We start from the raw sequence: 72,089 nt of genomic DNA, 5'->3' as shown, positions 1-72,089 counted from the left end.
TAACGCCTAAATGTGCTTTTTTGTGACCGCGGCATAAAAAAGTACAAGCTAGAATTACAAAAAGACCTCAAAAAAACTTACAATAGTGTGTTCTATCCTAAATATGTAGTAAATATTCCACATTGCTAGAAACAGGGGAAAAAAATTAGGAAATGTGAGGCCCCATGGGCAAAAAACAGAGAAAAATGCCTACCCCTGAGTCATAAAACAGATAATTTAACTTGTAAATGCTATGATTTTTTTATTTTAAAGGTCTTTGGTAAAGTAAACAATAACTGTGCTAGGAAGTTATGCAAAAATCAGATGTAAGCAGTCATTTCAATCAAACTTTTAGTGAATTTATGCACCAGACTGATATCTTCATAAATATAACTTTTGCAAATATGGCTTTGTTTAAACACTTCTAGTTCATATATTAACTAACTCATGTTAGATATATGGTTAGGGATGATACTGTTGTGACAAGAATTCTAAACTGACCATTTGAGGCAGAAATTGAGAACTTTCATTGACAAATAGGCATACAGTAAGATGTGGACTGGAGACACAGGCAGGATTGGATACTTTGTATAATCTTGAATGTTGGAATGCTTAACTACTAAACAATACATTTATAGTATTCTAAAATGCTTTCAATTTGTTATCAGAATAGTGTCAAACAGGTTTTGGACAGTTCATGTCAGATAACATGCACATAGGGTAAGCTGGCAATAATTAGAGTCTTGTTTTCAAAATCTTTAAAAAATTGAAACAGGGGTAGGGATATAAAATTTACTGTAAAAGGAAACTTAGAGTATATGCAGTGATTTCTTTAAGGCTATAATTCTGATAAATAAGTATAGTTGTGAGAAAAAGTGTTTTTAGAGAGTTTTCTATTTGAATAAATGTTTGTATATAGGGTCAAAAAATAGAACATACAGAATTTCACAAAATCTGGTTTATCTCAGAGATTTTAAAGAATTTAACTCAAATATGAAGTTTTATAAATTTTTCATGAAGATTGAGAAAATCCTGGGCCTTAACTATGATGACTCAGCATAAATTCACAGTTTACAGTATGCATGGTTTACTTAAAGCCCTGAATTCAAAATAAATTCATAATATATGCCTATTTGTAATTTAAATTGTTTAGAAGTGTTTATATTTACTCTTCGCAGTAATTGCAACTCATTGATACTTCCTAAATATTTTTGGTGGGGTGTTTTTGTCCTGTCGATAACCCAAAAGTAAGCCGTAACGCCTAAATGTGCTTTTTTGTGACCGCGGCATAAAAAAGTACAAGCTAGAATTACAAAAAGACCTCAAAAAAACTTACAATAGTGTGTTCTATCCTAAATATGTAGTAAATATTCCACATTGCTAGAAACAGGGGAAAAAAATTAGGAAATGTGAGGCCCCATGGGCAAAAAACAGAGAAAAATGCCTACCCCTGAGTCATAAAACAGATAATTTAACTTGTAAATGCTATGATTTTTTTATTTTAAAGGTCTTTGGTAAAGTAAACAATAACTGTGCTAGGAAGTTATGCAAAAATCAGATGTAAGCAGTCATTTCAATCAAACTTTTAGTGAATTTATGCACCAGACTGATATCTTCATAAATATAACTTTTGCAAATATGGCTTTGTTTAAACACTTCTAGTTCATATATTAACTAACTCATGTTAGATATATGGTTAGGGATGATACTGTTGTGACAAGAATTCTAAACTGACCATTTGAGGCAGAAATTGAGAACTTTCATTGACAAATAGGCATACAGTAAGATGTGGACTGGAGACACAGGCAGGATTGGATACTTTGTATAATCTTGAATGTTGGAATGCTTAACTACTAAACAATACATTTATAGTATTCTAAAATGCTTTCAATTTGTTATCAGAATAGTGTCAAACAGGTTTTGGACAGTTCATGTCAGATAACATGCACATAGGGTAAGCTGGCAATAATTAGAGTCTTGTTTTCAAAATCTTTAAAAAATTGAAACAGGGGTAGGGATATAAAATTTACTGTAAAAGGAAACTTAGAGTATATGCAGTGATTTCTTTAAGGCTATAATTCTGATAAATAAGTATAGTTGTGAGAAAAAGTGTTTTTAGAGAGTTTTCTATTTGAATAAATGTTTGTATAGGTTGCACTTTGTAAATACAGCTGTTTCTCAAACCACGCCTCTTTTGGGGAGATATTTAATATTCATAGGTATGTTAATTTGTTAACGTACTGGTTCCCATTGATGATCTCTGTGTTTCATCTCATAGAGACATCACTTGGGAATGTAACCAGTATTGAAAAACATGGTAGCGGCTAAATTTTAATTCTTAGGAGGTCCAAAAATGGAGGTAAGGGTAGTATAGAATTTTAGTATAAGTTTAAACTCTTAGAAGTTCAGGGCATATAAATGTTGAAAATATGCCGCACAGCCCTATATTTTGACCTTTGAATAAAATAGTAGTGCATATAAACTTTCCGTTCTGGGATATTATTTTTCACGAAACTTCATAGTAAAAGTGTCACAGTTTTAGCCGCAAAGGGAGTTCCTATGGGAAATTGCATTGTCAGTATTTACAGAATTGCAACCTATATAGGGTCAAAAAATAGAACATACAGAATTTCACAAAATCTGGTTTATCTCAGAGATTTTAAAGAATTTAACTCAAATATGAAGTTTTATAAATTTTTCATGAAGATTGAGAAAATCCTGGGCCTTAACTATGATGACTCAGCATAAATTCACAGTTTACAGTATGCATGGTTTACTTAAAGCCCTGAATTCAAAATAAATTCATAATATATGCCTATTTGTAATTTAAATTGTTTAGAAGTGTTTATATTTACTCTTCGCAGTAATTGCAACTCATTGATACTTCCTAAATATTTTTGGTGGGGTGTTTTTGTCCTGTCGATAACCCAAAAGTAAGCCGTAACGCCTAAATGTGCTTTTTTGTGACCGCGGCATAAAAAAGTACAAGCTAGAATTACAAAAAGACCTCAAAAAAACTTACAATAGTGTGTTCTATCCTAAATATGTAGTAAATATTCCACATTGCTAGAAACAGGGGAAAAAAATTAGGAAATGTGAGGCCCCATGGGCAAAAAACAGAGAAAAATGCCTACCCCTGAGTCATAAAACAGATAATTTAACTTGTAAATGCTATGATTTTTTTATTTTAAAGGTCTTTGGTAAAGTAAACAATAACTGTGCTAGGAAGTTATGCAAAAATCAGATGTAAGCAGTCATTTCAATCAAACTTTTAGTGAATTTATGCACCAGACTGATATCTTCATAAATATAACTTTTGCAAATATGGCTTTGTTTAAACACTTCTAGTTCATATATTAACTAACTCATGTTAGATATATGGTTAGGGATGATACTGTTGTGACAAGAATTCTAAACTGACCATTTGAGGCAGAAATTGAGAACTTTCATTGACAAATAGGCATACAGTAAGATGTGGACTGGAGACACAGGCAGGATTGGATACTTTGTATAATCTTGAATGTTGGAATGCTTAACTACTAAACAATACATTTATAGTATTCTAAAATGCTTTCAATTTGTTATCAGAATAGTGTCAAACAGGTTTTGGACAGTTCATGTCAGATAACATGCACATAGGGTAAGCTGGCAATAATTAGAGTCTTGTTTTCAAAATCTTTAAAAAATTGAAACAGGGGTAGGGATATAAAATTTACTGTAAAAGGAAACTTAGAGTATATGCAGTGATTTCTTTAAGGCTATAATTCTGATAAATAAGTATAGTTGTGAGAAAAAGTGTTTTTAGAGAGTTTTCTATTTGAATAAATGTTTGTATAGGTTGCACTTTGTAAATACAGCTGTTTCTCAAACCACGCCTCTTTTGGGGAGATATTTAATATTCATAGGTATGTTAATTTGTTAACGTACTGGTTCCCATTGATGATCTCTGTGTTTCATCTCATAGAGACATCACTTGGGAATGTAACCAGTATTGAAAAACATGGTAGCGGCTAAATTTTAATTCTTAGGAGGTCCAAAAATGGAGGTAAGGGTAGTATAGAATTTTAGTATAAGTTTAAACTCTTAGAAGTTCAGGGCATATAAATGTTGAAAATATGCCGCACAGCCCTATATTTTGACCTTTGAATAAAATAGTAGTGCATATAAACTTTCCGTTCTGGGATATTATTTTTCACGAAACTTCATAGTAAAAGTGTCACAGTTTTAGCCGCAAAGGGAGTTCCTATGGGAAATTGCATTGTCAGTATTTACAGAATTGCAACCTATATAGGGTCAAAAAATAGAACATACAGAATTTCACAAAATCTGGTTTATCTCAGAGATTTTAAAGAATTTAACTCAAATATGAAGTTTTATAAATTTTTCATGAAGATTGAGAAAATCCTGGGCCTTAACTATGATGACTCAGCATAAATTCACAGTTTACAGTATGCATGGTTTACTTAAAGCCCTGAATTCAAAATAAATTCATAATATATGCCTATTTGTAATTTAAATTGTTTAGAAGTGTTTATATTTACTCTTCGCAGTAATTGCAACTCATTGATACTTCCTAAATATTTTTGGTGGGGTGTTTTTGTCCTGTCGATAACCCAAAAGTAAGCCGTAACGCCTAAATGTGCTTTTTTGTGACCGCGGCATAAAAAAGTACAAGCTAGAATTACAAAAAGACCTCAAAAAAACTTACAATAGTGTGTTCTATCCTAAATATGTAGTAAATATTCCACATTGCTAGAAACAGGGGAAAAAAATTAGGAAATGTGAGGCCCCATGGGCAAAAAACAGAGAAAAATGCCTACCCCTGAGTCATAAAACAGATAATTTAACTTGTAAATGCTATGATTTTTTTATTTTAAAGGTCTTTGGTAAAGTAAACAATAACTGTGCTAGGAAGTTATGCAAAAATCAGATGTAAGCAGTCATTTCAATCAAACTTTTAGTGAATTTATGCACCAGACTGATATCTTCATAAATATAACTTTTGCAAATATGGCTTTGTTTAAACACTTCTAGTTCATATATTAACTAACTCATGTTAGATATATGGTTAGGGATGATACTGTTGTGACAAGAATTCTAAACTGACCATTTGAGGCAGAAATTGAGAACTTTCATTGACAAATAGGCATACAGTAAGATGTGGACTGGAGACACAGGCAGGATTGGATACTTTGTATAATCTTGAATGTTGGAATGCTTAACTACTAAACAATACATTTATAGTATTCTAAAATGCTTTCAATTTGTTATCAGAATAGTGTCAAACAGGTTTTGGACAGTTCATGTCAGATAACATGCACATAGGGTAAGCTGGCAATAATTAGAGTCTTGTTTTCAAAATCTTTAAAAAATTGAAACAGGGGTAGGGATATAAAATTTACTGTAAAAGGAAACTTAGAGTATATGCAGTGATTTCTTTAAGGCTATAATTCTGATAAATAAGTATAGTTGTGAGAAAAAGTGTTTTTAGAGAGTTTTCTATTTGAATAAATGTTTGTATAGGTTGCACTTTGTAAATACAGCTGTTTCTCAAACCACGCCTCTTTTGGGGAGATATTTAATATTCATAGGTATGTTAATTTGTTAACGTACTGGTTCCCATTGATGATCTCTGTGTTTCATCTCATAGAGACATCACTTGGGAATGTAACCAGTATTGAAAAACATGGTAGCGGCTAAATTTTAATTCTTAGGAGGTCCAAAAATGGAGGTAAGGGTAGTATAGAATTTTAGTATAAGTTTAAACTCTTAGAAGTTCAGGGCATATAAATGTTGAAAATATGCCGCACAGCCCTATATTTTGACCTTTGAATAAAATAGTAGTGCATATAAACTTTCCGTTCTGGGATATTATTTTTCACGAAACTTCATAGTAAAAGTGTCACAGTTTTAGCCGCAAAGGGAGTTCCTATGGGAAATTGCATTGTCAGTATTTACAGAATTGCAACCTATATAGGGTCAAAAAATAGAACATACAGAATTTCACAAAATCTGGTTTATCTCAGAGATTTTAAAGAATTTAACTCAAATATGAAGTTTTATAAATTTTTCATGAAGATTGAGAAAATCCTGGGCCTTAACTATGATGACTCAGCATAAATTCACAGTTTACAGTATGCATGGTTTACTTAAAGCCCTGAATTCAAAATAAATTCATAATATATGCCTATTTGTAATTTAAATTGTTTAGAAGTGTTTATATTTACTCTTCGCAGTAATTGCAACTCATTGATACTTCCTAAATATTTTTGGTGGGGTGTTTTTGTCCTGTCGATAACCCAAAAGTAAGCCGTAACGCCTAAATGTGCTTTTTTGTGACCGCGGCATAAAAAAGTACAAGCTAGAATTACAAAAAGACCTCAAAAAAACTTACAATAGTGTGTTCTATCCTAAATATGTAGTAAATATTCCACATTGCTAGAAACAGGGGAAAAAAATTAGGAAATGTGAGGCCCCATGGGCAAAAAACAGAGAAAAATGCCTACCCCTGAGTCATAAAACAGATAATTTAACTTGTAAATGCTATGATTTTTTTATTTTAAAGGTCTTTGGTAAAGTAAACAATAACTGTGCTAGGAAGTTATGCAAAAATCAGATGTAAGCAGTCATTTCAATCAAACTTTTAGTGAATTTATGCACCAGACTGATATCTTCATAAATATAACTTTTGCAAATATGGCTTTGTTTAAACACTTCTAGTTCATATATTAACTAACTCATGTTAGATATATGGTTAGGGATGATACTGTTGTGACAAGAATTCTAAACTGACCATTTGAGGCAGAAATTGAGAACTTTCATTGACAAATAGGCATACAGTAAGATGTGGACTGGAGACACAGGCAGGATTGGATACTTTGTATAATCTTGAATGTTGGAATGCTTAACTACTAAACAATACATTTATAGTATTCTAAAATGCTTTCAATTTGTTATCAGAATAGTGTCAAACAGGTTTTGGACAGTTCATGTCAGATAACATGCACATAGGGTAAGCTGGCAATAATTAGAGTCTTGTTTTCAAAATCTTTAAAAAATTGAAACAGGGGTAGGGATATAAAATTTACTGTAAAAGGAAACTTAGAGTATATGCAGTGATTTCTTTAAGGCTATAATTCTGATAAATAAGTATAGTTGTGAGAAAAAGTGTTTTTAGAGAGTTTTCTATTTGAATAAATGTTTGTATAGGTTGCACTTTGTAAATACAGCTGTTTCTCAAACCACGCCTCTTTTGGGGAGATATTTAATATTCATAGGTATGTTAATTTGTTAACGTACTGGTTCCCATTGATGATCTCTGTGTTTCATCTCATAGAGACATCACTTGGGAATGTAACCAGTATTGAAAAACATGGTAGCGGCTAAATTTTAATTCTTAGGAGGTCCAAAAATGGAGGTAAGGGTAGTATAGAATTTTAGTATAAGTTTAAACTCTTAGAAGTTCAGGGCATATAAATGTTGAAAATATGCCGCACAGCCCTATATTTTGACCTTTGAATAAAATAGTAGTGCATATAAACTTTCCGTTCTGGGATATTATTTTTCACGAAACTTCATAGTAAAAGTGTCACAGTTTTAGCCGCAAAGGGAGTTCCTATGGGAAATTGCATTGTCAGTATTTACAGAATTGCAACCTATATAGGGTCAAAAAATAGAACATACAGAATTTCACAAAATCTGGTTTATCTCAGAGATTTTAAAGAATTTAACTCAAATATGAAGTTTTATAAATTTTTCATGAAGATTGAGAAAATCCTGGGCCTTAACTATGATGACTCAGCATAAATTCACAGTTTACAGTATGCATGGTTTACTTAAAGCCCTGAATTCAAAATAAATTCATAATATATGCCTATTTGTAATTTAAATTGTTTAGAAGTGTTTATATTTACTCTTCGCAGTAATTGCAACTCATTGATACTTCCTAAATATTTTTGGTGGGGTGTTTTTGTCCTGTCGATAACCCAAAAGTAAGCCGTAACGCCTAAATGTGCTTTTTTGTGACCGCGGCATAAAAAAGTACAAGCTAGAATTACAAAAAGACCTCAAAAAAACTTACAATAGTGTGTTCTATCCTAAATATGTAGTAAATATTCCACATTGCTAGAAACAGGGGAAAAAAATTAGGAAATGTGAGGCCCCATGGGCAAAAAACAGAGAAAAATGCCTACCCCTGAGTCATAAAACAGATAATTTAACTTGTAAATGCTATGATTTTTTTATTTTAAAGGTCTTTGGTAAAGTAAACAATAACTGTGCTAGGAAGTTATGCAAAAATCAGATGTAAGCAGTCATTTCAATCAAACTTTTAGTGAATTTATGCACCAGACTGATATCTTCATAAATATAACTTTTGCAAATATGGCTTTGTTTAAACACTTCTAGTTCATATATTAACTAACTCATGTTAGATATATGGTTAGGGATGATACTGTTGTGACAAGAATTCTAAACTGACCATTTGAGGCAGAAATTGAGAACTTTCATTGACAAATAGGCATACAGTAAGATGTGGACTGGAGACACAGGCAGGATTGGATACTTTGTATAATCTTGAATGTTGGAATGCTTAACTACTAAACAATACATTTATAGTATTCTAAAATGCTTTCAATTTGTTATCAGAATAGTGTCAAACAGGTTTTAGACAGTTCATGTCAGATAACATGCACATAGGGTAAGCTGGCAATAATTAGAGTCTTGTTTTCAAAATCTTTAAAAAATTGAAACAGGGGTAGGGATATAAAATTTACTGTAAAAGGAAACTTAGAGTATATGCAGTGATTTCTTTAAGGCTATAATTCTGATAAATAAGTATAGTTGTGAGAAAAAGTGTTTTTAGAGAGTTTTCTATTTGAATAAATGTTTGTATAGGTTGCACTTTGTAAATACAGCTGTTTCTCAAACCACGCCTCTTTTGGGGAGATATTTAATATTCATAGGTATGTTAATTTGTTAACGTACTGGTTCCCATTGATGATCTCTGTGTTTCATCTCATAGAGACATCACTTGGGAATGTAACCAGTATTGAAAAACATGGTAGCGGCTAAATTTTAATTCTTAGGAGGTCCAAAAATGGAGGTAAGGGTAGTATAGAATTTTAGTATAAGTTTAAACTCTTAGAAGTTCAGGGCATATAAATGTTGAAAATATGCCGCACAGCCCTATATTTTGACCTTTGAATAAAATAGTAGTGCATATAAACTTTCCGTTCTGGGATATTATTTTTCACGAAACTTCATAGTAAAAGTGTCACAGTTTTAGCCGCAAAGGGAGTTCCTATGGGAAATTGCATTGTCAGTATTTACAGAATTGCAACCTATATAGGGTCAAAAAATAGAACATACAGAATTTCACAAAATCTGGTTTATCTCAGAGATTTTAAAGAATTTAACTCAAATATGAAGTTTTATAAATTTTTCATGAAGATTGAGAAAATCCTGGGCCTTAACTATGATGACTCAGCATAAATTCACAGTTTACAGTATGCATGGTTTACTTAAAGCCCTGAATTCAAAATAAATTCATAATATATGCCTATTTGTAATTTAAATTGTTTAGAAGTGTTTATATTTACTCTTCGCAGTAATTGCAACTCATTGATACTTCCTAAATATTTTTGGTGGGGTGTTTTTGTCCTGTCGATAACCCAAAAGTAAGCCGTAACGCCTAAATGTGCTTTTTTGTGACCGCGGCATAAAAAAGTACAAGCTAGAATTACAAAAAGACCTCAAAAAAACTTACAATAGTGTGTTCTATCCTAAATATGTAGTAAATATTCCACATTGCTAGAAACAGGGGAAAAAAATTAGGAAATGTGAGGCCCCATGGGCAAAAAACAGAGAAAAATGCCTACCCCTGAGTCATAAAACAGATAATTTAACTTGTAAATGCTATGATTTTTTTATTTTAAAGGTCTTTGGTAAAGTAAACAATAACTGTGCTAGGAAGTTATGCAAAAATCAGATGTAAGCAGTCATTTCAATCAAACTTTTAGTGAATTTATGCACCAGACTGATATCTTCATAAATATAACTTTTGCAAATATGGCTTTGTTTAAACACTTCTAGTTCATATATTAACTAACTCATGTTAGATATATGGTTAGGGATGATACTGTTGTGACAAGAATTCTAAACTGACCATTTGAGGCAGAAATTGAGAACTTTCATTGACAAATAGGCATACAGTAAGATGTGGACTGGAGACACAGGCAGGATTGGATACTTTGTATAATCTTGAATGTTGGAATGCTTAACTACTAAACAATACATTTATAGTATTCTAAAATGCTTTCAATTTGTTATCAGAATAGTGTCAAACAGGTTTTGGACAGTTCATGTCAGATAACATGCACATAGGGTAAGCTGGCAATAATTAGAGTCTTGTTTTCAAAATCTTTAAAAAATTGAAACAGGGGTAGGGATATAAAATTTACTGTAAAAGGAAACTTAGAGTATATGCAGTGATTTCTTTAAGGCTATAATTCTGATAAATAAGTATAGTTGTGAGAAAAAGTGTTTTTAGAGAGTTTTCTATTTGAATAAATGTTTGTATAGGTTGCACTTTGTAAATACAGCTGTTTCTCAAACCACGCCTCTTTTGGGGAGATATTTAATATTCATAGGTATGTTAATTTGTTAACGTACTGGTTCCCATTGATGATCTCTGTGTTTCATCTCATAGAGACATCACTTGGGAATGTAACCAGTATTGAAAAACATGGTAGCGGCTAAATTTTAATTCTTAGGAGGTCCAAAAATGGAGGTAAGGGTAGTATAGAATTTTAGTATAAGTTTAAACTCTTAGAAGTTCAGGGCATATAAATGTTGAAAATATGCCGCACAGCCCTATATTTTGACCTTTGAATAAAATAGTAGTGCATATAAACTTTCCGTTCTGGGATATTATTTTTCACGAAACTTCATAGTAAAAGTGTCACAGTTTTAGCCGCAAAGGGAGTTCCTATGGGAAATTGCATTGTCAGTATTTACAGAATTGCAACCGTAATAAAAAATAAAACAAATATATAACATTTGAAAGTATTTAGATGTGGTAGGATTACCATGCTCTGGAACAACTATCTCTCAGTGACCAAATGAAGAGGAAGTAACCAACTTTAGGTCTGTACAGCCTTCAATAATAAACAAAACCATAGAAGGCTATACAAGGCCTCGACATGACAAAATGTAAAACCATTTAAACGAGAAAACCAATGGCATGATTTATGCTTAAACAACAAAGACAAAACAAATACGATAGACAGATAGCAATGACTTTAACTAAGTTACAGGCTCTTAAATTTTGACAGGCACATATAGAATGTGGTGTGATTAAACATGTTTGCGAGAGCTCAAACTTTTCCTAACCTGAGACAGATAGTTGTGTGATGGTCCAACATAAAAACCACTGTGCGAATCAGTTGGAAAGTAGTTACACAGAAACCAAAGATGATAAAGTTCACTGTGATTGTCACACATGTCATACTCTGATTTAAATGTAGATGATATGATATTGCGTCTGCATAGTATCAGGTTGTTATCCCGGAGTCTCTGTTTCTCATAATTCTGCTGTTTATAATGTCATCCTGTTAAGTGGTTGTTTGTTCTTTGACCCACTGTTTCATTCGATTTAAAATTTCATAAATAAAAAATACTGAACAAATCTTTAAAGTTCAAATTAATATATTGACAAGGCAGGGATGATCGTATTCAGGTGTTTGTTTTATTTTCTTCAGGCTTGAAAAATGTACTTCAAAATCCAAGATGTTTTCAACTCTCTCAGACGAAAACAATGCACAAAAAAAAATCATTTAAAGTATAAATTGTTGGGGTTCAAAGTTGCTGTTAAGGAATAAAATATGTATACACTCTATATTCTTTCGGTAAGCCTCGCCAGCGCTGTACAGTAAAGTTCGCCACCGGACATGGCTCAAATGAAAGGTAATAACTTGGGAAAAGCCACACTGAAATGAATTTTTGGGAGTTAGGCCCATTCGGAAATTGTTGGGGTTCAAAGTTGCTATTAAGGAATAAAATATGTATACACCCTATATTCTTTCGGTAAGCCTCGCCAGCGCTGTACGGTAAAGTTCGCCACTGGACATGGCTCAAATGAAAGGTAATAACTTGGGAAAGGCCACACTGAAATGAATTTTTGGGAGTTAGGCCCATTCGGAAATTGTTGGGGTTCAAAGTTGCTGTTATGGAAAAAAATATGTATACACTCTTTATTCTTTCGGTAAGCCTCGCCAGCGCTGTACGGTAAAGTTCGCCACTGGACATGGCTCAAATGAAAGTAATAACTTGGGGAAGCCACACTGAAATGATTTTTTGGGAGTTAGGCCCATTCGGAAATTTTTGGGGTTCAAAGTTGCTATTAAGGAATAAAATATGTATACACCCTATATTCTTTCGGTAAGCCTCGCCAGCGCTGTACGGTAAAATTCGCAACCGGACATGGCTCAAATGAAAGGTAATAACTTGGGGAAAGCCACACTGAAATGAATTTTTGGGAGTTAGGCCCATTCGGAAATTGTTGGGGTTCAAAGTTGCTATTAAGGAATAAAATATGTATACACCCTATATTCTTTCGGTAAGCCTCGCCAGCGCTGTACGGTAAAGTTCGCCACCGGACATGGCTCAAATGAAAGGTAATAACTCTTGATAGGCCACACTGAAATGAATTTTTGGGAGTTAGGCCCAATCGGAAATTGTTGGGGTTCAAAGTTGCTGTTAAGGAAAAAAATATGTATACACTCTATATTCTTTCGGTAAGCCTCGCCAGCGCTGTACGGTAAAGTTCGCCACCGGACATGGCTCAAATGAAAGGTAATAACTTGGGAAAGCCACACTGAAATGATTTTTTGGGAGTTAGGCCCATTCGGAAATTGTTTGGGTTCAAAGTTGATATTAAGGAATAAAATATGTATACACCCTATATTCTTTCGGTAAGCCTCGCCAGCGCTGTACGGTAAAGTTCGCCACTGGACATAGCTCAAATGAAAGGTAACAACTTGGGAAAGGCCACACTGAAATGAATTTTTGGGAGTTAGGCCCATTCGGAAATTGTTGGGGTTCAAAGTTGCTGTTAAGGAAAAAAATATGTATACACTCTATATTCTTTCGGTAAGCCTCGCCAGCGCTGTACGGTAAAGTTCGCCACTGGACTTGGCTCAAATGAAAGGTAATAACTTGGGGAAAGCCACACTGAAATGAATTTTTGGGAGTTAGATGCTTCGTATAAGTATCTAGATGGTTGTAAGATACATCTAGATACTTTAGCGAACTATCTAGATACCTTTTTCCATCTAGATACTACTTGAAAGCATCTAGTTACTTTTAATTAGTATCTAGATGGTTCTCACAAGTTATCTAGATGCTTCGCACAAGTATCTAGATGCTTCCTACAAGTATCTAGATGCTTCTCACAAGTATCTAGATGTTTCCTACAAGTATCTAGATGCTTCGTTAAAGTATCTAGATGCTTCGCACAAGTATCTAGATGCTTCGCATAAGTATCTAGATGCTTTGTACAAGTATCTAGATGCTTCGCACAAGTATCTAGATGCTTCGCACAAGTATCTAGATGCTTCGCACAAGTATCTAGATGCTTCGCACAAGTATCTAGATGCTTCGCATAAGTATCTAGATGCTTTGTACAAGTATCTAGATGCTTCGCACAAGTATCTAGATGCTTCACACAAGTATCTAGATGCTTCGCACAAGTATCTAGATGCTTCACACAAGTATCTAGATAGTTTAAACAAGCATCTAGTTACTATGACTACCTACCTAGATGGAAATAGTTAAACTGAATACAAATACTTTTCAATTTGCTTTTAAGTATCTAGATACTTTTGGGAGTTGTACTGACCAATCAAAAACCACTTAACAATGGAGATTTCTGCATGATTCTGCGGTTTTTTCTAAACAAAGTTAAAACAGAAATATTTAAGATGGCCGAATCGGATAAGGAACGTTTTTTGCGACAGGTACAATCAACTATAGATTACTGTGCACGTTTAGGATCTTCAGATTCGCTGACACCACAGATCATTGACAATTTGAAATTAAGGTAACAAATATAAAACTACAATACAATACTCCACTCTTAAAAATGTGTGTTGTTGTGGTAATATCATATTACAGCTTTATACAAAATGATATAGTCATTTACTGTATAAAGATGAAAATTGTTGACAGTGAAGTTGTACTTTTTATCAAAACTATTACAATGTAACTTCAATCAGAGACCAAACATTAAGGAAAATTGAAAGTTATAATAATACTACTTTACAATGAAGCTGATTCTTCAATATGAAAAAAAATGTGGTACGTACAAGATTATAAGGAGGAGCAGAATCAGAAGAAAATTAACTGATTTTTGGTGCAACTTTATATAGGCGTATAGTATCACTAGTATACTTTTTAAATTTGCCTATACATTCTTTGGGATATCATGTATTTGGTTCAGGATGACATGTTTTTTTTCTCGACTATACCATTATATTGTTGATTACTGCGTTGTAGGATGCTTACATTATCTAGAGATATAAACAGAGCTGGTGGCATATTGATATCTGATGATGAGAAAAATGACCTCATATCCATTGTTAATAAAATGAACGACGAAATCGATAGAACTTCAAATAATCATTTAAGTGCTAGTAGTGGTAAGTACAGTCAGTAGAAGGTCTCTCGGCTTAAGGATTATGCACCCTTTTGTAGTTTCACTCTTAACATCTGAAATTTTATAGAGAATCCGCAGATTTTACTTTTGTACTTTTATAATGAACAATACTGTTCTTAGATAGGGAATTCATCTAAAGCATGTAGTGCTAGCAATTATTTCCGAATTATTAGATAAAGATATTAGTTCATGGACCATTGAAACACCGTGACCTTCTACCTTTTTGATGCAGGTTTTTTTCTGTATTGTAAAGTTGTTGTTGTTTTTTATACAGTAAACGCTAGCACACCATTTAAAAAAAGAGATATCTATGTTTTAAATTTTATAACGAACATTATTGTAATAAAGTCTGTGAAAATTCTTTAAAAAACCTTGGCTTGGTTTGCCACAATCCACATGTTCGGTAAACTACCTTATATGGTTATGTATAATTTAGGCATACAAATATTCCCGCCAAGTCATTGGCTAATCCGTTGAATGGGTTGCAATGATTTTTTGACTGCTACACATTTGCAATTTACAAAAAACACAAGGACAGACAACACAATTTTACATATATATATATATAGACTGTGATAAGTATTAGTTCTATGCTGAGCCCCGTATTAAGGAATAATTGTTTACATCTTTAGAAAAGAATAACTGAAATACTTAAACCATGCATAGCCATTAATCATATTTATGACGGAATGTTTTAGTGATAGGGGACGACAATTTTATTTTTTTCTGGTGGTGACAGAGGAGTGCTTAATTGTGAATAAAATTGAACATGACAGATTGAAAATGAAAAGGAATGACTAGTCTGCAACACAAAATGCAGGAAACAACTCGTGGGAAAAAAAATAGCATGCGTTGCAAGAAGGAAATGAATATTCAATCCACGAAAAATCCTTCAAATCCTGAAATGAATGCACAGGTACAGTGCATAATAATAGACAAAACCTGTTCTTATCTACTTTGACAAGACGAAAAAAAAGTCGAATGCTAAAGCAAGAGAACAATATTTTTTATATAAAAAAGAAGATGTGGTATGATTGCCAAAATGAGACGACTTTTCACAAGAGACCAAATGACACAGAAACTAACTACTATAGGTCACCGTACGGCCTTCAACAATAAGCCAAGCTCAAACCGCCTAGTCAGCCTTAAACAGCTGAATAAAGGCCTTGAAATGACAAATGTAAAACAATTCTTAAGAGAAAAATAACGGCGTAACTAATGTACAAAAAAATAAACGAAAAACAAAATATGTAACACCGGAACAAACGACAACAATGAATTACAGGCTCCTGAGTACGGACAGGCACATACATACAGAATGTGGCGGTGTTAAACATGTAAGCGATACCCCAATCCATACCTGCTAACTTTCGAAAATGCCCAGACACAAGAGCTGTACTCAAGCTTAGGTCTGTATGCCCTTTCGTTTATTTGTTTGGATGATACTTTTAGGTAACGTTTTAGAAAATTTAGCCAAGGACGGCGCCCAAAGGCACTACAGACGTTACCCCGATTTTTTCTGATTGTTCTCCATCTTGTATGACTGTACATTCCAACAAAAAAAACCACTGAGTGAGTACAGATCTGAGAGTACTTCCTATTTATATATATATATAGACATTGAATATTATGATATACATTACATTTATGACATTTTGTGAAGAAAATATACTTGTTGATAAAAAACAAATCCAAATATGGACCTTAATATCATGCTCAATAGCAGCCTTCGACATCGTCAAACAGCTGTGTAATCTGTATTCAAAATATAACAATACTATGCTTAGTACCTGTAATAAAGGCTGTATTTGGGTTTTTTTCCTTTCATTATTTCACTCTGTATATACATTTTCTTTTAAAGATATAACAGCATTCAAAACAAAGAGGACACATCTTGGAACTGCTGGAGCACCAAAATTGGATATATCAAAGGATCAATTGGTATTCCTAGCGAAGTACAAATTTACAGCTCCATTAATGGCAGAAACACTTCAAATATCAGAATCCACTATTCGCAGGAGACTCAGGTTTGCATATATAACCCATCATGAATTTTGTTAAACAAAGTTGTTGTCTTGTGATAATGTGCATTTATTATAAATCCTATCCTTTGTGTTAAACATCTTTAAAATAATATTTAAAAAAAATTCACTTCATATATAAAAGAACTATTATGGCCACACAAATAAGAAACCTGATTGAATTTGTGTTCGCTTCAGTTGACCAAAAGAGGATATGAAATATGTAACTCATGAAATAATGAAGTCGCAAGGAACCACTTGGACTCTGTCTTTCGTAGAAGGAATACTGCTGTTTAGTCATGACATTCAGGGTGAAGGAGGAAATTATTCATTGGAGAGGTTAATTATTCATTAAATTATTCATTATTCAACTGTGAAGTCAATTTAAACCAAAGTGACATAAATTTTTACATTATTAAGTTTAAATTGTACATTCATTTGATCTTTAAAATTATTTTCAGAGTTTAACATAAAGTTAAGGGAAGGAAAGGAAACTATTATCTCAAACGAGGAATTGGATGATAAAGTCAAGAACATAATTGGAACCAATAAAAGAATAGGTCCAAACTCAATACGGATTCTTCTTGCCATGGACAATACTGATATTTCACGCCAACGTGTCAGAGATGCTTGCCACAGAGTTGATCCTGTTTGCTGTGCTTTGAGATCAATTGAAAGACAAAATGTTCATAGGAGGACATATAAAGTTGCTGGACCAAATTCATTGTGGCATATAGATGGGAACCACAAACTTATAAGGTATATTAAACTAGAGGCTAAGCCTGTGTCACTCATCTTAGTCTATAAGCATATTCAACAAAGGACACTCTCTGACATTGTAGACAAGAACAGAATTCATGACAAAATATCGTGTTTTGTTGATCTTGTATTGCTGATCATTAAGTTTAATTAGTGTCCCTTTTTCTTCTTTAATTTTTGCTCAAATCCCGAAATTAAAGAAAAAGTTCATTTAAGGGTAATCACTCCTACGAAGAATGACAGTCTCCTAATTATATCTGCAAACTTTAAACATGTTACATGTAGTAGAACATGCCCTCATATTTAAGTGAATTATATTTTTTAACATATCAGGCAAAACGCAAAAATAAAATGTAAAATCGTCATCAAAGGGCAATAATTCCAATAAGGACAATTTCCCCCATATCGTCTTAATTATAGATTTTGTCTCTCTGATCATTTTTGCTTATTTGAGTTTCTATCTGTCTATTAAAATTTTTAAGGTATAAGGGACGACATCAAAACATCAATGTAGGATAAAAAACTGAATTCAAATAGGTTGGGGGGAAGGTGGTGGGGTTCAGTGAAAAAACTATGTGAATAAAGTTTTTTGTCCTTCATTGAACTTTTGATGTCGTCCCTACTGCAATAACACATAAAATCGGTAAAAATTTTCATCAAAGGGTTATAACTCTAATGAGAAGTCGACTTACGATTTGGACCATGCAAGTTTAGTTGTAGAACATGTCATGCTGAATTTGCAATTTAAAGTTTCTCTATACATGTATCTACTTATATAGTTTTCAAGATAATAGCAAAAATGAACAAAAATGGTAAAATTTTTCATTTAAGGGAAATAACTTCTAAGAAGTCGTCTGATAGTTTTGACGTATTATGGACAATAGGTAGAGCTCATCATTCTGAACATTTTTGCCCTGTCAGATTTTCTCTTTTTATAACGGTCGAAATAATAGACAAACCTTGCATTTTACTCATGTTCTATTTTTAGCCATGTCAGCCATCTTGGTTGGCAGTCGGACACATTTTTTAAACTAATATATATGAATCCATGACAACTCTCCCCACTACAAAATTGCCTCTTTAGATAAATGGTATAATCCCGATGAATAAAGGTCTGTCAACTCACTCTACTTATGAAAAAAGAATAATATTCATTTGTCAGTAGTGAATTCGTGGGGATTTGGATACTTTTCATAAGTCCGTATGAGTTGGCAAACAAGAGTGGTGGAGTAGGATGAAGTGGAATGAGTGGTGCAAAGGTGGCACGATTTGGTGTGGGGTGAGTTGTCTTGCTTCCTATAATAATGTCCATATCAAAACCTTTTTCAAAATACATTTATCATTCCTAGTGTATCATTTAGTGTTAGACTATGGCTGCATTATCACATGTTTATAGTTTTAATTTTTTATAAATATAAATATATGTTTTAATAAATTAGATTTGGACTTTTCATGGCATCTCCTTGGTTTTTTTTTTAATTTAGGTGGAATATTGTTATCCATGGTGGTATTGATCATGTTGATGGCTACAGTCGCCTTGTTACTTTTTTACATGCCAGCAATAATAACCAGTCAACCACAGTGTATGATCTTTTTATTGAGGCCACTACACAACATAGAGTTCCTTCCCGTATCAGAGTGGATCATGGCGGTGAAAATGTAGATATATGCACCTTCATGGAAGGTTATCGTGGTACAAATAGAGGTAGTGCAATAAAAGGCAAAAGCGCCCATAACCAAAGAATTGAAAGATTATGGGTTGATCTTTGGGAGTCTGTATCTAATGAATACTATGATTTATTTTCATACATGGAAGATATCTACATGTTAGACATCACATGTGCACGCCAATTGTGGGCATTCCAATATGTTTTTTTACCAAGAATAAACAAGTCACTTCAAATGTTTGTATACCAGCATAATCATCACGGCTTAAGTACAGAGGGAAGCAAAACTCCTTATCAGTTATTTATAAAGGGAGTTTTACAAACAATAAGTACAAACAATGTTTCAATTGCTGACCTGTTGTTACAGGCAGGTAGTAACGACTCTCTAGAACATATCACAGATGACTATGGAATAGAGGATAATAACTCTGATCATGAAGATAACAGTTTTGATGAAATTGAATTACCACGGATTCATAGCCCTTTAGATGATGGTGATATGCAACAGCTGAGAGACAGGATAAATTTAACCGAAGACTATAAAAAATTAACTCATGGTATTCAGTTATACAAGGATGTTTTATTATTCATTGAATCATTAAATTCAGATCAGAGGGAACCTATATCTTCAGTAACTGATTAAATAGGTGTAGTTCAATTTGTTTTTTCAAACTGTGACATATAGGGAAAAGATGCGTTTTTAGACTGATTTTTATCATTCATACTGATTTAACTTGAAAACGAGTTCATGGACCCCTCTTTTTTAAAATGACATTTGGTTTCAATATGTATGAAGATTTTTTGTACCAATTTTTATGAAAAAGTCAACAATATTTTTTTATAAAATTAGATAAATATACAGCTAAAAATGTTTTTTTCAATGATCCTGAAACTTTGATAATAAAATGCTTCGCTGGGGCTCAGCTTGATACGACCGCAGAGGTCGAACCCTGAACAGTTGGGGCAAGTATGGACACAACATTCAAGCTTGATACAGCTCTGAATTTGGATTGTTATTAAATATTTGACACAGCATAGGTTTCTGACACAGAAAGAATGTGGTCTAAGAACTTGATTTTTTTTAATTTACCTATTATGGTCCAATGTCCAAAATCAAAATACATGGTTAGATTCAGCATATCAAAGAACCCGATATATTCAATTTTTGTTAAAATCAAACAAAGTTTAATTTTGGACCCCAACTTGGACAAACTTGAAAACTGGGCCCATAATAAAAAATCTGTTTAGATTCAGCATATCAAAGAATCCCAAGAATTCAATTTTTGCCAAAATTAAACTAAGTTTAATTTTGGACCCTTTGGACCTCAATGTAGACCAATTTAAAAAACGGGACTTAAAATTAAAAATCTAAATACACGGTTAGATTTGGAATATCAAAGAACCCCAATAATTCATTTTTTGATGAAATCAAACAAAGTTTAATTTTGGACCCTTTTGACCTCAATATGAACCAATTTGATAGCAGGGCCCACAAATAAAAAATCTAAATACATGGTTAGATTCAGCATATCAAAGAACCCCATATATTCAATTTTTGTTGAAATCAAACAATGTTTAATTTTGGACCCCAATTTGGACCAACTTAAAAGCTGGGCCCATAATCAAAAATCTAAATACATGTTTAGATTCAGCATATCAAAGAACCCCATATATTCAATTTTTGTTGAAATCAAACAAGTTTAAATACTGGACCCTATCTTGGACCAACTTGAAAACTGGGCCCATAATCAAAAATCTAAACACATGTTTAGATTCAGCATATCAAAGAACCCCAAGAATTTATTTTTTGTTAAAATCAAACTAAGTTTAATTTTGGACCCTTTGGACCTTAATGTAGACCAATTTAAAAAACAGGACCCAAAATTAAAAATCTAAATACACGGTTAGATTTGGAATATCAAAGCACCCCAATAATTCAATTTTAGATGAAATCAAACAAAGTTTAATTTTGGACCCTTTTGACCTCAATATGAACCAATTTGATAACGGGGTCCACAAATAAAAAATCTAAATACATGGTTAGATTCAGCATATCAAAGAACCCCATATATTCAATTTTTGTTGAAATCAAACAAAGTGTAATTTTGGACCCCAATTTGGACCAACTTGAAAACTGGGCCAAAAATCAAAAATCTAAATACATGTTTAGATTCAGCATATCAAAGAACCTCATATATTCAATTTTTGCTAAAACCAAACAAAGTTTAATTTTGGACCCTTTGGACCTCAATGTAGATCAATTTGAAAACTGGACCCAAAATTAAAAATCTTAATACACTGTTAGATTCAGCATAACAAATAAATAAATGTGATCAAAGATTTTACAAATCTAATGCGCCATACTGTGCAATTAAAGATTACTTCTTGAAATTTTTCAATATTTGAAATTTGAAAAAAAAATAATATTTGAAGAATAATTCTTTTTAATTTCTGAAATCTGAAATGAGAAAAAATTGACCCCCCATAATTTCTTTTTATCCCCCCCCCTTTTTTCCCCCAAAAAAATTCTTTCCCTCAAGATATGGTCATAATCTCAATTCAAATTTCCAATGGAGTTGGCAACCATAATTACCCATTTAAATTTACCATAGTGCTAACTTAATCTATTTTATAATAGAATTAAAAATATAGTGTCAAATCTTTCATATGGATTTTTTTGTAAAAAAAAAAGATGCAACCTTTGCAGATATTTTTACTGGTCTTCCTTTATAAATATGCATTTCTTGAAACATAATTTAAAAGCAGTGTAAGGGAAGTAACCAAAACGTTGTATTTGGATTACCTCCCTTACACTGTTTTAAATTATCTTTATTGTTCATTAACCATTACTTTATACATAATTTAAAAGCAGTGTAAGGGAGATAATTTCAATGATGTATTTGATTTATCTCCCTTACACTGCTTTAAATTATGTTTTGTACTAAAGTATTTGTCCATTAACCAGGACAACCTTGTTTTTCCCCCTTTTTTGCCCCTAATTCCTAAACGGTTTGAGCCATAACCCCCCAAAGCAAATCCTAACCATCCCTTTGTGGTATGGAAACTTGTAGTATAATTTCAGAGAGATCCATACACCGTTCCACAGTTATTGTCTGGAAACTAGAAAATGCTTATTTTTGGCCCCTTTTTGGCCCCTAATTCCTTAACTGTTGGTTCCATAACCCCCAAAATCAATCCCAACCTTCCTTTTGTGGTATTTAACCTTATAGTCAAATTTCAAAAAGATCCATTCACTTAAACTAAAGTTAGAGTGCGAAAACCAATGTGTCTTCGGACGACGACGCCGGACGACGACGACGACGCCAACGTCATACCAATATACGACCACAAAATTTTTTGCGGTCGTATAAAAACTATTTCTTTCCAAACAATTGTTACACAAATCTAAAGCATACTTATGTAAAGAAGATTTTTCCAAATGTTTTTACAAAAATCCACTTGTGTTTATCTTTTAAAACAAAAAATTAAGGTACATGTATGTCAATCCAAAGGATAGAAATGTAAAAAAAAACAAAATTTTAAGTAAATGTCAAAAATATTAACCCCAATTATCCTATTAAAGTATCACATGAAGGTATATATTTGTTATTACATATTTGGATTGCTAAGGTGAAAAAAAGATTGAAGGAAAAGAAATTTTTGTCAAAATCATGGGATCGAAACTGTATTGTATGCCCTCGCTTCACAAATACATATATTTTATTGACCCAAACTCATTAACAATAAATGGTTAAGACCTATTGCTATAGATAATTATAATAATTGACATGATAGAATGAAAAGTTACATGTAAATACATCATGACAGAATGAAAAGTTACATATTGATATTTCACTATTCCTTATGTTTACTCAATAATGCTGAGCTATTGTCTACCAATAGACATATCCTTTTTAACATTGTTAATGTTTTTTACGCTATATTTTAAATAAAACACTTATTTTATTTTGTAATAGTTCTCTTTTTGAGGTAAATGTATCATATTGTAATTAAAAATGTTTTTCATCTTCAATTTTCCCATTATCACATACAGGACAGTATCATTCAAATTTGTTTAATATATCAACATATGATAATGTTTGACACATTGTGTAGATTTTAAGAAAGAAATTAAGATTAGAAGATTCTGGTATATTTGCAAATTGATTTTGCAAGCACTGATCATAAATTCCTTGATTTACTTGTCCTAAGTGCTTTTTGTTAAACAACTTTTATCTACAAGATATGAATATCTTAAATTTTGTAAAATATTTTTGGTTTTGTTAATCCAGGGATTTGAAAACCCAGTAGCACAGAAAATTTAATTTACATGTGTATTTTTGGAAAAAAGTTATATGTTCCTAAAAATTTATGCTTGAAAAGACAATCTTACATTTGAGTGGAATTGGACCAAGCTCAGCACAACAAGCATCACATGAAGCCTTGAAATGCTTCTTTGATAAATATAATGTGTAATTTTTTAAAGGGTTCAGAGTCCCTTTAGAATGAGTAAACAACCCAAATTTCACAACAGTACCTAAGTATGGGTGATATAAATAAATCAAACAATTTTTCAAGAATTCTACATGGGTTATTCAGACCAACGGTTTTCTTTTTTTTGAAGTAGGCTTTTTATGCCTTTTCCTCAACAGTATCAATGGCTATATTGAAATAACCATTACATTTTATTACAATAAAATAAGAATAATGAGTACAGTAACAGTTTCAACACAAGAATCATTATAAGAAATTTGTCAAAAAAAAAGGTTTACCAATTGAATTAAAAACAATAACTTTGGACTTATCCGTTTTAACTTGTAGCTTCCAACAGTTACAATTATCATGTAAAGCATAAATATAAACTAGAGGCTCCAGGAGCCTGTGTCGCTCACCTGATATTTTTATTTACAATTGATGCATGAAATAATGCAACTGTTATACTTTTGCTTTAGTTTCAGAGATATAAGTCAAAAACTGCATTTTTCCCCTATGTTTTTTTTTAGTTGGTTGGCAGGCAAGGTCATCAGATACATTTTTTAAACTAGATACCCTAATAATGATTGTGACCAAGTTTGGATAAATTGGTCTCAGTAGTTTCAGAGGAGAAGTTTTTTGAAAGATTACAAAAATTTACAAAATGTTTTTAAAAATTTACTATAAAGGATAGTAACTCCTTAAGGGGTCAAATGACCATGTTGTTCATGTCAACCTATTTGTAGATCTTACTTTGCTGAACATTTTTACTGTTTACAGTTTATCTTTATCTATAATAATATTCAAGATAATAACCAAAAATTGCAAAATTTCCTTAAAATTACCAATTCAGGGGCAGCAACCCAACAACGGGTTTTCAGATTCGTCTGAAAGTTTCTGAGCAGATAAATTTTTACCTGATAATTAATTTTATACCATGTCAGATTTGCTTTAAATGCCTTGGTTTCAGAGATATAAGCCAAAATCTACATTTTACCCCTATGTTCTATTTTTATCCGTGGCAGCCATCTTGTTGGGTTGGCCGGGTCATCGGACAAATTTTTTAACTCGATACCCCAATGATGATTGTGGACAAGTTTGGTTTCATTTGGCCTAGTAGTTTCAGAGGAGAAGATTTTTGTAAAAGTTAACAGACGATGGACGACAGACGACAGATGCCAAGTGATGAGACAAGCTCACTTCGCCCTTCCGGCCAGGTGAGCTAAAAAGAAGATGTGGTATGATTGCCCATGAGATAACTCTCCATAAGAGACCAAATGACACAGAAATAAAGACTGTTTTGTAGCCCTTTTTTTAATTTGAGACAATAAAGCAATATCATCTGCATATAGAAGAATATTTTAAGAAAAATCCCCAATTACAACTGAATCAGAATTACAATTGATTAAAGCATTAGTGAGGTCAATAATATAATAATTAAAAAGTACAGGGCTCAGTACATCTCCTTGTTTTACTCCTAGCTCAGATAGAAATGCTGAACTGAGTCCATTTGAGAACTTGATTCTGCATACTAAGTCAGTAAATATTGAATAAACAATTCTAAAAATTCTATTTGGAATATCATGTATCAAAAGTTTATTAAACAATCCTATTCGCCAAACTGTATCAAAGACTTTTTAAGATCGATAAAAGCTGCAAATATTAACTTTGTTGTTTATAATGATCAACTACTGATTTTAGTGCAACAATTTTTTTTAAACTTATCTGATATTTGTTGATTAAGATTTGACTTTTTATAGAATTAATTTGTCTGTTAAAGATAAAAATTTATTAACAGCTTGCCAAAGTAAGAATTAATGGAATCACCCTTATAATTTCCAGGGTCAAATTTGTTCCCTTTTCATGGAGAACTATAAAACTTTCATTTCAGGTCTTTGTAAATGGTCTATTCCAAATAACATAAAAAATGTGGTGCACACTTTAAAATAACCCGCTACAATCATTCCTTAAATAATCAAAATTAGCTTTCACACAATACAATTTATAAGTTTTCAAGGACAGAGACTGATGGCCAAAATTAAAATTTATATCATTCTTGGATAAATGTCTGGCTGTTGATTATGATCTCGCTGTAAAACTTGACAGCTTCAGCTGGGGCAAGTTCAGGTCTAACCTCCAAGGTCAATGCCAAGGCGCAGGTGTTTACAAATGTCCTGCTTCCGAAACATACATCTATTGGCTTGTGAAAGCCTATTGCTGGAATTGCTGTTGACCCTGTCAACCACATCAAGACTTCCTTTGGACCAATATCAATTCCATTTATAACAGTTGATGTTCCTGTTTAAAAAAAAAATCTTTATCTACTGACCATGTTATAACATACATAATTAACAGCAAATTTGAAATTGCTGAAGAACCAAAAACTCCTGATCATTACATCTGAATAGATATTGTGGGGGGAAGTAATGTTTCCCATATCACACTCTTGTTTTTGGTAGTTCATAAGAACGTGTTTTAAAACAATGAATGTCTTTCTTAAATTAATTATTTGTCCATTTAAAATCTTAATTATATTCAAATCTGCCTTCTCGATTCTTTCCAATTTTTAAAATAAAATTGGAATCATTTTGAACATTGAGTACATCACTTTTCAAAGAAATCTGTGCTATAAATCATTTATATGTGCTTAGTGTCAATAGAAATTTCAAACTCATAACACTGAAAAACAAACATCTGAACCAAATAAAATTTGAACTTGATCTGTAACTGGTCATGATGAAACTATATATACCAAATATCAAATCAATATCGTCTGATCATGCTGTATGTCAATAAATTGGTTTAGCTCTAAATACTAACCTTTAGTGGCCTGAAGAAATGTTAAAAATCCTTGACTTGTTGCCCTTTGGTCTAAGGCAGCATTCCCTGTATCGTACTTGAACTTCAACAGGTTTCTTAATGTTTGGACTGTTAAAGGTTTGACTCTTCCACTGAACAGTGTCCTAGCACAGGCAATGTTGACATCCTGTTTTAACAGGCTCAAAACTTGGTGAGTGTCTAATCCTGTTTAAAAAATATTTAGATCATGAAAACTTCCAGAAAACTTCATAAGTATCAAATATTCTCTAAAATACATATTATATGCATGTTTATCAGTCTGACATAAAACAGAAGGTTATTCCATTTTGTTTTGTAACTAATTGGCATCTCTCTTAATGTATTTTCATAAATAGGAATTCAAACAAGAATATGTGATTATAGAACATCATTCCCTGCTCCCACTTTCAAGTTGACGTGACAACAACTTATAGATATATTACCTCAACAATAACCTTTAACCAGACAATTATGTATGTAATGGTTTCAGACTATCCCATTTCAATGTTCATTGTTAACAGTAAAAATAGGGCAAACATTTTTTCTGGGAATTTGCAAAGAAAATTTCTTTCAAGTTAAAGTGACTAAACTTTATGGTTAACTGAATTGGTGAAAAATGTTCACATATAAAAGACAGATTGATGGACAAAAGAAATAACAGCTGATGTGCACAAACCAGAAAGTATCATACCCCTCTCCTATCATAGGAGGGGCCTGAAAAAGAAAAATTAATACCATCGTGAACATGAAAATTTGACAAAGACCCAAATTATGCTACTTTTAAAAATAGTTGAGCACAGTCTCAATTTAACCTTAATTGTTCAACTGGGTTGCGCCCTAAAATCATTTCTTTCAAATCAAGAAAGACAATCAGATCTCAATATACAAAATATTATGGTCATATTGAAACTTATTATTTTTGGAAAAACTTCTCTACCAGTTGTTCAACAAAAGATTTTCTAAAAATGTTCAGGAACTAAAAGCACTATCACTGATATTACACTAAGCCCTAAATCAAATCAAGACATATTTCTATAATAGAAGCATTATCCAGATATTAAGAACAAAATTGAGAATGGAAATGTGTCAAAGAGACAACAACCCGACCAAAGAGCAGATTACAGCCAAAGGTCACCAAAGGGTCGTCAATACAGCGAGAAAATCCCACACTCAGAGGCAGGCTTCAGCTGGCCCCTTAAGCAAAAAATGTGTACTAGCTCAGTGAAAACCTAGTTCAGTTAAGAATGCCTGCAATATAGGAATATGAACCAATAAGCTTAGAACAAGTGTCATACCAAATTATACTGCATACTTTAGATATGTCATAAACCAATGTTAAATACCTTTGATAAACTGATCAAGTTCTTTCTTACACTTGTTAAGTTGGGTCTCCAATAACGCAGCCAGAAGGATGTTTACATGTTTTTTTTTAAATGATGAAGGTGGAATTATAAATCCGGCATCGACAGCTTCATCAAATATACCAGAGTACATATTCTGTAGGTCCGGTTCTGAAGTGCAATCTTGCATGTGAAAGAAATGTTAATAGAATTTATAGTTGCAGTTAGGAGATACAAAATTAAAATTAAAGAAAAATTGTATAAGAAAAAAAAATTGAATCATAATTTCCTGTCCATATGCACATCTACGTAGTATGTCCTTATTATCTACAAAGTTTAATGAAATTCTGTTGTGTGGTTTAAGAGGAGTTGCGATGACAAACTCTTGCAGAAGTATATTGAAGCAAATAAGTTCAAAGGGGCGTAACTCCAAGAAAAAATATTGAATCATAATTTCCTGTCGATATGCACATCTACATAGTATGTCCTTATTATCTAAAAAGGTTTCATGAAATTCTGTTTAGTGGTTTTAGAGGAGTTGCGATGACAAACCGTTCAGTAGTATATTGAAGCAAATAAGTTCAAAGAGGCGTAACTCCAAGAAAAAAAATTGAATCATAATTTCCTGTTGATATGCACATCTACATAGTATGTCCTTATTATCTAAAAAGGTTTCATGAAATTCTGTTTAGTGGTTTCAGAGAAGTTGCGATGACAAACCGTTGCAGTAGTATATTGAAGCAAATAAGTTCAAAGGGGCGTAACTCCTGGAAAAAAAATTGAATCATAATTTCCTGTCGATATGCACATCTACATAGTATGTCCTTATTATCTAAAAAGTTTTCATGAAATTCTGTTTAGTGGTTTCAGAGGAGTTGCGATGACAAACCGTTGCAGTAGTATATTGGGCAAATAAGTTCAAAGGGGCGTAACTCCTGGAAAAAAAATTGAATCGTAATTTTCTGTTGATATGCACATCTACGTAGTATGTCCTTATTATCTGAAAAGTTTTCATGAAATTCTGTTGTGTGGTTTGAGAGGAGTTGAGATGACAAGAAACAGGACTGACGGACTGATGGACGGACAGACGGACGGACGGGTCAAAAACATTATACCCTCTGCAACTCGTTGCGTGGGGTATAATAAGAACTTGTACATGAAAGAGCAAATTAATGTATGCAGTCTTTGAAAAGGAGACTTCAATCTTACCAGCTTTTTGTTGTGTTCATGTTGTGCAATCTCTAATTTTTAGTTGAAAGTTCATCTAAATCCTTTTTTTGCAGTAGTGTTATCTGTTTTTATTGGAATTACGTATTATTTTAACCCCCCCCCCCAAAAAAATAAAAACCCGGCCACTTTCATCAACAATCAGACAATCTATTTAAGTTAACAAAAAACTTTGTATTTTTTTAATGGGACTGGCTAAGTAACCTGTCCAATGAAGGGTTAAGTTTAATTTACAAAAATGATGGAACAAAAAAAAGAGTATTATATGAAAATCAAATAATAATTTATTGCAACAGTTACTGGTATTCCATAAAGGTTATGGAACATGAGATTATGAATTGAGATTTAATAAATTTTTTAAAAATATGATGCTGAAATTTTTTTTTCTTTTCCTTTATTACATTCAGATTTTTTGTTCAAGCTTATTTATACAATATTCACACCCCATCTTCATTTTACGAAAATATGAATAGAAAACTTACCATGACAATGGTATTCTTTAAACCCTCTGGCAAATCATCTACATTTAAAATACAGGGTTTCCCAAGCAAGATATAGTCTGTAACTATATCACTAAAGATGGGAAGACCTGGCCCATCTTGAATGATGGATAAGGCGACCAGCTGTCCCAGATGGAAAAAAATATTCTGGGTCCTTGCAATAAAGTTGTCACGCAAGGTTTGGCGTCCTGGTTTTCCTGAAATTGTACAAAGTACCAAAATCATACTAACAATATGGTTGAAACATTATACTGCTCTTAATACAATCGCTGAATCTCTTGAGGGCAATATTAAGCAGTTGTAATTGTGGTGTATGTAATTATATGAGAAGTTCAATGGGATTCTAAATCATTAAAGTTAACATTAGCTGTTTCAGTAATACAAACAATGCTGTACAGGAACTTTGCATTGATTCATCCAATGTCTTTGATCATTAAAATCGTTAAAAAAGACATTATCTTATAACATTGGTAATATAATAGACCTGAATAATAGTAATTTTGCTATATGCCAAATGTTTCAAAACTGTCAATCCAAGCGCACATCAGACCAAATATAACCAGATTAAAATGCAGGTCAAAATAAAAGATATTTTAAAAATTTTCATACAACAAAATTTTATAATTTGATATATTTGTGTATTTTTCTTTGAAATTCTAAAAAATTTACACACAGGCCCTCTTTGGTCCCTATTTAAGAATATTTGTGATTCAAATTTTCAATTCAATCCCAATCTAGGTTTAAACAATTTAGATTGCATATATGCAACCAAAGTTTAGCACAGAAAACTTAAAATGTTCAAATGAAAGATGGCAAAATATCTTAACTGTAAAAGTAATTAACCTCTTTGTGAATTTATCATTTAAAAACTAATGTTTATTCAATCAATATTAATTTTGGCATACCTGTAACAAATACAGAACTATTGAAGTTATCTTGTGGAGAAAGAGACTCCAAAATTCCCGTCTCAATCCCCCAAGATCAACACCGTCCTCATCAGTGAAAGATATCCTTAGTGGGCTGTGCAGATCATCTCGACTGATACTGATGAAGGCCAAGGAATCCTGCACAGGATTTTCCCTTATCACCTCCATCAGTAATGGGTCATCCGAGTCATTGTGGATGAACAATTCCTTATGTTCTTTAATTTTTTTTCTGAAATTTTCTGTACACTCATTTTGCCTAAAAATAATAAAAAAAATCACTTTCAGATGTCATTTTACAGCAAACTGTCTTTTGAATATCACTTTCATATCTTTCAAAAATTTCTTTCTAATGAAAGCACTTTCCTCTTGAGCAACAATACATGTACATTGTACAAACATAAAACTCTAGTATTTGAAGATTAGTTTGTACAATTTTGTGTAGTACTAGTATCATATTTACAAGCTTTGCCTTAACCTACAATCCAAAATGTGCTGTTACCAAAAGGTGTAACATAACTTCGTAACATAAGGTATCTGCATACAAGGTATAAAGCATCGAGGTCATTGTCCTTCAGAAATATAAGACTTTATACAAATAGTTTACAGCACTGCCCCAAGACAGTTATCCATAGGTCTCTAATACTGCCAATTTCGTCGCAGGCAAAACAAAAACCTTTAAAATATTTTTCACCTGGAATTTTAAACATTCACACTTAAGTTTGGAGAATTCAATTTGGAACAGAGCATTCAAAATGCAATTGCAAATTAACTTTAAACAAATGTTTTTGCCTTTTTCAGGTTAAATGATAATGGTAGAATAACCAACACAATGTAAATTTATCTGTTTTAGTATGATCTACATGTTTTCCTGAAAATCAGGCAAATTTGTTCTTTTGGTATTATTATATCAGAAATTGATGAGGCAAGTACCAGGTCCATCAAAATCCTTCCAAACATGATATGTAATCTTCCTAAAAACAGGATATCTTGATCAAAAGTCAGAGCATGAACACAAAAGAAAGTGAACAGAGGGAAGTTTCAAGGACAAAAACAAAGATTGACCTTCATCTTAATGCTATTATAATTATTTGGTTTTGTCAAATATCAATTTTACCCAATGTCTCCAAATAGTCCAACCTCTGGGATGTCTTCAAAAATTGCATTGATATTGTTTACATCTACAGCCAAATCCCTGAAACACACAAAAAAATGCTTAACTATTTATGTGCAAGATGCAAACATATTCTAACTAATATATAAATTCCCGTGTAATACTTGATCTCATTTTTTTCTTGATATAAAATAAGATGTGATACAAAAATGTATAATTGCCAATGAGACAACTCTCCACCAGAGACTAATTAACATAGAAGTTAACAATTATAGGTCATCATACGGTCTTCAACAATGCAAACAACAAAACCCATACTACATAGTCAGCTGTAAAAGGTCTTGAAACAAAAAATGTAAAAAAAAATTCAAACTAATGGCCTGATTTATCTAAAAAACATTAATGAACAAGTTACAAATATGATGTACAGCAACAAACAGCAACCACTGAATTGTAAGACCCTGATATGGGACATACTACTTTTCAAATGTGTAATAACTGAATTCATGTTTGTAGGATCAATGTCTCACATACATTAATTCATTATCTCTTCATTTCAATATCAATACCTTGTAACATCCATTAATGACAGAGGGTTGACTGGTGTAGACAGTTGTTCATATTGTCCAGTTGCTGTTTGTTCTGTGAATGTTGGAACTGCAGTTGATCGGAATAGGTTGTTGAAGTACCAGCAGTATGATAGGCTTGAGTTGTAGTTTCACTTACCTGAAAAAGAGCAAAGAAAAAAATATAGAAGTTCTGTATATATTTTAAAGTTTCTCTATAAAATAATCATGACACAGGGCAAGTGAGTAGGGAAAACGGTGAAAGAATGTAAACAAGAATGCAGGAAAATAGTCATATCTTTTTCTTAAAGAATAAATTTAATACAACACATCATTTAACGACTGTTAAGGAAAACTTTTATGAACAAACGAAAATGGATGGAAAATATATAAAGAAAAAATTAAATTCACTTATACGTCACATGCCCCACATGCTCTACATTGGTTGATAAATATCATGATCATGTTAACTTTGCCAACAAACTAGAAAGTTTATAAGCTTCGCAGCGATCAACAGTCACTGAATGAAGTATTATTTGTTGATAACATGTTATAGTTTGTAATAAATATGAAAAATGTGCATACAGGACTTCAATGATTCAATGATTTCTATAACATTAAAATTTCACGTAAATGATTTCATATGACTTTAATATTTTACAGTTTTAATTTTAAAATTTTCATTTGTGGATGTTTCTATTGTATATTTAATGATACATGTACTTGGTAAAGTATATTTAAACAAAAGTAGTATTTTAGCTAGCCAAATTTGACATGAAGTTTTTAACTCACATTTGATCTACTTGCAACCACCCTGGGAGATGATAGGGCTCTGCCTCTTCTTGATGATGGTGTGTTGGAGCCTTCCAGGGCTACCTACAATGCAAAAGATAAATATCTCTTCATTGTTTTCAAAGAGCAAACACAATTTTTTTTTGCAGTACAATAAACTGATTGGAACATGAACTATTATTGACAATAATTTGAATCAATACCTCTTGAACTGAATTTTAATGTGCGTATTGTTATGCGTTTACTTTTCTACATTGGCTAGAGGTATAGGGGGAGGGTTGAGATCTCATAAACATGTTTAACCCCGCCACATTTCTGCGCCTGTCCCAAGTCAGGAGCCTCTAGCCTTTGTCAGTCTTGTATTATTTTTAATTTTAGTTTCTTGTGTACAATTTGGAGTTTAGTAGGTCGTTCATTATCATTGAACTAGTATATATATTTGTTTGGGGGCCAGCTGAAGGACGCCTCCGGGTGCGGGAATTTCTCGCTGCATTGAAGACCTGTTGGTGACCTTCTGCTGTTGTCTGTTCTATGGTCGGGTTGTTGTCTCTTTGACACATTCCCCATTTCCATTCTCAATTTTATTAGTAGACATTTAATTTCACGGAATTGTAAAGCATGCTGCTGGCTACAAATCTACTTTCTTATTAAGTCTTCATGATAGTTATCTGATTGGCATTCATACCACATCCCCTGAATTAAAAAGTTAGATAGAACATGCTAACACTTTATTTAATTTGTCTCCCCTTAAAATGGGTTTTGTCAAATGATAATTTAGTCCATAGTAATTTTGTTGAATAATTCTGAAAAAGAAAGTTTTATTTCTAACATTTTTAATTTTGATTTGGAGTTTGCTTTATATTAAAAGTGTGATTTCCAGCAGCAAACTTCTATAGAAAGTTGCATCTGCTTGCACTAATTGTTATCTTCAAAACATCTGCAGAACAACAAATGAAAATGGTGTTGTGTTGCCTTTATGTGTGAACAGATTATCATACCAGAAACTAGTTTCAAGTTATAATTATAAAGAGCATTCCAAGTAACTTACAGTTGCTCTATTTCTACCAGGTGAGGACAATGTACTGGTTATTTGAGTGGATGAGGAATTTGACCTCTCAGATGTAACGGTTGTCTACAAAAATAAAACATGTGATAAATGAACATATGGTTAATGAAATTCCCTACTTTTTTTTATTAAACATAAGTTTCATGGACTTATAATATACCTTCAAAGTATTCAAGTAGCCCATGATGATGTGTGGAAGACAAAATTCTCGCAAAAACATTATGAACCAAATTCCTTAATCAAATCTTTGCATAAAACTTATTGGTACTGACACTATAAGTAAATATTTTTAATCAACAGGGTGTCATTACCTCCAAAAAATAAGTTGAAGTTATCAATTTTACACAGCAGTTCTAGTTTTCACTTACACTTGCTCCACTGGTACCTGGTTGAGACAGTGTACTATTTCTCTGGCGACTTATTGGCGAATCTGGTGTGTCAGATGTTGACTGCAGAATAAAAGAAGACAGAATTCATTAATTCATTTGTTTGCACTGTCTTAAAATCCTGAGAGAACATATGATTCCAATATGGCTGGGTTAATAAAATCATGTTTGACCTGAAATTCATCTTAAAAAGTATTTGTTTTGAATTGCAAACCTGTCACTAAAGTTTAAAGATTAACTATGGAGACTACTACTTTTCAGTATCATGCACTTTACAAGTTTCCAATATGACTGTAATATACTCTGTTTCTTTGGTATTAGGAAATATAATCTGTTGTAAATTGCATACTATTTTGTTAGTTTTCTATTTACTTACATGCTTTCATGCTTTCAACTGAAGTGTATCTGAAACATGCAATTTTATTTTTAAGGTGGCTGTATAAAATCAAGAATCTGTAGTAGACTTAATTTTAAACTTAAAATTGATAAAGTTGTATAAAAGACCCATGAAACATTTATTTATATTAGTTTCTTATGCAACAGAAAGTACTGAACATGGTTTTATATTTTAAATTACCCATTCATGTTAATATTTTTATTTAAACCCTTTTATACAAGGGGAAATAGAGGTGATGAGGGCATGTGCATGGTTATCATGGTTATAGCTGACTTCAAACGGGTGTTGTCAATTTAAAAAGATTGCTGTGTTCATAACTATATAAACTATTGAACCAATTCTTTAGTTATCAAACATAAATGCTTATTACCAATTTCAGTTTTAAAGTTGATCTCATTATACTGTGGATTCATTATTTTTCGTTAGGTACCAATTTTCGTGGGTTTCCCGGGTACAGATATACCACGAATTCAAACATTCAACGAATTACAAATTTTGTATAAGATTTTATGCAGACATTGGCAAAACCACGAAATCAAATAAACATGAAAATGCAAGTTTGTCTCAATCCAAGAAAATAAGTACCCACGAGAATAAATGAATCCTCAGTATTAGTTAAAATAAAAAATCATTATACATTAATAAGATTGCTAATTTATTATGAAAATTTAACTGAACTAAATACTGTTAAAGTTATGCTCCAATTTAGTCTTCATCCATACTGTCCATAATGTTGAGGTGCATATATATAATGAGGATGGAACATGTAAATAAATTATTTTGCATGGCTCACCTTGATACGAATATAACATGTTCAAACTTGAGCAGGATGTAAATAAACGGACACATTGACACATTATTCCGTCTTTACTTCAAAAATATTCAAACATGAAAGCACAAAATTTCATGCATGATCTCTTGTACTTAAACAGCATTCATTAAAGTAAATAATTCTGCACTTTTCTAAATTGAATTCCATAATTATCTATGCACTAATGTTTTTCACATTTAACTTACAGGTGTTGAAAATTCAGTAAAGACATTAACAGATCATGCTTCAATTTACATGCTTTCATGATTCTAGATGTTATTTGGGATAACACATTGCTTTTAGTAACTGGGGAATAGCATATTGTTAGGCTGTGATCTAAAAATTACCGCTTGTACTGTCAAATTAGCATCATCAGATTGTCTTTCTCTTCTGGGAGGGAACAATGGTGGAAGCTCTTCTTCATCCGATTCACCTTCAGTAATCTACGGTATACCAAAAAAATATGCCTTTAGACACAATAGATTTCAAAATAAACTTTGTAACATAGCTTACAGTCCTGCTGATGAAATGATTTTGCTCTGACGGTACAGAGATAGACGAATGACTAAAACACGGTAAGCTAAAAGTGTATGACTTGGAAATATCCTTGTGGTTCATAGCCTACCTCTGTGCAAGGGAATTTTAAATGAAAATTAAACGCAAACATTAGAAACATATTTAATTTTGATATTTAATTTCCTGGGACGAGCGCTCTCAATAAAAATATTTTTCATTTAAGAAGGCAACAACATTCTAATATAAACTGATTATATTAGTCAAGTATCATTTTGGTATTCGATAATTGGTACTATAGAGCAATACTCTAGTACTCGTCAACATCCCTAATTTGTACATTAATTCAAACCCAATAAGTCATTTTCTGAATTGGAATGCTGATTACAAAATGAAAGGTTGAAGTTCGCACCCCTGGTCAGGACTGAACAAAATAATTTTGTTGAATAAATTAGAAAAGTAAACAATCACATATAAGTTGTTAAAAAGTACCCATTTAATAGAATGTGTTTTTCTCATTGTTGAAGATTTTACTGTAACCTTTATATATATATAGTTGCCTACATGTACATCATTTGGTTTCTGGTGTATTGTTGTCTCACAGGCAATAAATAATTCCACAATCTTATTTTTATCAGACAATATCTAAACCTGCTCTTTAGAGGAGATAAAAGGTACATCAAGTTAACTGTACTCACATTGATTAGCTGTTGTGCAGGTTTTATATAGAGGGTGAATTTCACTTTGGCCTTAAGATCCTTTAAGGAATTAAACACTACTTGTTCAAGTCTGTGTTTCTCCCTCAACTTTGCCTGGAAGAACTCAAAATCAACCCTTTCCAATTTTGGAAAGAGTTCTATGACTCTCTTCTTAAAGTTTATTACAGAGTCACTCCGTGATATTACAATCTTCCTGGATCCTGTAAATGAGAAATTAATTTTTACCAATGTATTTTTTTCATGGAAATTCTTAACTATATATGATTTGTAAAATTCTTCAAACCTAAAATCATATAACATTATTACTCTAAACTCTTGACTTTCTTTTTGCAAATAACAATATAAATCTGTGCATCACTGTTTTCCTAGCTAAGGCAATGTCAAACACAAATGGCAACAAGCAATACAGGATCACAGGTTGTGGTAAAAATTTCAACCTATTGGAAATAACACTAAATCAGCTATTAAAATTGTTTATACCAGTTTTGTCAAATCCTTGTGTTTCAGATTAAAATTACAATTATTTTGAAAGATCATTATCATACACTAATGTAAAATTTTGTTACTTGTATTGGAATTTATGTAATTTCTTTCCAAACAGTGAGTTAATAATTTATACCTAAACCACACTTATTCAAGCGTCTAATCATCATGGGACTGACACTGGTGAATTCAGGGCCGTCCAAACATGCAACTTTGAATGAGTAGACTGGGTTAGTCCTCCTTCTGTATGCACCTGCTGCTGCAGTCTGACCTGGTCTACTGTCATGCTGCGTTCTAAAATTAGCAAATCTAAAGAAAAAATAATAATTAACTAATATATACAACTGACCTCATTCAAAATGATACATGATCTGATTAGAATACAAGAAATTTCAGTTCAACATATCATGCTATTATTTCATCTTCTAGACAGAGGCAAATATTTAGATTGGGTGTATAATCAGGTTGGGGGGACTTCAATACTTAAATGATAGGGGGTGCCGCTGGGGTTCTGTTACACCACCATTTTAATATAATTCAGATTTTAAAAATGTATACCTTTTCATATATTCCTTAGGTAAAAATGTTACCTTTTCCCATATTGTTTGGGTTTTCTTGTTGTGTGTAATGTAAAAATGGAATACATATACCATATTATCAAAAGATAGAAAATTGGTTGATAAAAACACAGCCAGGAACACCAAGAAAGATGACAGATGAAGAAGTTATGGGAACTTTATTGACCTCATCATATATTTCTGATAGTCTTCCCGACCTATTCACATATTTTCAAGCTTGAAAAGATGACCTATTCCAGCAGAATGTCCTATTACCTTGTATAAAGGAAGTGGCCCCCAGAGGGTGTATAATGCTTGTCACCAACCCCACTCCCTTGGAAAGGGGAAAATATCATTGTGAACCTCAATAAATGGACTTTAATATATGCAAAAGTGTTACTTTTATTAAATCAAAGCACTGTAAGCGCTTCGGCAGTTAACCAAAAACGAAGGCAAACGTAATTATGAAAACTGTGGCACTGTTGCTTCAAATTTTTTTTTAAGATTTGAAAGAACAAACATTAAACATTCGTATATTGTACATTTATGTTTATTTAATGAATTGATTATTAAGGCAAATTAATTAATATTTTATCAAGGTTTTCAAAAGCAACGCATATATCAATGTATATTTGTAATGTGAGTCTTCAGTGGTACAAGTTCGCAATGATTGCAGTTGTTCTAGTTGGTAGCTAACGTTGGTACCAGTTGACTTTTAGTGGTACAAGTTGACATAGTACGAGTTTGTAATAATATGAATGGACTTGCTTCCGTGGAAGGAACACTGAGTTTGGGTTCTACAGTACAAAAATTATGAGACACAAATCAGAAAAATGTTTACTTCTACAGGGATCAAAGGTGAGGTCTGACTGACCCACCCATTGTAAATGTAAATAACCCCCACCTTCACCCCAAGTCCATGATGTCACTCCATACCAAGTTTGGAATCAAATGACAGGTGATTATAAAACAGTTGGTCAAACATTCTTGGGCTTGAAAGATTTATATGTTTTCTTTAAAATGAGCCATAAATGAAAATTTTTATAGGCCAAGAAATAATTAAAAAAATAATTAAAGTAAATTCAATTAACCTAGACTCATTTTTTGCATCAATAAAATTTTATAATAAACAAGAAATAATTGTAACAGGATGCTGTTACGAAGTCTCCCAAACAAAAGTCTCATAATTCGTCATTCCCATGGTCGCCTGACATTGGGCAAAGTCCAGTACACATTGGTTTGGTCTAGTAAAGTGATATGCATATGTGACGCCTAAGAGATTGACCCTGTATTTTCAAATCTTTTTGAAATGACAAACAGGAATAAATATGGTTTAGGAGTGGGGATCTCGACCGTTTACAAGTTCTCAAACAGGAGGGGGTGGGGTGACCCCAGGGACTCTCCCTATATTTCATTTGATTTGTTATATTGTCCCATACATGAATATATATGGTTTAGGGGTTGGTTTCTCGGCCGTTTACAAGTTCTCAAACAGGAAGGGGTGGGGTGACCCCAGGGACTCCCCCTATATTTCATTTGATTTGTCATATTGTCCCATACATGAATATATATGGTTTAGGGGTTGGGATCTCGACCGTTTCCAAGTTTTCAATCAGGAGGGAGTGGGGGTGACCCTAGGGACTCCCCATATATTTCATTTGATTTGTTATATTGTCCCATACATGAATATGTATGGTTTAGGGGGGGGGGGATCTCGACTGTTTAGATGTTCTCAAACAGGAGGGGGTGGGGTGACCCCAGAGACTCCCCCTATATTTCATTTAATTTGTTATATTGTCCCATACATGAATATATATGGTTTAGGGGTGGGGATCTCGACCGTTTCCAAGTTCTTAAACAGGAGGGGACGGGGTGACCCCAGGGACTCCCCCTATATTTCATTTGATTTGTTATATTGTCTGATACATGAATATATATGGTTTAGGGTTGGGGAACTCGACCATTTACAAGTTCTCAAACAGAAGGGGGTGAGGTGACACTGGGGATTCCCCCAAATTATTTTCATTTGATTTGTTTTATTGTCCCATACAAGTATATATATGGTTTAGGGGTGGGGATCACGACATTTACAAGATAAAAGCACATTTTTAAATTGAAAGGGGGGGTGGGATGACACCCAGGGACTCACCCTATATTCTATTTGATTTGTTTTATTGTCCTGTTCTCATTACTGAAGACCGTGTGTGTCGATCACTTATTGTTTTCAAGAAATAGTCATTTGAAAATTTAAAAAAAATAAAATCCCATAGGGTTTTACAGTAAACCCCTCTCTTCTTTAGGCCTCTCAAAATACCCCTAAATAGTCCCCGATGCACAAATGAAAGATTGATGGCTCCGCTTGACATGTTAGTCTTACATTTTGTGAAACCCTAAGTTAATCTGACAAGCGGTCCGAGTTGTCTTCTTAGATGGTCCGTCAGTAGACTCGGTCCTACTTGTTGCTGGGACGAGTTGTTCCGCATTTCTTAAAACATCGACCTGATTGGTCGACGTTGATTACGTCGATTTATGAATCTTTTTCATTAATAAAATAACAACAAGTGTAAGTTTAAATTACCGCCAACTTAAAGACTACTATATATAACTTTATTTCCTCTATCATAGAGATTTGATGTACATAAACAATATTCATTTTGCCATTTGGGGAATATAAAATGACTTGTAAATACAGATTTTCAGCGATGAAATATTTCATTATTATTAACAATTGTTCTTTGACATCTTAGCCAAAAACACAGGGGATAAGAAACTACGTACGGATTTCTATTGAGCACTATTTCCTATGTGGAACTTCAAATATTATGGGTCGTTCGACGATCATTTAAGGTTATTCTGGTCATATTTTTTGTCTTCCAGAAATAAAAGTATGAAAAAAATGTCCAATTAGTTATAAATAACATATTAGCCTGCTAGATTATAACAATGGCACTTTTTCCGCTTTCGTTGGGAAGAACACAAATCTAGGGTGCTTAACTGCCTAAAAATTTATGTTTTAAGTGACCTTATATGTTTTTTTTTTTTAATTATCCCCAATCATATCACTTTGATGGTCTATTATTCAATACTATAGACACTATTTTATTAGTACAAACACAATTATAACAATTGGTAAAAGGCTAAATATAGTAATTAAATAGTATATAAACTACATAAAATTCAAAAACAAAATAATCATTATTATCTATACTTTATAAACAGGATATTAATTTTTAATAGACGACTTTTGAATTCATGCACTTTCATGTAAATTTCTCTAATATTTTTTCTTATATTTCATTTTTTATTTTATTTTTAATTTAAGATAAAAACATAATTGCCTGATTACTTCAGGTGTGGATAGGTTTCAAGGAGTACATCGTAAGTGAGTGCACCATTGAAGGTTTCTGTAGTGGTGTTTTTTGTTATGCCTGAGGAAAATTTGTAGCTGTCTTTGTTACATTGGATTTGTCGGTAAGCATCTTTATTGGTGGATCTTGTATTGGACTGACTCTGCTGTAATAAATTTTGCGATGGAATGGCAATCTTTTCGTTTATAATTTTGTTGAACATTATCAGCCTTGTTCTTAGTCAGCGTTCTTGTAATGTTTGCCATTTCATGGTGTCTAGCATCTCAGACACACTACTGGTCTTGTGATGTCTGTTACATGCATACCTTGTTGCTCGTCTCTGTACTTTTTATAAAGATTGTATGTTTTCCTTTGAATATGGGTCCCATACAGTACAGCAGTATTCAATTTGGGTCTTATGAGAGTTTGGTATGCTCTTTCTTTCATTGTATGTCACTGGACTTTAAGATTTCTTCTGATAAAACATAAAGATTTATTTGCTTTTAAGCGGATGTTTGTTTGATGTGGGTGTTCCATTTTAGATCTGAAAATATTGTGATACAGTTTTGTGTACCTAAATATTTTGCATGTTTTACTGATTCTAAGATGTGCCCATACATGTTGTTACGTAAGGGATCCGAGTTACCATTTGATTTTTATGGGGAAAGTAGACAGGACAGGAGTTTTCAGTAAAAAAAAAGGCAGGATGAGACACTTTGCCAAAAAAAAAGACAGGATGACAATTTATGTAAAAAAAAGTCAGGAAACACTAATAAAAAAAAGACAGGACTGAATAGAGTGAAAAATAAAAAGGCAGGACAGAGATTACAACTAAAAAAAAAAAATGCAGGACAAAATTTAGTCACAAAATTTTTCATCCTAGCCCCCCCATAAAAATCAAATGGTAGCTCCCTAAAAGTGGATGGGATTTCTTTTGGTTGTCATGTTCATGATGTTTCATTTGATCGTTTTGATATTTGATATTTTTTATTTTATACGATCGGAGATAACTACTATGCTTCATGTTATAATAATATCTAAAAATTAGGTTTGAGTTTGTAGAAGTACGGTTTGGTAAAAGTACGAGGTACATGTATTAATAATCTGGTACGAGTTGACAAAGTCATAGATCCTACGGCAACGAAAATAGTCTGCTAAAACACTCGAGATGAAATACAATATTTATTACCCTGTAACAAAGTCGTTATCGTCACCATTTTCTTCCTCTGTCCTTTCTCTGATTCTATTCAAGCCGGTCCTACTAAAAAGCGCCCGGGAGCGCCCGGGGAAAAGAAAAAGCGCCCGGGGAAGGAAAAATAGCGCCCGGGAGAATAGAATAATAATATTTTATAACAATAAATGTTTTCCTAATATAAATGGTGATATGCACGATGCTACATCTAAAGTGTGTAGATTGTGTTGTTGCACTTTTACATTTTAGATTTCAAAATTGTATATAGTAAGTAAGTAAGTATAAACAAGAGTATATAGAAGAATCATGAACGATATTGTCCTCGATCAAAACGTATACTTCGTTATTTAAATATAATCAGTGCCCGCTGAGGTCTAATATTCGCAACTGCATGGTGAACACTTTTCAAAGTTTTGTATTTTATTAAACACACTTGAATTGACGGTGGAAGATCGTGGAAGGGTTTCAACATGCCTGCCACTAAGAAAAGAAAAGTTAAACCCACTGCTAAAGCTAAAGCTAATATGATATTCTGGCCTTGTGGAATATGCCGTAAAAACTGTAAAATTGCTAGCATCTGCTGCAACACGTGTGATACGTGGTACCATCTACGATGTGAAGAGCTGGAATTGGCAGACTTTGAGATGTTCCTCACAAACAAAAAAGTGAATTATTCATGCAAAGGGTGTTTTTCCCATGACCAGTCAGATGAATACACATACACATCAGCTTTATTACAGTTGACAGAGGTGAGATTTGAAATATATTTTATAAATAATAGAGAGAAAATAATAAAACTTTTTGTTGAGCCAAAATGTACGCTTATGGAATTTTAATATTTCATTATTCTACCCCCGTTTTCATTTTTAATAATCAAATATATGCTTAAAGTAATAAAGAATTGAAATGATATGTATATATATATATAATAAGCTAAGACTAATTAACAATCATTGACTGTACACACGACACGCTGATTACGGTAATCCGATTAACCACAATCGTTAATATTCAAAACCATTTGTGTGTATTTCATATCTGGTATTTATAAAGAAATTGATTACTTTCAGGCTGGTGAAAAGGGATTTGATTACCTACGATTTAGCTGTAAAAGAGAAAAGGGAATGCTACCCACAATGACTGAAGCTGAGTACAGCGAAGAGAAGTTGGCGGTACACTTGGACCATGCTACATCCAAACTGCTGTTGGAACGATACAATATGAACGAGAATGGTGAGAGATTCTTGGTTCTATAAAGAAAATACCGGAAACCTATATTTATAATAACTTTTTAGCTTTAAAATATATAATATAAGAAAAAGTGATGTCTGGTTCATATGAAGCATTTGAATTCACTGTCTCGTTTGTCATATAATATAAGACAGCAAAATAAATTCAAGCTTCTTCTCAACAATCGTTGGTATCTTTCAAGATTCGACATAATATCAACTGTGCGGGGAATAAAGCTCACGGGGAGAGAAACTACGTGTTTCCCTCTCTAAAGTCCCGCGAAATTTGTTAATCAGTAGAGTAAGAAAACACAAATTCCATTGGTTAAAATACGACATAATACTAAAGATTTTAAGACTTTTCGGCCATCTAGATACTTTAACGAATCATCTAGATACTTCAGCGAAGCATCTATAGATACTTCAACGAAGCATCTAGATACTTTAACGAAGAATCTAGATACTAACACGAACTATCTAGATACTTGTGCGAAGCATCTAGATACTTGTGCAAGCATCTAGATGGTTATGCGAAGTATCTAGATGGAAAATGCATCTAGATGGAACCATCGCTATTTTGACATGAACGGCCACTCATAGAAAAGTCAATGGTTGAGGAAAAAGACTTAGTTGGTATGTACTTTAACAGATCTTATGGATTTTTTTTATAGTTTCACAATAATTTATAAGCCCTGGTTTGATTGCTGATGTAATTGATTTTCGTATTTGAGAAATATGTTTCATGGAGCGCTCGGACGACTCAGCAATATAACTTTGTTTGTAAGGACACTTATGTAATTAAGGTATCCAATACATATTGATTTCACCATGAAATTCACTCTTTAGTGAAACATAGTAACAACATCATCAGAATTTAAAAAATATTCATTTTATCTCTTTCAATATTTTCATCTATCAAAGAATATAGAGTTGCGTAAAATTACGTCAAAAATTTATATAGTTGTTAACGTCTATTTCATTTGGTCGCTAGTGGAGAGCTGTTTCATTGGTAAACATATCACATCTTCTTAGATTTATATTAACAAAAATACCGAACTCCAAGGTAAAGTAACAAGAGGCTCATGAGAGCCTGATGGCACTAACCTGTAATTTCAGTTTCAGGCATTTGACTTATTTGTAGAACTTACTTTGCTGAACAATTTTGTCATTTACACTTTCTCTCTTTCTATAATAATATTAAAGATAATACATAACCCAAAACTGTAAAATTTCCTAAAAATTAACTATTTCTGGACAGTAACCCACCAATAAGTTGTCCTATTTGTCTGAAGATTACTTGACATGTAGATTTAAACCTGTTTAACACTTTCACATATGTCAGTTTTTGGTCTTACTGCTTTAGTTTTTGAGATGAAAGCAAAGTAATTAGACTTTCACAAAAAATGTAAAAAAAAAACGTTTTAAGGGCAATAACTCCTCAAGGGATCAATTGACTATTTTGATCATGTTGACTTATTTGTAGATCTTACTTAGCTGAACATTTATTGCCATTTATACTTTCTCTCTATCTATTATGATATTAAAGAAAATAACCAAAAACAGTAAATCTTAATAAAGATAAAATATTCCTAACAATGAGTTGTAGAACTTGTCTGAAACTTCATAAAAGATAGATCATGACCCATTTATCACTTTAACTCCCTTTCACTTTTGCTCTAACTGCTGTAGTCTTTGAGATATAAGCCAAAAACTGCCTTTGTCCCCATATGTTCTATTTTTAGCCATGGCGGCCATGTTTGTTGATGGATCAAAACTTCGGATACATTTACAAACTATATACCCTAAGGAACATTCAGTTATAGTTTGGAAGTATTTGGCCCAGTAGTTTCAGAGAAGAAGATTTTTGAAAAAGTATTAGACGCACGAAAAAATGTAAAAAAATAAACGTTTTAAGGGCAATAACTCCTAAAGGAATCAATTGACTATTTTGATCATTTGACTTTTTTGTAGATCCTACTTTTTTTTGCCATTTACACTTTCTCTCTCTGTATTATAATATTAAAGATAATAACCAAAAACAGTTAAATTTCATAAAAAATAAACTATTTCGGACAGTAACCCTACAATGGGTGGTCCAATTGGTATAAAAATTTTACAGCAGACAGATTTTGACTTATTCATCACTTTAACTCAATGTCACTTTTGCTGTAACTGCTAAAGTTTTTGAGATAAAAGCCAAAAACTACATTTGACCCCTTTGTTCTATTTTTAGCCATGGCGGCCATGTTTGTTGATGGATCAAAACTTCGGATACATTTACAAACTATATACCCTAAGGAACATTCAGTTATAGTTTGGAAGTATTTGGCCCAGTAGTTTCAGAGAAGAAGATTTTTGAAAAAGTATTAGACGCACGAAAAAATGTAAAAAAATAAACGTTTTAAGGGCAATAACTCCTAAAGGAATCAATTGACTATTTTGATCATTTGACTTTTTTGTAGATCCTACTTTTTTTTGCCATTTACACTTTCTCTCTCTGTATTATAATATTAAAGATAATAACCAAAAACAGTTAAATTCATAAAAAATAAACTATTTCGGACAGTAACCCTACAATGGGTGGTCCAATTGGTATAAAAATTTTACAGCAGACAGATTTTGACTTATTCATCACTTTAACTCAATGTCACTTTTGCTGTAACTGCTATAGTTTTTGAGATAAAAGCCAAAAACTACATTTGACCCCTTTGTTCTATTTTTAGCCATGGCGGCCATGTTTGTTAATGGATCAAAACTTCGGATATACTTTATAAACCAAGTACCCTAAGGAACATTCAGTTAAAGTTTAGAAGTATTAGGCCCAGTAGTTTCAGAGGAGAAGATTTTTAAATGTTAGCAAACATGATGAACAAATTGTGTAAAATTGTCTTTAAAGGGCAATAACTCCTTAAAGGGTCAATTGACAATTTTGGTCATATGAAATTTTATTTTGTAGATCTTACTTTGCTGAACATTTTTGTTGTTTACAGTTTATCTTTATCTACAATAATATTCAAGATAATCACAAAAAACGGCAAAATTTCCTTAAAATTACCAATTTAGTGGCAGCAACCCAACAAATGGTTGTTCGGTTCGTCTGAAAATTTCAGGGCTGATAGAAATTGACCTATTGAACATATTTGTCCCTGTCAGATTTGCTCTAAATGCTTTAGTTTTTGAGATATAAGACAAAAACTGCATTTGACCCTATGTTTTATTTTGAGCCATGGCGGCCATGTTTGTTGATGGATCAAAACTTTGGATACAATTTATAAACTAGATACCCAAAGGAACATTCAATTAAAGTTTGAAGGTATTAGGCCCAGTAGTTTCAGACGAGAAGATTCTTGAAACAGTTTACGACGACGACGACGACAGACGACGACGGACTCCAAGTGATGGCATAAGCTCACATGGCCCTAAGGTGAGATAAAATGGAGAAAGTTCATAAAATATGACAAATTCAAACGACTATATCTGCCAACAGAACGGCAGGAAAACAACTGTTATATACCTGATTTGCTCGAGGCATTTTCAGAAGAAAATGGTGGGTTAAACTTCGTTTAATGTGTAGCTAAACCTCTCACTCAAGATTCTGCATTTAATTTCAAAACACATATGTAAGCTGAATTCAAAAAGACTAAGTTGACAAAGAGGCAATACATTAAACTCAACTCCCAGCCATCTGATGAGAACTATAAATGTAAGTGTTTTGTACTGTACAATACCATATTTCGTATATATGTGCACAGTTTTGATTTTAGAAATGTACAGAAGTCATCCAATCATTACAATGAGATATCTCAGATTGAAATCAATATTGTAAACACAAATTTTGTCAAGCTTTATAAGATAAATCGGATGCTGTGCTTTCTTGCGTCTACCAACTAATATAAAAATAAGAAGATGTGGTTTGATTGCCAATGCGACAAATATCCACCAGAGTTCCAAATAAAGGGGACGTAAAAATTAATGGCAACCAAACGGCCTTCAACAATTAGAAAAACTCATACCGTATAGTAGACTATACTTTGGTTTTTCATTTTGTCATTTCGGGGACTTTTATAGCTGACTATTCGGTATGGGGCTTTGCTCATTGTTGAAGGCCGTACGGTGACCTATAGTTGTTAACTTCTGTGTCATTAGGTCTCTTGTGGAGAGTTGTCTCATTGGCAATCATACCACATCTTCTTATTTTTATATAAAAGTATCTTTTGTTTGGACTTGTTGTCAATTTGAAGGACTTAACAATGTACAAAGTCTCCCATTATTTGGAAATCGCTATATTTACAAAAAAAAGCACTATGCAATACTAACATGATCCACTAGTATGATCAGCACTCGGTCCTGTTTCTTCACTAGGAGTTTTACCAGCGATAATTGTCCAAGCATACTTAGACTGTATATTAGTTTTCCACTGGCAGTTTTCTGCTTCAAAGTTACAATTAAGTACAGAACCTGAAGTGAAAATAAATATATGAAAGAAAAATTGAATTAAAATAAAAACTATCTAAAATAAAATGGAATAGATATAATAAAAAAACTTGTTCTTTTTCAATTCTGGCTGAATGTGATAAGATAAATACTAGTATACAAAAAGTAATAAATGAACCAACTCTTTTTTTAGTGCTAGGCTCAAGCTAGCAGCCACTCGCTAGCAGCCATTCCGCTAGCAGCCAGTTTTTAGATATGTCTATAAACCCAAAAGTTGCATAAGACTCAAATGTTTTTTTATACTATATAAAACGTTTTTTTTAATTTAACAATCGAAGACACTATGCATGAGTTTAGGGAGGGAACCAGGATTTTTAAAGGGGAAATAGGGGGGATAATTACCAAAAACGATATATATATACCGCCGATCGGAATGATGCAAAAAATTGTTGAACGATTTAATGCCGAAAAAAAGAAGATATTTTTCCTTTTAAAGGGGAGGGTGGTGTACATCCGCCACGCCTAATCTGAATCCGCCACTGACTTTTACATTTTCATTTCTTGATCAAGAATTATAAGACATTTGTATATGTTTTAGCACACCGCGCTGCACGTTGAAAGGGTGAGAAATAAATTAAAACAATATATAGAACACTGCAAGAGTGTAGAAATAATGAATTTCTTTTTTATAACACAATGTTAAGCAGTATTTTTCTTTAACAATTTAACCCTAAAAAGCAATGGAATTGTGAAATTAAATTTTTGTTAAAAATCTTTAAAAAAAATATGAGCAACATATCAAACCATTCAGGAAAGGTTTCATGTGTAACAACGTTATACAATAGTGGGTTTGATGATTCTGCAGTAAAATCACGCAGTGGTCATCGAAGTAACGCGGTTGAGACCTACAAAAGACAAAGCATGAAATGAGCAGAAATATAAGTGACGCTTTACAACCCCCTCTCCCATCCGTATCTGATGACAAGGAAAATATAGACGCAAATATAAATGTATCATGTTCGCGTCCGACAGACCAAAAAGCACAGTCCAACAATGAAGAAAACGAATTGATCATTCATGTACCCAAGAGCGTAAAGCGTTTGAAGGTTATCTCCTTCGATTGCAAAGTTATGTCATTTGACATGTAAAATACTCTAAACATTTATCAAATTGTGTACCTTTAATCTATAAAATTATGTGTTCGTGAGACTCGTGTTTTTATTGAAAATCCTCTTATCAATAAATAGATGATTGAAGTAATTTCATTATTATTATTATTATTATTATTATCATTATTATCATTACGGTTTATAGATAGACTCATTAAAGATTCATTGCAATTTGATATGATTTTTAGGCATCTCCTTTTATCTTTTCTTTGAGTAGGGGGAGTCACTTTTAAATAGATTGTTTTATTAAAAATTTCAATGGAATAAATGATTTCAGAATCTAAATGAAAAATAATTGTATTCAAATAAGTTAAAATAGAAGGAATATAGAGTAATAAATGTTGTTTCTGTTTGTAAATTCTATTTTGTTTGAATGGCGTTAGGGTTACACCCCAGTTCTATTGTTATACTTCATAGTTTCTATTTCTGAAACAAGTGTAACTTGAATAGATCTATTGTTACGAATAACAATGGATTTTGACCACAGGGTGTGACGAGCGGGGTTTCTGGAAACCCCTGCTTCTACATCCCGCAAACAAAGTCCATTGTTATTCGTAACAATAGAAATTGATTATTTTTTAAATAGCATGAACATAAGAAATTTCTAAAAGTGTTCACTACAAATTGTTTCATGATATTAAAAAAAACACATTTTAGGAAATTCCAATAAGCATCTATATGGAATAAAAAAATAATCCTTTAAATACTCCTTTGCTTGAAGGTAATTTTTTTTATCCCAGTCATATGTCTCTTATCTCCCGACCCCCCCCCCCCCCCCCCCCCCCCACCCATGGTTACCCAGTGGCCGATCTGGGGTTGGGGGTTCCGCGGATTGGACCCGATCAATGCATTTGAATGGTTGGACCCCCCCCCCCCCCTCCTTTTTCTCATGAGTTGGGAACCTCCGGCTGGATCAGCCCCTGATTGCCTCAAAAAGGGAGTTCCTCTACATTAAATTTTGTATGTTTAGCGTGTCTGGTAGTCGTGTTTCTAATGCAGACACACCTATTCCTTAATTAGTATGTTCGAATATGAATTTTTGTTTATTCTCGAGAAGAGGGGGGGGGGGGGCTTTTGTTTTTGATAAAATCGTAAGATATAAAATACAGTTATGATTACCTTTATTAAACTGATACAGGTAAGTACTTTGGGTTATAATATTGCCTTTATCTTTAGTCTCTTCTACCAAATCCAACGCTTGCCACAAAATGTCGTCCGTCTTATACCCGTCCATATTGACCAGGAGCATGATGTATTTTTTGTTTGTAATAAGAATACACGTAACAGTCAACCTTGACCTGCTGATCCATATTAGCACATGGATTTAACGGGAATATGCAAAACAACTTTGACATTTGTAAAATATACTCACTTGTCAAAGTTTGAACGAAAATAACCAAAGAGAGGTTACTAGTGGGGTTTCATGTGAGAAAAAAATATTCTTATAAATCATGGTTTGAAATTGTCAATAAATATGCTATCGTTTTTTTTTGTTTTTTTCATATAATAATCAATGTTAACAAATATAGGGTTTAGAATGGGGTGTAAGTTAGTTATACACCTCGGGATACGGCGTGTCTGGATAAGAAACCCCTTCGGCCTCCGGCCGTCGGGGTTTCTTATCCAGACACACCTATCCCTCGGTGTATAACTATTACTTACACCCCAGTTCTATTGTTATACTTCATAGTTTCTATTTCTTTGTTATTCGTAACAATAGAAATTGATTATTTTTTAAATAGCATGAACATAAGAAATTACTAATAGTGTTCACTATAAATTGTTTCATGATATTAAAAAAAAACACATTTTAGGAAATTCCAATAAGCATCTATATGGAATACAAAAATAATCCTTTAAATACTCTTTTGCTTGAAGGTAATTTTTTTTATCCCAGTCATATGTCTCTAATCTAAAGCATTGATCTTTAAAAAAAATGGGGATTCTAACTCCCGGACCAGTTCTATATTCTCGAGAAGAGGGGGGGGGGGGGGGGGGGGGGGCTTTTGTTTTTGATAAAATCGTAAGATATAAAATACAGTTATGATTACCTTTATTTAACTGATACAGGTAAGTATTTTGGGTTATAATATTGCCTTTATCTTTAGTCTCTTCTACCAAATCCAACGCTTGCCACAAAATATCGTCCGTCTTATACCTGTCCATATTGAAAACTGTATACCAGGAGCATGATGTATTTTTTGTTTGTAATAAGAATACACGAAACAGTCAACCTTGACCTGCTGATCCATATTAGCACATGGATTTAACGGGAATATGCAAAACAACAACTTTGACATTTGTAAAATATACTCACTTATCAAAGTTTGAACAAAGATACCCTTAGAAAGGTTACTAGTGGGGTTTCATGTTATAAAAAAATATTCTTATAAATCATGGTTTGATGTTATCAATAAATATGCTATAGTTTTTGTTTTCATTTAATAATCAATGTTAACAAATATAGGGTTTAGAATGGGGTGTAAGTTAGTTATACACCTCGGGATACGGCGTGTCTGGATAATAAACCCCTCCGGCCTCCGGCCGACGGAGTTTCTTATCCAGACACACCTATCCCTCGGTGTATAACTATTACTGAAATAATTGCATGGACATACCTTTTTAAGTAGTACCAGACTTTGACTTGCTTGCTTGTAATTACCTATTGATCCTTGATAAGTATTCACATTTGACAGATAATTATATGTACAATACAAGGTTAATTGTGCGTGACGAAATATAGAACATGGTTTGACCATGTACTATGAAAAATTCGACACTTTTGATTGTACGAGGAGAGGTGAGTATGTTCTAATCATTGTATAGAATTTCTTGAATTACAAAAGAATAGTAACTGTATTTTTCTTCTTGGTGATTTCAATAGTCGTACTGCAAATGAGCAAGATTTTTTCGATATATCTGATTTCGAAGAACATTTAACTGATTTTATAGATGTAAATGAGTTTAATGACATTCATGTCTTAGACGATCTTAATATACCAAGAATACGTAATAGTTCTGATAATGTTATTAATACATATGGAAGAAAATTAATTCAATTTTGTAAAAATAATCACATGTATATTTTAAATGGAAGAGTCGGTAAAGACCGAGTACTTGGTAAACCTACAAGCCGAAGTATTAGTGTAGTAGATTATATATTATGTACTGCTAATATTTTATGCAAAATAGATAATTTCGAAGTTTTTGATTTTTGTAATTTATTCTCAGATATACCTTCTCCTTTGTGTTTGTCTTTAACTGTAAATGGTTTTAATAATACACAAGGTGAAAGTGAAGTAATTGATGAAAATAATGTACACATTTGTAAATTGAAACATGAAAAGACAATTGAATACAAAAACAACATTGATGTTGATAAAGTAAACGAATTATTGTTAAATGTAATGTCTAAATATGATGATATAAGTTCAGTTGATCAATGTACTGTATATGGTATTGTAAGTGATATTACGACTGTACTATTGAGTGCTGCAAAAGACACATTTGGGGTATTTACTAAAAATTCTAAAAACACTGGCGGGAAAGGGAACTTTTCAAACAAAGATTGGTTTAATACTGTAAAAAAGCTAGACAAGAATTTCGAAAAAACAGAAGACTTTATAAACACTATGGATCTAATTTATTTAAAGAAAGACTTCGACAATCAGAAAAACAGTACAAAAAAGTCATGGACGAGAATATCAAATTATATAACGAAAACTTGCGCACTAAAATGAGAAATATGCGATTCAAAAACCCAAGGGAATTTTGGAAAATTTGGAACAAAGTAAAGCATAAAAACAATTGTAATATCACCACTGAGTCATTGTTTAACTTTTTTAAAGATATAAACAAAAATAATTATAAAGGAGATACTTATGATATTAATAATGATGTTAGCCAAGAATCTTCAAATTCTATGTTAAATGAAAGTATAACAGCTGAAGAAATATTGAAAGCTATAAAACATATTAAAAATAACAAATCGTCGGGTGACGATATGATTGTAAATGAATACATTTCTTCGTCTATTGATTGTATGATTGATATTTATGTGTATATATTTAATATTATTTTTGATTCGGGTATTTTACCCGAGGCATGGATTATAGGTAACGTCATACCAATCTTTAAGAACAAAGGTAGTACTACCGAACCACAAAATTACCGTCCTATTACTCTTTTGTCATGTCTTGGTAAGATTTTTACTTCTATTTTGAACACTAGATTATGTGATTATCTTGATGAATATTCTATTTTACCAGAAAATCAAGCCGGTTTCAGACATGGATATTCAACTACTGATCATTTATTTTCATTATATGCTCTTTTTTTTCAATATTTTTAAATGATTTACAGCATTTTTTTCTAGAAGTGGTTCATTTTTAAAGACCCGAAAATATATTTGTGAACAAGCTACTAAAGCAATGTATGGTATATTAAAAAAATGTAGACAAAACAGTTTAACTATAGAATGTCAGTTAGACATGTTTGATAAGATAGTTTTACCTATCCTTCTTTATGGTTCGGAAATTTGGGGATTTGAAAATTTTCATTTGATAGAACGTGTACATTTAAAATTTTGTAAGCTTGTTCTACATTTAAAACAGAGTACACCTAGCTGTATTGTTTATGCAGAATTGGGTAGATATCCTGTTATTCTTAATGCCAAAGTGCGTATGGTTAGTTTCTTATGTAGATTACTGTGTGGTAAAGAAAGTAAAATTTCATGTCTTTTATATAAACTATAATTGTATATTAATTTTCACAACTATGGTCTTAATTGTAAATGGATATCATTTGTAAAAAATGTTTTTGATACCTGTGGAATGTCAAATATCTGGTTTAACCAACTGTTAGATAAATGGGTAATTAAAAGTATTGAGTTGAAACTTAAAGACCAGTTTTTACAGAATTGTCTAAGCGAAATTAACACTACTCCTAAATGCTTATGTTATAGAACTTTTAAAACTGATATTAAATTGGAAAGTTATTTTTCCAAATTGTCAATATATATCATACATTTTTATTGTGTAAATTTAGATGTGGAAGTCACCGATTACCTATTGAGACGGGAAGGTGGAACAACATATCCAGAAATGATAGGTTGTGTCATCTTTGCGAATCAAGAAACATAGGTGATGAATATCATTATGTTATGACATGTAATGCTCTAACTCAAGAAAGAAATAGATTGTTACCACACTATTGTACTTTTTGTCCAAATGTATACAAATATCAACAATTAATGAGCTCTAGTAACTATATTGTTCTTGAAAAACTATGTAGATTTATAAAAATTATAAATGTGAGGGTCACTCCTCCTGGTTAGTTTGTAATTTAATGTTTATGTCTGTATTGTTCACATGTGCTTTAATATTTAATGTAATTGTTTATACATATATATTCTCTGTAACTAAGTAATTTGTAGTTAATGAGAAATAAAATTCATTCATTCATCCAAAGAGCGGATAATGGTCAGAAAATTAATTTTTGTAAATATTATAGAAAAAAATATTGATTTATTTCACTTAAATATCTATTTATTCTATTCTTTTAGTTTGGCGCAAAGATGTGGTGAATTCGTTTTCTATCTTTTTTATAGACTTAGTTTATCGTTTGTTTATTGAATGATTTTTGAATACAGAATGATGTCTCAATAGTTTTACACCAGCTTTTTATTTACAAACAGTGTGTGTCAAACGATGCTCATATTGATGTCAAGATGACACGTAGAAATCGTAAAGTCGTGAAGCGAAAATGACACTTAGTGTGTTTGCTTTTCTCCACTTAACGCCAATGTTTTAATCAATATCTTAATTGATTGATATTGATATCACCCAAGCTCTAGAAACTAGTTACTTTACTTTACTTTACTTTACCTTACTTTACTTTACTTTACTTTACTTTACTTTACTTTACTTTACTTTACTTTACTTTACTTTATTTTACTTTACTTTACTTTACTTTATTTTTACTTTACTTTATTTTACTTTACTTTACTTTACTTTACTTTACTTTACTTTACTTTACTTTACTTTACTTTACTTTACTTTGTTCTGAAGTATATTGTGGCGTTTGATACAGAAATAACATTGATGAGCTCGATGCTGCTTGATATCGTGATAAGCTTGATTAATACAGAACTAATCATTTCTGATAGCGTGTTCGTTTTTGCAATGGAAACGAAAGGAGCAGTTTAAAAAGACTTCATAGTTTCGGAAATTATTTGAGTAGTGAACGTCCGAAATTGTTTAACACGTTTCTCATCTTTTTCCTGAACATGTATCAAATATTTTCCACTGGACGTAATAAAAAAAACTCCTTTTATTCTTCATTGGTAAAAAAAAAGATATTTATTGATTAACTTGAACTGTAGAAAAAATACTAACTCCTTTTAATCTTCATATGACAAAAAAACAAAGAAAAATTCTCTTTTTATTCTTTATAGGTTGCACTTTGTAAATACAGCTGTTTTTCAAACCACGCCTCTTTTGGGGAGATATATAATATTCATAGATGTGTTAATTTGTTAACGTACTGGTTCCCATTTATGATCTCTGTGTTTCATTTCATAGAGACATCACTTGGGAATGTAACCAGTATAGAAAAACATGGTAGCGCCTAAATTTTAATTCTTAGGAGGTCCAAAAATGGAGGTAAGGGTAGTATAGAATTTTAGTATAAGTTTAAACTCTTAGAAGTTCAGGGCATATAAATGTTGAAAATATGCCGCACAGCCCTATATTTTGACCTTTGAATAAAATAGTAGTGCATATAAACTTTCCGTTCTAGGATATTATTTTTCACGAAACTTCATAGTAAAAGTGTCACAGTTTTAGCCGCAAAGGGAGTTCCTATGGGAAATTGCATTGTCTATATTTACAGAATTGCAACCTATAGGATAATAAAAAAACGAAATTAACTGTTGAACGAAATTTACAATGAGAAAAATACTAAGAAAACTTCTGAAACAAATGTGATTACATATAATGGAATACTTTGTTTTATTTGGATACGGTTTCCAAGTATATTTATTAAATTTATTATGAAATAGAATGCTTAGATGGTAATGTCAACAATTCAGACTCTTTTTGAAATAATTTTGTGGCTCTTAAAAGAGCCCTTTTTACAGACTGACGACTGGTAACTGGAACTCTTCACTGTTCCATGTGCTCTGCGTAATCTTCTTCGAAGGGTTCGTACTCTGCTTCTTCGCCAAATAGCTTGTATCTCATAGCTTCAACTTGCTTCTGTTTCTCTACTGTATATTCGTAGTACATGTTTATGACGCCTTCTACTGTAACAATTTTCATGCGTAGGGGATATCGTAAGCACCTAAAGTTGGCATTCACAGCATTTTCATATCTGATCTTTAGATCTTGAAGTTTATCATGGAGTAGCAACATCTGCTGACAGGCTCTCTGAGTTCTATTCTCAGCCTCTTTTAGTTTGGCGCAAAGATGTGGAGAATTCATTTTCTTTCTTTTTATAGACTTAGTTTATCGATTGTTTATTGAATGATTTCTGAATACAGAATGATGTCTCAATAGTTTTACACCAGCTTTTTATTTACACACAGTGTGTGTCAAACGATGCTCATATTGATGTCAAGATGACACGTAGAAATCGTAAAGTCGTGAAGCGAAAATGACACTTAGTGTGTTTGCTTTTCTCCACCTAACGCCAATGTTTTAATTAATATCTTAATTGATTAATAATGATATCAGCCAAGCTCTAGAAACTAGTTGCCTGTCGTTTCATTTGCACCATTCAATGAAAGTTAATCAGCTACTTGATTAGAATTAAAGACTTTCATGTAGACTTTAACAGAGACAAAGAGTGGATAAAAGTCAGAAAATTAATTTTTGTAAGTATTATAGAAAAAAATGTTGATTTATTTCACTTAAATATCTATTTATTGTATTCAGCACATTTATTTACTTTACTTTACTTTACTTTACTTTACTTTACTTTACTTTACTTTACTTTACTTTACTTTACTTTACTTTACTTTACTTTATTTTACTTTACTTTACTTTACTTTATTTTTACTTTACTTTACTTTACTTTACTTTATTTTACTTTACTTTACTTTACTTTACTTTATTTCCTTTACTTTACTTTACTTTACTTTACTTTACTTTACTTTACTTTACTTTGTTCTGAAGTATATTGTGGCATTTGATGCAGAAAAAACCTTGATGAGCTCGATGCTGCTTGATATCGTGATAAGCTTGATTAATACAGAACTAATCATTTCTGATAGCGTGTTCTTTTTTGCAATGGAAACGAAAGGAGCAGTTTAAAAAGATTTCATAGTTTGGGAAATTATTTGAGTAGTGAACGTCCGAAATTGTTAAACACGTTTCTCATCTTTTTCCTGAACATGTATCAAATATTTTCCACTGGTCGTACTAAAAACACCTCCTTTTATTCTTCATAGGTAAAAAAAAAGATATTTATTGATTAACTTGATTCGTAGAAAAAATACTAACTCCTTTTAATCTTCATATGACAAAAAAACAAAGAAAAATTCTCTTTTTATTCTTTATAGGATAATAAAAAAACGAAATTAACTGTTGAACGTAATTTACAATGAGAAAAATACTAAGAAAACTTCTGAAACGAATGTGATTACATATAATGTAATACTTTGTTTTATTTGGATACGGTTTCCAAGTGTATTTATAAAATTTATTATGAAATAGAATGCTTAGATGGTAATGTCAACAATTCAGACTCTTTTTGAAATAATTTTGTGGCTCTTAAAAGAGCCCTTTTTACAGACTGACGACTGGTAACTGGAACTCTTCACTGTTCCATGTGCTCTGCGTAATCTTCTTCAAAGGGTTCGTACTCTGCTTCTTCGCCAAATAGCTTGTATCTCATAGCTTCAACTTGCTTCTGTTTCTCTACTGTATATTCGTAGTACATGTTTATGACGCCTTCTACTGTAACAATTTTCATGCGTAGGGGATATCGTAAGCACCTAGAGTTGGCATTCACAGCATTTTCATATCTGATCTTTAGATCTTCAAGTTTATCATGGAGTAGCAACATCTGCTGACAGGCTCTCTGAGTTCTACTCTCAGCCTCTTTTAGTTTGGCGCAAAGATGTGGAGAATTCATTTTCTTTCTTTTTATAGACTTAGTTTATCGATTGTTTATTGAATGATTTCTGAATACAGAATGATGTCTCAATAGTTTTACACCAGCTTTTTATTTACACACAGTGTGTGTCAAACGATGCTCATATTGATGTCAAGATGACACGTAGAAATCGTAAAGTCGTGAAGCGAAAATGACACTTAGTGTGTTTGCTTTTCTCCACCTAACGCCAATGTTTTAATTAATATCTTAATTGATTAATAATGATATCAGCCAAGCTCTAGAAACTAGTTGCCTGTCGTTTCATTTGCACCATTCAATGAAAGTTAATCAGCTACTTGATTAGAATTAAAGACTTTCATGTAGACTTTAATAGAGACAAAGAGTGGATAAAAGTCAGAAAATTAATTTTTGTAAGTATTATAGAAAAAAATATTGATTTATTTCACTTAAATATCTATTTATTGTATTCAGCACATTTATTTACTTTACTTTACTTTACTTTACTTTACTTTACTTTACTTTACTTTATTTTACTTTACTTTACTTTACTTTACTTTACTTTACTTTATTTTTACTTTACTTTACTTTACTTTACTTTACTTTATTTTACTTTACTTTACTTTACTTTACTTTATTTCCTTTACTTTACTTTACTTTACTTTACTTTACTTTACTTTACTTTACTTTGTTCTGAAGTATATTGTGGCATTTGATACAGAAAAAACCTTGATGAGCTCGATGCTGCTTGATATCGTGATAAGCTTGATTAATACAGAACTAATCATTTCTGATAGCGTGTTCTTTTTTGCAATGGAAACGAAAGGAGCAGTTTAAAAAGACTTCATAGTTTCGGAAATTATTTGAGTAGTGAACGTCCGAAATTGTTTAACACGTTTCTCATCTTTTTCCTGAACATGTATCAAATATTTTCCACTGGACGTAATAAAAAAAACTCCTTTTATTCTTCATTGGTAAAAAAAAAGATATTTATTGATTAACTTGAACTGTAGAAAAAATACTAACTCCTTTTAATCTTCATATGACAAAAAAACAAAGAAAAATTCTCTTTTTATTCTTTATAGGTTGCACTTTGTAAATACAGCTGTTTTTCAAACCACGCCTCTTTTGGGGAGATATATAATATTCATAGATGTGTTAATTTGTTAACGTACTGGTTCCCATTTATGATCTCTGTGTTTCATTTCATAGAGACATCACTTGGGAATGTAACCAGTATAGAAAAACATGGTAGCGCCTAAATTTTAATTCTTAGGAGGTCCAAAAATGGAGGTAAGGGTAGTATAGAATTTTAGTATAAGTTTAAACTCTTAGAAGTTCAGGGCATATAAATGTTGAAAATATGCCGCACAGCCCTATATTTTGACCTTTGAATAAAATAGTAGTGCATATAAACTTTCCGTTCTAGGATATTATTTTTCACGAAACTTCATAGTAAAAGTGTCACAGTTTTAGCCGCAAAGGGAGTTCCTATGGGAAATTGCATTGTCTATATTTACAGAATTGCAACCTATAGGATAATAAAAAAACGAAATTAACTGTTGAACGAAATTTACAATGAGAAAAATACTAAGAAAACTTCTGAAACAAATGTGATTACATATAATTGAATACTTTGTTTTATTTGGATACGGTTTCCAAGTATATTTATTAAATTTATTATGAAATAGAATGCTTAGATGGTAATGTCAACAATTCAGACTCTTTTTGAAATAATTTTGTGGCTCTTAAAAGAGCCCTTTTTACAGACTGACGACTGGTAACTGGAACTCTTCACTGTTCCATGTGCTCTGCGTAATCTTCTTCGAAGGGTTCGTACTCTGCTTCTTCGCCAAATAGCTTGTATCTCATAGCTTCAACTTGCTTCTGTTTCTCTACTGTATATTCGTAGTACATGTTTATGACGCCTTCTACTGTAACAATTTTCAGGCGTAGGGGATATCGTAAGCACCTAAAGTTGGCATTCACAGCATTTTCATATCTGATCTTTAGATCTTGAAGTTTATCATGGAGTAGCAACATCTTCTGACAGGCTCTCTGAGTTCTATTCTCAGCCTCTTTTAGTTTGGCGCAAAGATGTGGAGAATTCATTTTCTTTCTTTTTATAGACTTAGTTTATCGATTGTTTATTGAATGATTTCTGAATACAGAATGATGTCTCAATAGTTTTACACCAGCTTTTTATTTACACACAGTGTGTGTCAAACGATGCTCATATTGATGTCAAGATGACACGTAGAAATCGTAAAGTCGTGAAGCGAAAATGACACTTAGTGTGTTTGCTTTTCTCCACCTAACGCCAATGTTTTAATTAATATCTTAATTGATTAATAATGATATCAGCCAAGCTCTAGAAACTAGTTGCCTGTCGTTTCATTTGCACCATTCAATGAAAGTTAATCAGCTACTTGATTAGAATTAAAGACTTTCATGTAGACTTTAACAGAGACAAAGAGTGGATAAAAGTCAGAAAATTAATTTTTGTAAGTATTATAGAAAAAAATGTTGATTTATTTCACTTAAATATCTATTTATTGTATTCAGCACATTTATTTACTTTACTTTACTTTACTTTACTTTACTTTACTTTACTTTACTTTACTTTACTTTACTTTACTTTACTTTACTTTACTTTACTTTACTTTACTTTACTTTATTTTACTTTACTTTACTTTACTTTATTTTTACTTTACTTTACTTTACTTTACTTTATTTTACTTTACTTTACTTTACTTTACTTTATTTCCTTTACTTTACTTTACTTTACTTTACTTTACTTTACTTTACTTTGTTCTGAAGTATATTGTGGCATTTGATACAGAAAAAACCTTGATGAGCTCGATGCTGCTTGATATCGTGATAAGCTTGATTAATACAGAACTAATCATTTCTGATAGCGTGTTCTTTTTTGCAATGGAAACGAAAGGAGCAGTTTAAAAAGATTTCATAGTTTGGGAAATTATTTGAGTAGTGAACGTCCGAAATTGTTAAACACGTTTCTCATCTTTTTCCTGAACATGTATCAAATATTTTCCACTGGTCGTACTAAAAACACCTCCTTTTATTCTTCATAGGTAAAAAAAAAGATATTTATTGATTAACTTGATTCGTAGAAAAAATACTAACTCCTTTTAATCTTCATATGACAAAAAAACAAAGAAAAATTCTCTTTTTATTCTTTATAGGATAATAAAAAAACGAAATTAACTGTTGAACGTAATTTACAATGAGAAAAATACTAAGAAAACTTCTGAAACGAATGTGATTACATATAATGTAATACTTTGTTTTATTTGGATACGGTTTCCAAGTGTATTTATAAAATTTATTATGAAATAGAATGCTTAGATGGTAATGTCAACAATTCAGACTCTTTTTGAAATAATTTTGTGGCTCTTAAAAGAGCCCTTTTTACAGACTGACGACTGGTAACTGGAACTCTTCACTGTTCCATGTGCTCTGCGTAATCTTCTTCAAAGGGTTCGTACTCTGCTTCTTCGCCAAATAGCTTGTATCTCATAGCTTCAACTTGCTTCTGTTTCTCTACTGTATATTCGTAGTACATGTTTATGACGCCTTCTACTGTAACAATTTTCATGCGTAGGGGATATCGTAAGCACCTAGAGTTGGCATTCACAGCATTTTCATATCTGATCTTTAGATCTTCAAGTTTATCATGGAGTAGCAACATCTGCTGACAGGCTCTCTGAGTTCTATTCTCAGCCTCTTTTAGTTTGGCGCAAAGATGTGGAGAATTCATTTTCTTTCTTTTTATAGACTTAGTTTATCGATTGTTTATTGAATGATTTCTGAATACAGAATGATGTCTCAATAGTTTTACACCAGCTTTTTATTTACACACAGTGTGTGTCAAACGATGCTCATATTGATGTCAAGATGACACGTAGAAATCGTAAAGTCGTGAAGCGAAAATGACACTTAGTGTGTTTGCTTTTCTCCACCTAACGCCAATGTTTTAATTAATATCTTAATTGATTAATAATGATATCAGCCAAGCTCTAGAAACTAGTTGCCTGTCGTTTCATTTGCACCATTCAATGAAAGTTAATCAGCTACTTGATTAGAATTAAAGACTTTCATGTAGACTTTAATAGAGACAAAGAGTGGATAAAAGTCAGAAAATTAATTTTTGTAAGTATTATAGAAAAAAATATTGATTTATTTCACTTAAATATCTATTTATTGTATTCAGCACATTTATTTACTTTACTTTACTTTACTTTACTTTACTTTACTTTACTTTACTTTACTTTACTTTACTTTACTTTACTTTACTTTACTTTACTTTATTTTACTTTACTTTACTTTACTTTACTTTACTTTATTTTTACTTTACTTTACTTTACTTTACTTTATTTTACTTTACTTTACTTTACTTTACTTTATTTCCTTTACTTTACTTTACTTTACTTTACTTTACTTTACTTTACTTTACTTTACTTTGTTCTGAAGTATATTGTGGCATTTGATACAGAAAAAACCTTGATGAGCTCGATGCTGCTTGATATCGTGATAAGCTTGATTAATACAGAACTAATCATTTCTGATAGCGTGTTCTTTTTTGCAATGGAAACGAAAGGAGCAGTTTAAAAAGACTTCATAGTTTCGGAAATTATTTGAGTAGTGAACGTCCGAAATTGTTTAACACGTTTCTCATCTTTTTCCTGAACATGTATCAAATATTTTCCACTGGACGTAATAAAAAAAACTCCTTTTATTCTTCATTGGTAAAAAAAAAGATATTTATTGATTAACTTGAACTGTAGAAAAAATACTAACTCCTTTTAATCTTCATATGACAAAAAAACAAAGAAAAATTCTCTTTTTATTCTTTATAGGTTGCACTTTGTAAATACAGCTGTTTTTCAAACCACGCCTCTTTTGGGGAGATATATAATATTCATAGATGTGTTAATTTGTTAACGTACTGGTTCCCATTTATGATCTCTGTGTTTCATTTCATAGAGACATCACTTGGGAATGTAACCAGTATAGAAAAACATGGTAGCGCCTAAATTTTAATTCTTAGGAGGTCCAAAAATGGAGGTAAGGGTAGTATAGAATTTTAGTATAAGTTTAAACTCTTAGAAGTTCAGGGCATATAAATGTTGAAAATATGCCGCACAGCCCTATATTTTGACCTTTGAATAAAATAGTAGTGCATATAAACTTTCCGTTCTAGGATATTATTTTTCACGAAACTTCATAGTAAAAGTGTCACAGTTTTAGCCGCAAAGGGAGTTCCTATGGGAAATTGCATTGTCTATATTTACAGAATTGCAACCTATAGGATAATAAAAAAACGAAATTAACTGTTGAACGAAATTTACAATGAGAAAAATACTAAGAAAACTTCTGAAACAAATGTGATTACATATAATGGAATACTTTGTTTTATTTGGATACGGTTTCCAAGTATATTTATTAAATTTATTATGAAATAGAATGCTTAGATGGTAATGTCAACAATTCAGACTCTTTTTGAAATAATTTTGTGGCTCTTAAAAGAGCCCTTTTTACAGACTGACGACTGGTAACTGGAACTCTTCACTGTTCCATGTGCTCTGCGTAATCTTCTTCGAAGGGTTCGTACTCTGCTTCTTCGCCAAATAGCTTGTATCTCATAGCTTCAACTTGCTTCTGTTTCTCTACTGTATATTCGTAGTACATGTTTATGACGCCTTCTACTGTAACAATTTTCATGCGTAGGGGATATCGTAAGCACCTAAAGTTGGCATTCACAGCATTTTCATATCTGATCTTTAGATCTTGAAGTTTATCATGGAGTAGCAACATCTTCTGACAGGCTCTCTGAGTTCTATTCTCAGCCTCTTTTAGTTTGGCGCAAAGATGTGGAGAATTCATTTTCTTTCTTTTTATAGACTTAGTTTATCGATTGTTTATTGAATGATTTCTGAATACAGAATGATGTCTCAATAGTTTTACACCAGCTTTTTATTTACACACAGTGTGTGTCAAACGATGCTCATATTGATGTCAAGATGACACGTAGAAATCGTAAAGTCGTGAAGCGAAAATGACACTTAGTGTGTTTGCTTTTCTCCACCTAACGCCAATGTTTTAATTAATATCTTAATTGATTAATAATGATATCAGCCAAGCTCTAGAAACTAGTTGCCTGTCGTTTCATTTGCACCATTCAATGAAAGTTAATCAGCTACTTGATTAGAATTAAAGACTTTCATGTAGACTTTAACAGAGACAAAGAGTGGATAAAAGTCAGAAAATTAATTTTTGTAAGTATTATAGAAAAAAATGTTGATTTATTTCACTTAAATATCTATTTATTGTATTCAGCACATTTATTTACTTTACTTTACTTTACTTTACTTTACTTTACTTTACTTTACTTTACTTTACTTTACTTTACTTTACTTTACTTTACTTTACTTTACTTTACTTTATTTTACTTTACTTTACTTTACTTTATTTTTACTTTACTTTACTTTACTTTACTTTACTTTATTTTACTTTACTTTACTTTACTTTACTTTATTTCCTTTACTTTACTTTACTTTACTTTACTTTACTTTACTTTACTTTGTTCTGAAGTATATTGTGGCATTTGATACAGAAAAAACCTTGATGAGCTCGATGCTGCTTGATATCGTGATAAGCTTGATTAATACAGAACTAATCATTTCTGATAGCGTGTTCTTTTTTGCAATGGAAACGAAAGGAGCAGTTTAAAAAGATTTCATAGTTTGGGAAATTATTTGAGTAGTGAACGTCCGAAATTGTTAAACACGTTTCTCATCTTTTTCCTGAACATGTATCAAATATTTTCCACTGGTCGTACTAAAAACACCTCCTTTTATTCTTCATAGGTAAAAAAAAAGATATTTATTGATTAACTTGATTCGTAGAAAAAATACTAACTCCTTTTAATCTTCATATGACAAAAAAACAAAGAAAAATTCTCTTTTTATTCTTTATAGGATAATAAAAAAACGAAATTAACTGTTGAACGTAATTTACAATGAGAAAAATACTAAGAAAACTTCTGAAACGAATGTGATTACATATAATGTAATACTTTGTTTTATTTGGATACGGTTTCCAAGTGTATTTATAAAATTTATTATGAAATAGAATGCTTAGATGGTAATGTCAACAATTCAGACTCTTTTTGAAATAATTTTGTGGCTCTTAAAAGAGCCCTTTTTACAGACTGACGACTGGTAACTGGAACTCTTCACTGTTCCATGTGCTCTGCGTAATCTTCTTCAAAGGGTTCGTACTCTGCTTCTTCGCCAAATAGCTTGTATCTCATAGCTTCAACTTGCTTCTGTTTGTCTACTGTATATTCGTAGTACATGTTTATGACGCCTTCTACTGTAACAATTTTCATGCGTAGGGGATATCGTAAGCACCTAGAGTTGGCATTCACAGCATTTTCATATCTGATCTTTAGATCTTCAAGTTTATCATGGAGTAGCAACATCTGCTGACAGGCTCTCTGAGTTCTATTCTCAGCCTCTTTTAGTTTGGCGCAAAGGTGTGGAGAATTCATTTTCTTTCTTTTTATAGACTTAGTTTATCGATTGTTTATTGAATGATTTCTGAATACAGAATGATGTCTCAATAGTTTTACACCAGCTTTTTATTTACACACAGTGTGTGTCAAACGATGCTCATATTGATGTCAAGATGACACGTAGAAATCGTAAAGTCGTGAAGCGAAAATGACACTTAGTGTGTTTGCTTTTCTCCACCTAACGCCAATGTTTTAATTAATATCTTAATTGATTAATAATGATATCAGCCAAGCTCTAGAAACTAGTTGCCTGTCGTTTCATTTGCACCATTCAATGAAAGTTAATCAGCTACTTGATTAGAATTAAAGACTTTCATGTAGACTTTAACAGAGACAAAGAGTGGATAAAAGTCAGAAAATTAATTTTTGTAAGAATAATAGAAAAAAATACTGATTTATTTCACTTAAATATCTATTTATTGTATTCAGCACATTTATTTACTTTACTTTACTTTACTTTACTTTACTTTACTTTACTTTACTTTACTTTACTTTACTTTACTTTATTTTACTTTACTTTACTTTACTTTACTTTATTTTTACTTTACTTTACTTTACTTTACTTTATTTTACTTTACTTTACTTTACTTTACTTTATTTCCTTTACTTTACTTTACTTTTCTTTACTTTACTTTACTTTACTTTACTTTACTTTACTTTGTTCTGAAGTATATTGTGGCATTTGATACAGAAAAAACCTTGATGAGCTCGATGCTGCTTGATATCGTGATAAGCTTGATTAATACAGAACTAATCATTTCTGATAGCGTGTTCTTTTTTGCAATGGAAACGAAAGGAGCAGTTTAAAAAGATTTCATAGTTTGGGAAATTATTTGAGTAGTGAACGTCCGAAATTGTTAAACACGTTTCTCATCTTTTTCCTGAACATGTATCAAATATTTTCCACTGGTCGTACTAAAAACACCTCCTTTTATTCTTCATAGGTAAAAAAAAAGATATTTATTGATTAACTTGATTCGTAGAAAAAATACTAACTCCTTTTAATCTTCATATGACAAAAAAACAAAGAAAAATTCTCTTTTTATTCTTTATAGGATAATAAAAAAACGAAATTAACTGTTGAACGTAATTTACAATGAGAAAAATACTAAGAAAACTTCTGAAACGAATGTGATTACATATAATGTAATACTTTGTTTTATTTGGATACGGTTTCCAAGTGTATTTATAAAATTTATTATGAAATAGAATGCTTAGATGGTAATGTCAACAATTCAGACTCTATTTGAAATAATTTTGTGGCTCTTAAAAGAGCCCTTTTTACAGACTGACGACTGGTAACTGGAACTCTTCACTGTTCCATGTGCTCTGCGTAATCTTCTTCAAAGGGTTCGTACTCTGCTTCTTCGCCAAATAGCTTGTATCTCATAGCTTCAACTTGCTTCTGTTTCTCTACTGTATATTCGTAGTACATGTTTATGACGCCTTCTACTGTAACAATTTTCATGCGTAGGGGATATCGTAAGCACCTAAAGTTGGCATTCACAGCATTTTCATATCTGATCTTTAGATCTTGAAGTTTATTATGGAGTAGCAACATCTGCTGACAGGCTCTCTGAGTTCTATTCTCAGCCTCTTTTAGTTTGGCGCAAAGATGTGTAGAATTCATTTTCTTTCTTTTTATAGACTTAGTTTATCGATTGTTTATTGAATGATTTCTGAATACAGAATGATGTCTCAATAGTTTTACACCAGCTTTTTATTTACACACAGTGTGTGTCAAACGATGCTCATATTGATGTCAAGATGACACGTAGAAATCGTAAAGTCGTGAAGCGAAAATGACACTTAGTGTGTTTGCTTTCTCCACCTAACGCCAATGTTTTAATTAATATCTTAATTGATTGATAATGATATCACCCAAGCTCTAAAAACTAGTTTCCTGTCGTTTCATTTGCACCATTCAATGACAGTTAATCAGCTACTTGATTAGAATTAAAGACTTTCATGTAGACTTTAACAGAGACAAAGAGTGGATAAAAGTCAGAAAATTAATTTTTGTAAGTATTATAGAAAAAAATATTTATTTATTTCACTTAAATATCTATTTATTGTATTCAGCACATTTATTTACTTTACTTTACTTTACTTTACTTTACTTTACTTTACTTTACTTTACTTTACTTTACTTTACTTTACTTTACTTTACTTTACTTTACCTTGTTCTGAAGTATATTGTGGCGTTTGATACAGAAATAACATTGATGAGCTCGAAGCTGCTTGATATCGTGATAAGCTTGATTAATACAGAACTAATCATTTCTGATAGCGTGTTCTTTTTTGCAATGGAAACAAAAGGAGCAGTTTAAAAAGATTTCAAAGTTTGGGAAATTATTTGAGTAGTGAACGTCCGAAATTGTTAAACACGTTTCTCATCATTTTCCTGAACATGTATCAAATATTTTCCACTGGTCGTACTAAAAACACCTCCTTTTATTCTTCATAGGTAAAAAAAAAGATATTTATTGATTAACTTGATTTGTAGAAAAAATACTAACTCCTTTTAATCTTCATATGACAAAAAAACAAAGAAAAATTCTCTTTTTATTCTTTATAGGATAATAAAAAAACGAAATTAATTGTTGAACGTAATTTACAATGAGAAAAATACTAAGAAAACTTCTGAAACGAATGTGATTACATATAATGTAATACTTTGTTTTATTTGGATACGGTTTCCAAGTGTATTTATAAAATTTATTATGAAATAGAATGCTTAGATGGTAATGTCAACAATTCAGACTCTTTTTGAAATAATTTTGTGGCTCTTAAAAGAGCCCTTTTTACAGACTGACGACTGGTAACTGGAACTCTTCACTGTTCCATGTGCTCTGCGTAATCTTCTTCAAAGGGTTCGTACTCTGCTTCTTCGCCAAATAGCTTGTATCTCATAGCTTCAACTTGCTTCTGTTTCTCTACTGTATATTCGTAGTACATGTTTATGACGCCTTCTACTGTAACAATTTTCATGCGTAGGGGATATCGTAAGCACCTAAAGTTGGCATTCACAGCATTTTCATATCTGATCTTTAGATCTTGATGTTTATCATGGAGTAGCAACATCTGCTGACAGGCTCTCTGAGTTCTATTCTCAGCCTCTTTTAGTTTGGCGCAAAGATGTGGAGAATTCATTTTCTTTCTTTTTATAGACTTAGTTTATCGATTGTTTATTGAATGATTTCTGAATACAGAATGATGTCTCAATAGTTTTACACCAGCTTTTTATTTACACACAGTGTGTGTCAAACGATGCTCATATTGATGTCAAGATGACACGTAGAAATCGTAAAGTCGTGAAGCGAAAATGACACTTAGTGTGTTTGCTTTCTCCACCTAACGCCAATGTTTTAATTAATATCTTAATTGATTGATAATGATATCACCCAAGCTCTAAAAACTAGTTTCCTGTCGTTTCATTTGCACCATTCAATGACAGTTAATCAGCTACTTGATTAGAATTAAAGACTTTCATGTAGACTTTAACAGAGACAAAGAGTGGATAAAAGTCAGAAAATTAATTTTTGTAAGTATTATAGAAAAAAATATTGATTTATTTCACTTAAATATCTATTTATTGTATTCAGCACATTTATTTACTTTACTTTACTTAACATTGATGAGCTCGAAGCTGCTTGATATCGTGATAAGCTTGATTAATACAGAACTAATCATTTTTGATAGCGTGTTCTTTTTTGCAATGGAAACGAAAGGAGCAGTTTAAAAAGATTTCATAGTTTGGGAAATTATTTGAGTAGTGAACGTCCGAAATTGTTAAACACGTTTCTCATCTTTTTCCTGAACATGTATCAAATATTTTCCACTGGACGTACTAAAAAACCTCCTTTTATTCTTCATTGGTAAAAACAAAAGATATTTATTGATTAACTTGAACTGTAGAAAAAATACTAACTCCTTTTAATCTTCATATGACAAAAAAACAAAGAAAAATTCTCTTTTTATTCTTTATAGGATAATAAAAAAACGAAATTAACTGTTGAACGTAATTTACAATGAGAAAAATACTAAGAAAACTTCTGAAACAAATGTGATTACATATAATGGAATACTTTGTTTTATTTGGATACGGTTTCCAAGTATATTTATTAAATTTATTATGAAATAGAATGCTTAGATGGTAATGTCAACAATTCAGACTCTTTTTGAAATAATTTTGTGGCTCTTAAAAGAGCCCTTTTTACAGACTGACGACTGGTAACTGGAACTCTTCACTGTTCCATGTGCTCTGCGTAATCTTCTTCGAAGGGTTCGTACTCTGCTTCTTCGCCAAATAGCTTGTATATCATAGCTTCAACTTGCTTCTGTTTCTCTACTGTATATTCGTAGTACATGTTTATGACGCCTTCTACTGTAACAATTTTCATGCGTAGGGGATATCGTAAGCACCTAAAGTTGGCATTCACAGCATTTTCATATCTGATCTTTAGATCTTGATGTTTATCATGGAGTAGCAACATCTGCTGACAGGCTCTCTGAGTTCTATTCTCAGCCTCTTTTAGTTTGGCGCAAAGATGTGGAGAATTCATTTTCTTTCTTTTTATAGACTTAGTTTATCGATTGTTTATTGAATGATTTCTGAATACAGAATGATGTCTCAATAGTTTTACACCAGCTTTTTATTTACACACAGTGTGTGTCAAACGATGCTCATATTGATGTCAAGATGACACGTAGAAATCGTAAAGTCGTGAAGCGAAAATGACACTTAGTGTGTTTGCTTTTCTCCACCTAACGCCAATGTTTTAATTAATATCTTAATTGATTAATAATGATATCAGCCAAGCTCTAGAAACTAGTTGCCTGTCGTTTCATTTGCACCATTCAATGACAGTTAATCAGCTACTTGATTAGAATTAAAGACTTTCATGTAGACTTTAACAGAGACAAAGAGTGGATAAAAGTCAGAAAACTAATTTTTGTAAGTATTATAGAAAATATATTGATTTATTTCACTTAAATATCTATTTATTGTATTTAGCACATTTATTTACTTTACTTTACTTTACTTTACTTTACTTTACTTTACTTTACTTTACTTTACTTTACTTTACTTTACTTTACTTTACTTTACTTTACTTTACTTTACTTTACTTTACCTTGTTCTGAAGTATATTGTGGCGTTTGATACAGAAATAACATTGATGAGCTCGAAGCTGCTTGATATCGTGATAAGCTTGATTAATACAGAACTAATCATTTCTGATAGCGTGTTCTTTTTTGCAATGGAAACGAAACGAGCAGTTTAAAAAGATTTCATAGTTTGGGAAATTATTTGAGTAGTGAACGTCCGAAATTGTTAAACACGTTTCTCATCTTTTTCCTGAACATGTATCAAATATTTTCCACTGGACGTACTAAAAAAACCTCCTTTTATTCTTCATTGGTAAAAAAAAAAGATATTTATTGATTAACTTGAACTGTAGAAAAAATACTAACTCCTTTTAATCTTCATATGACAAAAAAACAAAGAAAAATTCTCTTTTTATTCTTTATAGGATAATAAAAAAACGAAATTAACTGTTGAACGTAATTTACAATGAGAAAAATACTAAGAAAACTTCTGAAACAAATGTGATTACATATAATGTAATACTTTGTTTTATTTGGATACGGTTTCCAAGTATATTTATTAAATTTATTATGAAATAGAATGCTTAGATGGTAATGTCAACAATTCAGACTCTTTTTGAAATAATTTTGTGGCTCTTAAAAGAGCCCTTTTTACAGACTGACGACTGGTAACTGGAACTCTTCACTGTTCCATGTGCTCTGCGTAATCTTCTTCGAAGGGTTCGTACTCTGCTTCTTCGCCAAATAGCTTGTATCTCATAGCTTCAACTTGCTTCTGTTTCTCTACTGTATATTCGTAGTACATGTTTATGACGCCTTCTACTGTAACAATTTTCATGCGTAGGGGATATCGTAAGCACCTAAAGTTGGCATTCACAGCATTTTCATATCTGATCTTTAGATCTTGAAGTTTATCATGGAGTAGCAACATCTGCTGACAGGCTCTCTGAGTTCTATTCTCAGCCTCTTTTAGTTTGGCGCAAAGATGTGGAGAATTCATTTTCTTTCTTTTTATAGACTTAGTTTATCGATTGTTTATTGAATGATTTCT

General features: G+C 31.9%; 2 protein-coding genes and 2 long non-coding RNA genes across 4 annotated transcripts; 1 reads left to right on the top strand and 3 right to left on the bottom strand.

Annotated features, from left to right (window-relative positions):
- Positions 1-17,181: 17,181 nt before the first annotated feature.
- LOC127710091 (uncharacterized) lies at positions 17,182-20,034 on the top strand. Its single transcript, XM_052215844.1, has 2 exons — positions 17,182-17,472; positions 18,957-20,034. Exons 1-2 carry the CDS (start codon positions 17,303-17,305, stop codon positions 19,780-19,782), a joined length of 996 nt encoding a protein of 331 aa, XP_052071804.1. The 5' UTR covers positions 17,182-17,302; the 3' UTR covers positions 19,783-20,034.
- Positions 20,035-25,317: 5,283 nt separating this feature from the next.
- LOC127708368 (uncharacterized) lies at positions 25,318-27,980 on the bottom strand. Its single transcript, XM_052213218.1, has 3 exons — positions 27,794-27,980; positions 26,433-26,636; positions 25,318-25,910 (listed from the first exon to the last, which is right to left on the bottom strand). Exons 1-3 carry the CDS (start codon positions 27,978-27,980, stop codon positions 25,663-25,665), a joined length of 639 nt encoding a protein of 212 aa, XP_052069178.1. The 3' UTR covers positions 25,318-25,662.
- Positions 27,981-30,603: 2,623 nt separating this feature from the next.
- LOC127710104 (uncharacterized) lies at positions 30,604-32,218 on the bottom strand. Its single transcript, XR_007985940.1, has 3 exons — positions 32,124-32,218; positions 31,558-31,635; positions 30,604-30,699 (listed from the first exon to the last, which is right to left on the bottom strand). It is a non-coding gene; the product is annotated as an uncharacterized LOC127710104 (long non-coding RNA).
- Positions 32,219-32,950: 732 nt separating this feature from the next.
- On the bottom strand, positions 32,951-36,018 carry LOC127710105 (uncharacterized). Its single transcript, XR_007985941.1, has 5 exons — positions 35,920-36,018; positions 34,741-34,769; positions 34,347-34,427; positions 33,961-34,044; positions 32,951-32,996 (listed from the first exon to the last, which is right to left on the bottom strand). It is a non-coding gene; the product is annotated as an uncharacterized LOC127710105 (long non-coding RNA).
- Between the last annotated feature and the right edge of the window lie 36,071 nt (positions 36,019-72,089).

This window comes from Mytilus californianus, unplaced genomic scaffold, assembly GCF_021869535.1.
Source record: "Mytilus californianus isolate M0D057914Y unplaced genomic scaffold, xbMytCali1.0.p SCAF_7, whole genome shotgun sequence".
NCBI classification, from domain to species: Eukaryota; Metazoa; Mollusca; class Bivalvia; order Mytilida; family Mytilidae; genus Mytilus; species Mytilus californianus.
This window is presented reverse-complemented; position numbering and strand designations above follow the sequence as displayed.

Bases quoted from the DNA above. Each gene is read 5' to 3' on its own strand.
- LOC127710091 (XM_052215844.1), top strand. From the start codon at position 17,303: ATGGACAATACTGATATTTCACGCCAACGTGTCAGAGATGCTTGCCAC. The intron at 17,473-18,956 runs GTATATTAAACT...TTTTTAATTTAG, and splicing joins GGGAACCACAAACTTATAAG to GTGGAATATTGTTATCCATG.
- LOC127708368 (XM_052213218.1), bottom strand. From the start codon at position 27,980: ATGCAAGATTGCACTTCAGAACCGGACCTACAGAATATGTACTCTGGT. The intron at 26,637-27,793 runs GTATTTAACATT...TTTTTTAAACAG, and splicing joins ACTTGATCAGTTTATCAAAG to GATTAGACACTCACCAAGTT. The intron at 25,911-26,432 runs GTTAGTATTTAG...TTTTTTAAACAG, and splicing joins ATTTCTTCAGGCCACTAAAG to GAACATCAACTGTTATAAAT.